The sequence below is a fragment of the Panthera uncia genome, chromosome A2 (assembly GCF_023721935.1).
Source record: "Panthera uncia isolate 11264 chromosome A2, Puncia_PCG_1.0, whole genome shotgun sequence".
In the NCBI taxonomy this organism is placed as follows: domain Eukaryota; kingdom Metazoa; phylum Chordata; class Mammalia; order Carnivora; family Felidae; genus Panthera; species Panthera uncia.
Genome location: NC_064816.1, coordinates 13,661,087 through 13,729,692, shown reverse-complemented (window position 1 = coordinate 13,729,692; position 68,606 = coordinate 13,661,087). Strand labels below are relative to the sequence as shown.

At 50.8% G+C, this 68,606-nt stretch overlaps 3 protein-coding genes, 1 long non-coding RNA gene, 1 other non-coding gene and 1 pseudogene across 10 annotated transcripts in view; 4 read left to right on the top strand and 2 right to left on the bottom strand.

The window, feature by feature from the left end:
- The window catches only part of ZNF502 (zinc finger protein 502), a 17,654-nt gene extending 14,278 nt beyond the window's left edge, over window positions 1-3,376 (bottom strand). The window contains exon 1 of one of the 2 annotated variants that reach the window (XM_049642523.1): window positions 3,286-3,376. The gene's annotated coding sequence lies outside the window, so the exon portion shown is untranslated. The other variant, XM_049642525.1, reaches the window with a different exon arrangement.
- Window positions 3,377-12,311: 8,935 nt separating this feature from the next.
- Window positions 12,312-13,097, bottom strand: LOC125928754 (malignant T-cell-amplified sequence 1-like; annotated as a pseudogene).
- An 8,811-nt stretch (window positions 13,098-21,908) lies between these two features.
- On the top strand, window positions 21,909-31,678 carry LOC125930648 (uncharacterized). Of its 2 annotated transcripts, XR_007460193.1 has the most exons (5): window positions 21,909-22,234; window positions 22,477-22,710; window positions 23,429-23,593; window positions 25,795-27,039; window positions 28,108-31,678. It is a non-coding gene; the product is annotated as an uncharacterized LOC125930648 (long non-coding RNA). The 2 variants fall into 2 exon arrangements; XR_007460192.1 differs by lacking the exon at window positions 21,909-22,234 and having other exon boundaries at window positions 22,330-22,710.
- LOC125931143 (small nucleolar RNA SNORA70) lies at window positions 27,484-27,617 on the top strand. Its single transcript, XR_007460395.1, has one exon. It is a non-coding gene; the product is annotated as a small nucleolar RNA SNORA70 (small nucleolar RNA).
- Window positions 31,679-40,399: 8,721 nt separating the features above from the next.
- ATP13A1 (ATPase 13A1) lies at window positions 40,400-57,055 on the top strand. Its single transcript, XM_049642501.1, has 26 exons — window positions 40,400-40,848; window positions 43,124-43,213; window positions 43,340-43,530; window positions 45,873-45,945; window positions 46,166-46,321; window positions 46,493-46,562; window positions 46,640-46,746; window positions 47,235-47,364; window positions 47,491-47,546; window positions 48,126-48,252; window positions 48,329-48,466; window positions 48,547-48,667; window positions 49,029-49,186; window positions 49,574-49,749; window positions 49,821-49,931; window positions 50,935-51,060; window positions 51,902-52,010; window positions 53,431-53,630; window positions 53,713-53,809; window positions 54,548-54,708; window positions 54,778-54,892; window positions 54,985-55,181; window positions 55,979-56,121; window positions 56,320-56,431; window positions 56,517-56,660; window positions 56,746-57,055. The coding sequence occupies exons 1-26, from the start codon at window positions 40,453-40,455 to the stop codon at window positions 56,854-56,856; spliced, it is 3,615 nt and encodes a 1,204-aa protein (XP_049498458.1). The 5' UTR covers window positions 40,400-40,452; the 3' UTR covers window positions 56,857-57,055.
- A 1,581-nt stretch (window positions 57,056-58,636) lies between these two features.
- Window positions 58,637-68,270, top strand: GMIP (GEM interacting protein). Of its 4 annotated transcripts, XM_049642502.1 has the most exons (21): window positions 58,637-58,766; window positions 59,685-59,769; window positions 60,230-60,305; window positions 60,418-60,475; window positions 60,785-60,910; window positions 60,995-61,059; window positions 61,135-61,242; window positions 61,652-61,732; window positions 61,835-62,005; window positions 62,097-62,234; window positions 62,519-62,715; window positions 63,284-63,390; window positions 63,464-63,553; window positions 63,913-63,990; window positions 64,059-64,213; window positions 64,430-64,618; window positions 64,714-64,851; window positions 64,953-65,149; window positions 65,489-65,876; window positions 67,280-67,343; window positions 67,473-68,270. In XM_049642502.1, the coding sequence occupies exons 1-21, from the start codon at window positions 58,748-58,750 to the stop codon at window positions 67,844-67,846; spliced, it is 2,904 nt and encodes a 967-aa protein (XP_049498459.1). In that variant the 5' UTR covers window positions 58,637-58,747; the 3' UTR covers window positions 67,847-68,270. The 4 variants fall into 4 exon arrangements, with proteins under 4 accessions (XP_049498459.1, XP_049498460.1, XP_049498461.1 ...); XM_049642503.1 differs by lacking the exon at window positions 60,230-60,305 and having other exon boundaries at window positions 59,685-59,767; XM_049642504.1 differs by lacking the exon at window positions 61,652-61,732.
- The last annotated feature ends 336 nt before the right edge of the window (window positions 68,271-68,606 follow it).

Genomic DNA, 68,606 nt, shown 5'->3' with positions numbered 1-68,606 from the left:
TCTGCCACTCCCCCACTTGTGCTCTGTCTCTCAAAACATTTAAAAAATTTTTTAACTTTTAAAAAAGGAACAAGAGAAAACTACATAAATTTGATTTTAGAAAAGTTATCTAGGGGTGCCTGGGTGGCTCAGTCAGTTAAGCGTCCGACTTCAGCTCAGGTCACGATCTCGAGGTCTGTGAGTTCGAGCCCTGCGTCGGGCTCTGGGCAGATGGCTCAGAGCCTGGAGCCTGCTTCCCATTCTGTGTCTCCCTCTCTCTGCCCCTCCCCTGTTCATGCTCTGTCTCTCTCTGTCTCAAAAATAAATAAAACGTTAAAAAAAAAATTTTTAAAAATTATCTAAATGCCTGCTTGATTTTGTTGTATTCGCTCTGCTGGTCTCTTAGGTGTCATGAAGTCAAGGGGCTGTTTGTCTTGTTCACTACAAAATTCGTAAATGCTTATTACAGTATCTGGTTCTCAATGGTTACAGAGGAAGATTGATTCTCAGTGGTTATTGTTCTGAAATGGGGTGAGGGCAGAGAAGCAGAATGTGGCAACTTCATAAACTTTTGTGTATGGGAACTGGAGAACCTTTTAGTGAATGAATCTGCAGAGAAATACAGCATATAATTCTCAGGACTCCTGCCTTCGCTCATGAATGAAACTGATAACCTCAATCTAAAACTTCAAAGGTACACCTTTTAACTCTGCTACAGTAATGGCTCAAGGACATATTAACAGCTCTCAAAAACCTGGACCTCACTGACTAATTGGAACCATCAGTCTTGATATATAGATGTAATGGTTGTTAAAATAAGAGCTACACTCTGGAAGAAAAGACCTTAAAAAGATCATTTTGGGGGGCACCTGGGTGGCTCAGTCGGTTAAGCGTCTGACTTCAGCTCAGGTCATAATCTCACAGTTTGTGGGTTCGGGCCCTGAGTTGGGTTCTGTGCTGATAGCTCAGAGCCTGGAGCCTACTTCAGATTCTCTGTCTCCCTCTCTCTCTGCCCCTCCCCCACTCGTGCTCTGTTTCTCTCTCAAAATTAAATAAACATTTTTTAAAAATTTAAAAAACCCAGAATGCAAAACATTAAAATAAAAAATATGCATGCATATACCAGCACTAAGTAAACATCCAATAAACAGAAACTATTATTAACACACAGATATATACAAAATACAAAGAACAGAAGAAAATCCACCAAAATGTTAACACACTGATCCCTGGGTCATTTAAGGTGTTACTTTCCTTTGTCCTTTATACTCTTCTATATATTTCACTTTCCCTACAACAAGCATGAATTATTTTGACGGTTAGAGAAACAATCACATAAAACAAAAATGACAGTTCTTGCTCACAGGTTTCACAACCAAAAAAAACCAGAAACAAAAACAACAACATCAAAATGCCAGACCAAATGGGTACGGTATTGGCCTCTTGTCCAGAGAAAGATTAAAGTGAACTGAATTGGGAATCAGAAACTGCTGTCACAGCCCATGTGAATGGGCCTAAAGGACTAGTTATTTATCTGACAAAACTAACAAAACAGATAATATCCATGAATCCATTCAGCTTTAACATTCTGTGAATCCTTAACTAAATGAGTTAGTTCATATAAAACATTTATAAAGATGTCTTCCACATGGCAGGCATTCCACAGGGGTCAGGCATTACCATGTTTGATACTAAAATCTACGGAGAAGAAAAGACATCTCGGTGTCAACCCTCTGCTCCAAGCGTGGGTCATCTGAACTGTCAGCAGTTCATGTCAAGCTGCAAATATTTTCTGTAAAGGGCTAGAAAACTAAATATTTTAGGCTTCATGGGCTATATGGTCGGTCTCTGTCTTAGCTATTCAACTTTGCCTTTGTAGCTTAAAAACAGAACTAGACAATATATAAACAAATGAACTCGGCTGTGTTTCAGAAGACTTTTTTTTTTTTTTTTTTTTTTTACAGAAACAGGTGACAGACCAAATTTGGCCTGTGGGCCATAGTCTACTGACCCCTTGCCTACAAATTCCCCAGAAAGGAATGTACAGGTGTCTCCACCAATGCCCAGTGTAGAATAATCTGACTGTCAATGATTTTAAGACGATAAAAGGATGTGTCTGAATCCAGGTTTTGGGGAAGAGACAGGTATTGTGGTGAAGGGTAAAAAGGAAAGAAACTTTTAATAGCTTAATCCTGTTAAAAGTAATACAGAGCTAGCTCTCTCCTCAAACCCTATAAGCTTTCTCCTCGCTGCCACCTCCTTACCTCTCACTAATTAGCCAGAAAGGATTATGGGCAAGCCAGGTAAGGTTTTTGATGAATTTGAAGCGACAGTTCCCTCAATAAGGCCACACTTAACGGTACTCCTCTCTGAAGCCCTTGGATTTGTCGGTTGGCCAAAAGTAACCTACTCATGCAGGCTGCAGCAGCACAGTCGATCTCTCTTCTGCACCTTGGGTCACTTAGCAGCAATGTGTCCTTAGACAGTCATCTAGTCTTTCCCTATCTCAACATGCTTATTGAGAATACAGATAATACACTGCGGTTTAGGTCAAATAAATTAGCACAACTGCTTCGAACAGTGCCTGATACATGTTAAGTGTTAATAAGTGTAGTTTAAAATATTATCACAAAAATCCGCTCACATCTCTATCTTCCAGCGCTAGACTGGCTGCATCTTCGCAGTCGGCAGGCTCCAACGTCACTCATTCTGTAGCCCCGCCCCTGAGTTCTGGATCATATTCGGCAAGTAACGGAGAGTAAAATTTTGTAGCCAGACACCGATGTTTCCATATGTGCTATCACATACATGCTGTCAACTGACTACTGGAAAGTCCAACTTTATAGATCAAGAAACAGCCTCTGTAGCCTCAAAAATTATGACTCAGAGACTCGAGACTAGCCACCTGGTGCGCTTTACACTACCGCCGTTTCCTATTACGACGGTCCCTAAAAATGTTTCTGAGCTGCAAGATTCATGGCGGGGGGGTGGGTGTAGCTGGTACTCAGCCGGAGAACTCTGAGCCCCGGGACTTCGTTTCCGAACACGGGTCCTAGCTCTTGATCACCTATCTACCCATCACTCAGTCATCACTCATTCGTTCATTCCCTCCACCATGTTCTTAGACTTCTGCTCCGTGCAGGGCCCGGTGCCGAGGCCGCTGGGAGTTCCGGGCCGCACGCGCAGGCAGCAATCTGGGGGGAGATGGGGGTCGGGACAGGCTTTCTACAGAAGCGTCGGCCCGCCGCCCCAGCCGAGGGCGCCCGGAGCCGCTCCTTTCCCCTCCCGAAGGCCCCGCCCGCTCACCGTGAGGTCCGGGGGCTCCCCGCGGGGCGGCAACTACTGTCCCACAGGTGCGCGCCAGCCCAGGGAGCAGGTTTACCCGCCAGGCCGGAAAAGCAGTGGCGCGGCCGGTAGTGCGTCACCAGCGGCCCCGCGCCCCTTGTCGGGCGCATCCTTCCGCTGCCTCTCTAGGAAGCGGGAGGAGCATCTCGATGGCGTGCTCGAAGGCCGCGATTCGGGGCCTGGTTTCCCTCCAAAACACAGCCGAGTCCCTGATGTCCCGTTAAAGACTACCTCTGCCCGGAACACAGTGACCACTTCATCCCTCAGGCCGACTGTAGATGGGGTCGTGAGGGTTGGAAAGAGTGCTGGGTAGGAGTCGGAAGGGGCCGTCTCAGCAAGGCGCTAGTCTATTCATCTGCGAAAAACAGCCCCTGATTAAGAACCTCGAATGATCCGTTAGTTAGAATGATAGATTCCCAATCTAGGCCCCCACACACTGATCTCACCCAGCAATATCTCTTATTCTGTTATCATTCACATTCTCTTTTCTATCATAAATGACTTCCCATTGGCACCCTGAAATCTCCGGTCTGTTCCTGACACTGGATCTCTTTTCCAGGATTTGCCCCTCTGGGATAGTCTCCCTCCCTTCTGCTTACTCTCTGCTACCTCCCCCATTCAATTTGTACTGGTTCTTCAAGACCCAGTTCAAATCTTTACTTGACCTTCACTAGTGTTTACACTCCATTATCACCCCATGAGTAATTCCAGCTCTAGCTAGCTTCCTAAATACACACACTGGTCCACTTTCACATGTTATTAGGGAGATAAACACAGGTAACATTCCCCTCACAGGCAACTATGAAGAACCCAATTCATCTTCTGTACAACTCTACCCAGTTAATGTGGAGCTATTACTTACCATCATATCACAGTGTTTAGCAGTATCTGGCAGAGAAGGTATTCAATAAATATGCATCGAATCCATTAATCAAATACAAAAGTAAAGTTCAGATTAATTGCATTTTTCAGAAATTGAGAAAAATGTGAATATCATAGCTTAAATCCAGAAAACAAGTTTTTGAACATCCAAAAGGATCATCTAGCTGGCATATTCCCATCTACTCACCTCGGTCTATCCAACCGTGGTCCCCTTCAGTAGGATGTAAGCTTTGTGAACACGGGAACCTTTTTTCTCTTACTCTGTCTAACCACATCTAGAACAGTGGCTGGCACATACTTGGCACTCAGTAGATATTTGGTGAATGACTGACTAAGCCACCAGAATCAGATTTCTTTCTTAAGCTGAGGAACTCCACCTTCATTACTGATACTGATCCACCTGGAGTCTCATCTCTAAACATAAATAGATCACTCAACATCATGTCATGTTTGAGGAGCACCAACACAAGAGTTTCAAGTTCAGCATCACCAGAGTTACAGGAGATAGGATAGATGGTTCTAGTTTATGTTCCAATAAGTTTCATGAAGTAGTTACTCCACATAGATGTATATTTCTTATATCTGAGAGATAAAACTCATGGAAAATCAACTTTCTTCCTCCAGATTACCTACGGCACATATTCTAAATAGGTTAAGGTTACTTCCCCTGGGGAAATTAGAAACTCCTGGTAAATCATATTTAACCACCCTTCAATAGAGACTACATGAAGAATATGCCATAAAGATGTCTTGTTTTTCTATGCAAGATGCAACCATTGTTACCATTCACAGTTGCTTACGCAACGTCTCTATCTCCCTTTCTCTCTAACACTCTGTGCCCAATTTACCATCAAGAAAAACAGGCTAAGAGAGTCTGAGGCAACCAATATCACACAGACTGTAAGCAAAAGAATTGCCTTAGAAGGCTAGAACTTCAGGCTCCAAACCCAGTGCCCTTTGAAGGTCACCGCAGACAATCCCCTCCCCTTTCCATGATTTAAGTTGCCCCCGTCTAGATCGTCTCCTTTTTCTTTACATTGCTTTAAAGGGGCCAGAACTATATACACAAACTTTAGATCCAATGATCACCGTTTTAGCAAAGATATCATGACAAACACTACATGGTGCCCATAAAGTATCCATTGTCATCATTTTCCTTACTAACTAAACCAAATTTTTATTCAGGGTAGCACCGTGTCCAGAATTCTCAACTTGCTTCTCAGCTAGAGCTGGCCATATGACACAGTTCTGGTATAAGAGATAAATTATAGAGGGCTTCTGCGTGGAGCTTCCAGAACACTGCTGTTTTCCTAATTGAAAAGAACAGACTTGGTTGGAAAATGTTTTGTGTCCTTGGCACTTCTCCCTTCTTGGGACACAATTATGAGGCTGATGATGCAGCAGCCATCTTGTAACCATGAGGTTCGAGCATGAAGATGGTAACCACATTATAAGAATGGCACGACTAAAGGAAAGAAGGGGCTTGGTTTTTGAGTCTCCTGGACACCTTGTTAAGTGATAAAAATTAACCTCTTTTGGACCATCCACCCTAGTTGGGTTTTTTAATATGTAGCCAAATGCTTTCCCAAATGATTCACTTCTGCAAGGAGAATATATTAAAAAGTATGGTCTACACACCTAAAAGTTTTGTCTCTAGGAAAGACAAAATTACAACTAATTCAGCTTTTTCAGTCCAACCAGGTTGCAGGAAACATATAGTCCACAGAGGTGAATTTCCTTTCTCTGTGAGATACAGTTACTGAAAACTCGGGGCTTTTGTTTGTTTTTCACCAAAGCAAGTTAAATGAACACACTATTTAGAAATATATATTGGGGCACCTGGGTGGCTCAGTCAGTTGAGTGTCCGACTTAGGCTCAGGCCATGATCTCATGGTTCGTGAGTTCAAGCCCCACAAGGGGCTCTGTGCTGACAGCTCAGAGCCTGGATTTTGCTTCAGATTCTGTGTCTCCTTCTCTTTCTGCCCCTCCCCCGCTCACACTCTGTCTCTGTCTCTCAAAAATAAATAAACATTGAAAAACATTTTTAAGAAATGTATATTAATAGAAATATATGTTAATATATATACATACACATATACATACATACATATACACATATGTAAATTTCATCTAAGTGAGATACCCTTGCTAGTAACTCAGGTCTCCTTCTCAAGAGGACAACACAGTCAGTGCTAGATTTTTGAGACACTAAGTATTAAAAGATATGGTGAGACACCCCCAGCTTCAATACACAATTAAAAAGTAATAACCAGGGGCGCCTGGGTGGCTCAGTCGGTTAAGCGTCCGACTCTGGCTCAGGTCATGATCTCGCGGTCTGTGAGTTCGAGCCCCGCGTGGGGCTCTGTGCTGACAGCTCAGAGCCTAGAGCCTGGAGCCTGTTTCGGATTCTGTGTCTCCCTCCCTCTCTGCCCCTCCCCCGTTCATGCTCTCTCTCTGTGTCAAAAATAAATAAACGTAAAAAAATAAAAATAAAAAAAGAAAAGTAATAACCATGGTGGGGGGAGGTGGAATTAGAGCAAGACGGTCAAAGAAAGAATTACACATCCACAAAGATCTATGTTACATGAGAAAGTAATGCACCTAACTTCATTCCCCTCAGCAGGTTATATAAAGAAAACAGAGCACAACGTGGTAAGTTTATCTCTGAAAAATAAATAGCTGTTAACACACCTTTCTTCCCACATCAGGGGGCATGTAGCACCCAATGCACAATACAATTATTGCTTCTCTCCATGAAGTATAACTGCTGATCACTCAGCTTCCCCCCCCCCCAAACAACGTTATGTGAAATGTACAACACAGATGTGCATGTTGGGCGGTAGCTGATTACATGAAACACACAGCACAGCATTTCACATTGCTTCTCTCATCGAAAGGTTGGGAATCTATGACTCACAGGCCAGATCTAGCCCCCTGTTCATTTTTAAAGTGGTTTTATTCGAACAGGTCAGGCCCGTTCATTTACTTTTTGTCTGTGGATGCTTTTACACTACAAGGGCAGAGTCGAGAAATTGTGACAGAGACCATATGGCTCATGAAACCTAAAACATTCACTATCTGATCCTTACAGAAAAAGTTTGTTGACCCCCACCCCACCCCGTTCTAGTGAAATCCATGCTTTGGTTACTCATCTGCTTTCTCAGGAGACTCCATGACATTTTCACTGCTTAGAAATATATGTTGCCTCCTAAGAGACATCCATTTAATGGTAGCTTCGTTTTCCTTCTTATACAGAGAGGCAACATAAAGCTCGATGTAGAGGGGCACCTGGGTGGCTCAGTCCCTTAAGTGACAGACTTCAGCTCAGGTCATGATCTCACAGTTTGTGGGTTCAAGGCCTGCATCGGGCTCTGTGCTGACAGCTCGGAGCCCGGAGCCTGAAGTCTGCCTTGGATTCTCTGTCTCCCTTGCTTTCTCTGCCCCTCCCCTGCTTGCGCTGTCTCTCTCTCTCAGAAATAAACATTTAAAAACAAATAAACAAACAACAACAAAAAACACCGTGCCTAGTATACTACCATTTGTACTGTTTTTGAGAGAGAGAGAGAGCAAGGGAGGTGGAGAGAGGCAGAGGGAGGGAGAGAGAGAGAGAGGGAGGGAGGGAGAATCTCAAACAGGCTCTATGCTCAGCACGGAGCCCAACACGCGGCTCAATTCCATGATCCTGGAATCATGATCTAATCGGAAATCAAGACTCCAATGCTCAATCAACTGAGCCACCCAGGTGCCACTACCATATATAGTTTCATTTTTGTATATTTTTAATGTTTATTTATCTCTTTTGAGAGAGAAAGAGAGAGAAGGAGAGAGGGGCAGAGAAAGAGAGAGAGGGAGAGAGAGAATCTCAAGCAGCCTCCCCACTGCCGTGCAGAGCCCAACTCAGGGCTCAGTCTCACAAATCGTGAAATCATGACCTGAGCCGAAATCAAGAGTCAGATGCTTAACCCATTAAGCCACCCAGGAGCTCTGCCACCTGTACTTTTAAATGGGAGAGGGGTGAAGGAGAAATATATATATCCTATATGCATGCGTGTATGTGTGTGCGCGTGTATTTACTTGCATATACGTAAACACCCACAGGGGCTAACTATGAAGGTTAGGGGTCCTGGGCAAAAAGGGAGGTGGTAGGAGGCCCATCACCATGTCTTTTTATATTTTTAGGTTCTTGAAACATGCATATATGTTATAACCTCTTCAGAAATTTCAAGAAATTAAATGTATTATTTTTAAAGCTTCAAAGATTAAAATGCATAGTACTATTTGTGCTGACTGAATGAATTTGCCTTCCTTGGACGGGCCCTCCCTGAATTTCAGGGCTCCTGAGAGGTTTGTCCCCAGGCCTGAAGGCAGTTCCTGCCTCCCCATCTCTGGTAGCATTGGAGTCTGATTTGCAGCCCTGAAGGCTAAGCCTTTGTGGCCCTGGGAAGTTTCTACTAAACAGAAAAGGATTTCAATGAAGGGAGATTTTTTTGTTGTTTTTCTTGTTTTTAAACAAAATGTATTTCTCTGCAGGCTACATTCTGGCGTTATAGTACTCCTACATCAGAATGGCCAGTTTGAGTCCTCTGCAAAGAGAAGATGGTCTACACTCCAGAGTGTGCTGGTTAATTCCCACCCCTCCCAGAAATAGACATCAATTTCAAGTGAAGTTACTCCAGGCAAAAAATAAATAAATAAATAATCTCTTTAGGGGTCAATACATTCCAAAAAAAAAAAAAAATTCTCCAGCCTGTTAAAATCCAAGTTTTGAGTTGCAAAATCTATTCTAGAAGCAGATTTCTTTTCTTTTATACAAACATGTAACACGGGAGCAGGGGAGCCCTGCTACGTGAAGCAATGAATTCCTTCCACCATTTCTCTGTAGAATCATTTTACTATGACACTGGTTTGAGCATTTCTTTCGTGTTCATCCCTCCCTCCCCCCATGGCTTCTGGGTGTTGTCAGTCCTGGAACAAAATCTGCTTTGCCCCCTGTTCATATGAAGCAGATGAAAGTGAAGCTACTCCAGGGCCCCTGAGGAAACATATTTTGAAAACATCTGCCCTACACCATGGAGACGATTCAGTGGCAACGGTCCTAAGAGGCGTCAGTAACTGAACACAGAAAGCATGTTTCCATCATGCGTCGTTGTCCCCAAATCCTCAAAAGGTGGCGGACCTGAAGCAGCCTTATGTAGGTTGTCTCCACTTATTTCCAGAACCTTTCTAAACAGATGTCTGACTGTATCGTTTGCACCCACTGTGGTGTTCCCTTTTTTTTTCATTTTTTTTTAATGTTTATTTTTGAGAGAGAGAGAAAGAGAGAGCACGCACGAACAGGGGAGGGACAGAGAGAGAGAGGGAGACACAGATTCCGAAGCAGGTTCCAAGCTCTGAGCTGTCAGCACAGAGCCCGATGCGGGGCTCGAACTCACAGGCCGTGAGATCATGACCTGAGCCGAAGTCATGACTCAATCGAGCCACCCAGGGGCTCCCCCACCCCCACACTGTGATGTTTCTAACGATGCCTCAGGCTCGGGCTCCCTCATTTAGAACGTCTTAGGGCAATGTATTCACTTGAATTGTCCCCCAAACCTTGAGACTTGAGGGGACACTGTGCTGAGGTCAGCAGCACTGACTGTGCAGTCTTTGAGAGCAGTAGCTGGAACTAGACTTTATAGCTGCTAAACATGAAACCTACAACCCTGCCTCTTCCCTGCTTTTAACACACACACACACACACACACACACACACACACACACACCCTCCACGCCTCCCCAATAGGCACCCCTCCAAAACAACATATGACCCATTGTGTCAGTATTTGGGATGAGGGAGACTTTTTTTTTTTTATATAATTTATTGTCAAATTGGCTAACATACAGTGTGTACAATGTGCTCTTGGTTTTGGGGGTAGATTCCCGTGATTCATCGCTTACATACAGCACCCAGTGCTCATCCCAACAAGTGCCCTCCTCAATGCCCATCTCCCATTCTCCCCTCTCCCCCACCCCCTCCATCAACCCTCAGTTTGTTCCCTGTATTTGAGAGTCTCTTATGGTTTGCCTCCCTCCCGCTCTGTTAGAAACTATTTTTTCCCCTTCGCTTTCCCTCTGGTCTTCTGTTAAGTTTCTCAAGTTCCACGTTATGAGTGAAAACATATGCCATCTGTCTTTCTCTGACTGACTTATTTCACTCGGCATAATACCCTCCAGTTGCATCCACATTGTTGCAAACGGCGGGATTTCATTCTTTCTCATGGCGGGATGAGGGAGACTCTTTAAATGCTGTTATGATGTTCAGAGAAAAGCTGACCAGGTTGCTCTAGCTTTCAAATTGCTGAATTGCAGACAGCATCCAGACTATTTTCAGTACTGAGCGTATACTATGGAATCAGAAGACTGTGCCCATCTTTATAGAGCACACTTTCCAAGCTGGGACTTCACCCCCTCCGCAGACCATCCCAACACCCCCTCCACCAGGCAGCCTCTGGAAGTACCATGTGTGACTTAGCCAGAGGACACCCCCCCCCCCAGTCATGAACACATTCCTGCACTTCCTTCAATATACGGTGGGGGGGAGGGTTGTCTTCTGGTCTGGTGCTGTGCTCTGTGGCACCCCATGCCAATGGGCCAGAGGCTCCAGGAGCCCCAGAGAGTGGTGCTGCCCGAGGGCCTGCAGGGAGGAAAGCAAACTCAGACCCAGGATGCCCATTCCTATGAAAACTCTCAACTTCCTGTCAAGTGGCCGACTGGCCGGAGTTCTCGGGGATGATGCCTTGCAGGTGGCCCAGTACTGGCGTCTGACAGGCAGGGCGGGCACTCAGTGATGACAGCAGCTAAATCAGCCTTCCCAAGTCGTCAGTCCATGCTGACAAGCTCCATCTCTATGACGGTGGCCACTTTTATGTATTTATTTATTTTTTGGCCACACTTATTCATGTGTCAGTTGTGCCGGTCCCGGGGTGGCCAACAACCGAGGCTGGCCAACGTCAGCTGTCTTCGTCGGTTAGCCCTTCCATGATGGATGCTGTCTGGCGGGCATTAACATGATACAGCCATCCGCATAGTCTCCCAGTCACCCATCCACTTCGCATCTCCTCATCCCCAACCTTCCAGGCCCCTCACCGGCCAGCCAGGCCATTCCCCGGTGCCGTAGGTCAGTGTGAATTCTAACCCTCGTCCACTCTGCCTTCTCCGCCAGGTGGATGACCGGGCATATCCCCCACCTGAGAATGTTTTCCTCCCCCACTGTCATCTTGGGCCCCTGCTGGATGAGGCTCCAGGGAAGTTGCCGTCTGCATTTTTGGCTCCAGAACCCCAGAGGCCTTCATTATGGCCCTTGCTCTGGCAAGTGCCACGAGCTCCATATGGCACCTTGTCCCACTGCCTCCACTGTCGGCCATTCTGGCGTGTCAATTCACTTAGCCTGGGTCGTAACCTTCTCCATGCTTCTAGGAGCCATCCAGGTATTGAGGTCACACCATCTCTTAGGGCACTTGCCAGGGCGTTAAATCTTGGATTTCAGGAGAGCTCCCCATCTTTGTGGTCTGGCCATGGGTCAAGCATCCCGAGAACTCACTCCCACATGTCTTCTCCCAGTTGGTCATGCAGGTCTTCTGGGGGAGTTATAGCCCGGGGGCTAGTAGAGGAGACAGGTACGGGTTGTTGTTTTTTTTTAATTTTTTAATGTTTATTTATTTTTGAGAGAGAGAGAGACAGCGTGAGCAGGAGAGGGCAGAGACAGAGGGAGACAGAATCCGAAGCGGGTTCCAGGCTCTGAGGTGTCGGCGTAGAGCCCCGACATGGGGCTCAAACTCACAAGCCGTGAGCTCATGACCCCAGCCGAAGTGAGATGCTTAACCGACTGAGCCACTCAGGCGCCCCCAAGGTACAGGTCTTAAGGAAAGTGACCTTGTCTTGTAGACAGAGCTGTTTGCATTGTCTCCAAGCAAGGTGATAACAAACGCTGCTTTTCTTTTTCTTTTTCTTTTTTCTTCTTTTCTTTTTTTTTTTAGTATCCACTGAATTTACTGAGCATAACCACAGAAGTATTGGCTTCATGCAGTGACACACCAACAAAAACACAAGATATAGCACTATTATCCACATTTTGTCCAAGTGTATTTCTTTTGAGGCTCATTTATATATTTTCATATGCCACAGACTGTCACTTAAATAATGGATGTTTTTAATGCTAATTGCTTTCTTGACTTACTCAATATCTTCTGCAGATATCTTCATGATTCCCACACACAGAAAATGCTGATTTCCTTCCGCCATGATTGCAACGATCGTACGTACTGCAACAGGGTAAAGCTTGGCTCCAGGAGACGTTAAGCCTGGACACATAATGTTTGCTCGACTGAGTACAAATGTGATGGCTCCTTTATCAACTTGCTGGGGCACCAGGATAAAAGGATATTTGTGGAGTAACCTTAGGGTTGGATAAAAAGGTCCTTCCCTTTGTCTAAAAAATAGTAAGTTTTACTGCAAGGATTTCTCTAAATCCATTTACTGCAAGGATTTCTCTAGGTTCATGGCACCGCGCTATTCTGACAGGATCTTTCTTAGGCATTATATGATTAAGCCATGGTTCTCTACCTGGAAATTGTTCTATCGACTGGTTCTTAATACCCTTAATAATTGAGGTTTTCAACTGGATGCAGTTGGACACATTTTCTTTTTCATCACATTTCTTGAACACGTTCCTAGGTGAAGAGAGCGGCGATGGGGAAGAGCCCAGAACGGGAAAAATTGAGTTAGGTAGGGTCGGGCAGATCCCCTTACTCCGGGGAAAGCCGTCAGTGACAATAGGTGCTGTTGTCGTTATCGGGAAAGGGAGACAGCCAGCCGCACTTTACGGCTCTAACAAATACTGACTACTTCCGCATCTCTGACTTGGGTGGCCGTTTTGCTGGGTCGTTTGGGGCTACCAATTTCTTCCCAGAGCCGGTGGCTCAGAGGGCGAGGCTTGAGGAAAAAGAAGGGCTAGATCAATGGTTCTAGTTGTAGGAAGAGAATGGAAAGATAGCACTTGTTCTTAAGAAAGATAGGACGGATGGGCCGTTTCTGCAGGCTCAGAGGAGTCTGGTTGAAAGTTACGGGCATCCGGGGCGCCTGGGTGGCTCAGTCGGTTGAGCGTCCGGCTTCGGCTCAGGTCATGATCTCACGGTCTGTGTGAGTTCAAGCCCCGCATCGGGCTCTGTGCTGACAGCTCAGAGCCTGGAGCCTGTTTTGGATTCTGTTTCTCCCCCCCCCCCCCCACTCAAGAATAAATTTTAAAAACATTAAAATAAAATTTAATTTAAAAAATAAAATATTTTCTCACCAATAGATATCTCAGGGACTGAGAAGGTTTTTTGTTTAATTATTTATTTCTTTTGTTTAATTTTTTAATGTTTATTTTTTTAATTTAATTTTTATTTATTTTTGAGAGAGAGAGCATGAGTGGGGGGAGGGCACAGAAAGAAGGAGGCACAAAATCCAAAGCAGGTTCCAGGCTCTGAGCGGTCAACACAGAGCCGATGCAGGGCTTGAACTCATGAACTGTGAGATCATGACCTGAGCCAAAGTCCGGCGCTTAACCAACTGAGCCACCCAGGCACCCTTAATTTTTTTAATGTTTATTTTGAGAGAGAGAAAGAGAGGGAGAGCACGAGCAGGGGAGGGGCAGAGAGAGAGAAGGAGAGAGAGAATCCCAAGCAGGCTGTGCGCTATCAGCCCAGAGCCCAACATGGGGCTCGATCTCACAAACCACGAGATCATGACCTGAGCCAAAATCAAGAGTCAGTCGCTCAACTGACTGAGTCACCCAGGTGCCCCTCTATAAAATCTTTTGATAGACTGATTTAGTTTGTGGCATCCCTGGCAAGAAGCCTAGGAAAACTAAAGGAATCAGAAAAGCCCAGAATTTTGGAGATCCTTGAGGGTAACCCATGCTTATGATGTAAGTGGAGAGAATTGCATGGAGGGCATCAACTAGGTCTGCTCCCACCACTCCTCTAGGTCCCCTGCTACTTGGTAAAGAGTGAATGAGGGTTTCCCAGGTGTCCAAGCAAAGCAGGAGCCCAGAAAGCCAGGGGCCAGCCCTCGAGGCCAACTACCTCTCTTCTTTGGCACATCACAGAGGCCCCAACCCACCGAAACATTATTTCTTTGCTTACATTAGTAGGAACAAATGTCATAACTTCTCCAAAGGAAAGAAAGTATGTGTGCTGGAAGAGAATTGTCATCTACCAAATAGGGACACACATCCCAAAGCGACATAGAGAGACATAGAAATACACAGATAGGCCCCAGTTTTAGACTATAATGAATGTAAAATTAAGGAACATACCATTTTTAGAGAGCATGAATGAGCAAGGGGCAGAGAGAGAAAGAGAGAGAGAGAATCCAATGAGGTTCAGAGAGAGAGGGAGAGAGAGCTCAGAGCTGAGAGCGGGGCTCGAGCTCACCCAATGTGGGGCTCAAACTCATGAACCATGAGATCATGACCTGAGCTGAGGTTGGATGCTTAACCGACTGAGCCACCCAGGCGCCCCATGGGAAAATATAAATTAATGTCAAGACTCTTTAGTCCTTATCTTTTAGGCTTTTTTAAAAAAATATTTCATTTATTCTTGAGAGAAAGCATGAGCAGGGAAGGGGCAGAGAGAGAGGGGGACAGAGGATCCAAAGCGGGCTTTACACTGACAGCAGTGAGTAGGATGTGGGGCTCAAACTCCGGAACCATGAGATCATGACCTGAGCCAAAGTTGGAGGCTCAACTGACTGAACCGCCCAGCCTCCCCCCATCCTTAGCTTTTATTCTTACAAGTGTCTGCAATAAACAGTTTACCAGTCAATCTTAGTCTATTTGGAACTAAAACCATAACATTGGCTTTTAATTTAAATACTGCAGTTTCCTACCTTACCAAAACAGTAACTTTTAAACCTATGTTTAAATCACCCAATGGCTTTTTAAAAGTTTATGTATTTATTTGGAGAGAGACAGGGAGGGAGAAAGAAAGAGCAGGGGAGTGGCAGAGAGAGAGGGAGAGAAAGAGAATCCCAGGCAGGCTCCATACTGTCGGCATGGAGCCCAACTCGGGGCTAGAACTCACAAACCGTGAGATGACCTGAGCCGAAACCAAGAGTCAGGTACTTAACCGACTGAGCCATCCAGACAGCCCTCATCCAATGGCTTTTTACCCAAAGCAGACATTTGTCTGCATCTTCAGAGACACTCTCAGAATATTCCCTAGAAGGTAAAGGGGCTGAAGAAGACAAGCACACAGAGCTATGGAGTGTGGAGGGCACTTTACTCCTGGCTGCAAGGTCATGTGCAGGCTGTGTGACGGTGGGCAAGTCACCTGGCCTCTCTGGGCTGAGTCTCCTCGTGTCTAAAGTTGAATGGGTGCATTCACCGTCAGAGATATGCTCCACTGCCAAGTTCTGGGCTTTTACCCTAAGGCCTGAAGGCCTCAGGTGATTGTTGTTCCCTGCTCCAAGTCGCTCCCTCCAAAGCAGGGTTCAGCTGGCTTGTCCTCGAGGCCATTTGAAAACTCTCTGCTCTTTTCTGGAGGTACAAACCTGGGGTTAATGTGGCAGAAGGGTCTCAGAAGCCCAAGTGGACTTTAGAACAAGAAGGGCATGGACTGGAGAAAATTGCCTATGGGAAGAGAGGTCAGTAAGGATATCAGAGACGCCACTAGATGGGCTCAATCAATGAGTGGGATTTGGGAGAAAAGATAAGACTGAGCTTTCTGAGGGGGGTGACAGACTGAGTTGATAGAGCCCTTGTCCCTGGGATGTCTCTCTCTTCAACTCATCTGTAGTTCTATTCATGAAACATCTTGTGATATGCATGTCAATAGGGCCTTTCTCTTTCTCCCAAATTAAAAACTTGTTTCCAGTAGATAGAAAGGTGTCTCCACTTGGACTGAGACTTCTAAATGCATCTGAAAGTTGCCCGAGGCTCTGAGCTCCGGTCATCACCCCATGTCTCGGTGATCATTGCACTGGGTCGGGGACCGATAGGAAAATCAGTTCCTTTCCAACATTTGTACTTACGTGTCCCAATCTCCAAGAAGGCTATGCCTGCAAAGAGGGAACATGAGAGGTTACAATTCTCTAACTAGACCATGGCCTTGATATAGAAGTGACTGACTCCTGGGGCGCCTGTGTGGCTCTGTCAGTTGAGCGTCCGACTCTCGATTTCGGCTCCGATCATGATCTCACGGTTAGTGAGATCAACCCCCGGCTCAGGCTCTGTGCCGATAGGGAGGAACCTGCTTGGGATTCCCTCTCTCCCACGCTCTCTCCTTCTCTCTCAAAATAAATAAGTAAACTTAAAAAAAAAAAAAAGTGACTGGCTCCTTAACTACATCTGTGACTGCAGTGAGCCAGGCCACGTTTTGGACACAGGTGGGAAAGACGAGCAAAAGCAGATGCTCAAGGTCTAGTTGGGGAGGCAGGTGTGTCAGCAGGTGAGTTCAATCAGTCCAGGGTCGCAGCACTGACATGACGTCTGTGCAGAATTGAGGGAGCAGGAGAAAGAGAGGCACATCTGTAGGATTGGGCTTGAAGGGACAGCAAAGAGTCGGTTGTGCCTTTTTTTTTCCTTCTAATTTTAATTCTGTTTTCTAAGAATACAATTGAACATTTGGTAAAACTCTAAAAAACAGAAACAAAATACTTCCTTTTATCCTTGTTCCAAACCACCCATTGTTGCCCCTTGTAAATAACCTTTGTTCTGGAACTGGAAGTGATCTATAGAATGTATCGTTTCCTCAACTTCGGAAGTGCATTGAAGAGGAATATAGTAAGCAGAGCAAAATTTGGAAAACTGTGGCCAGTGTTGAAGGAATGGCGAGACCGGAATTCACTGCAAGGCTTCGGCTACTCCACGAGCAGAGAATTGGGATGAAGTTATAGGAAGTTTTATATGAAGTTATAATAACAACAAAAGCTGGGAGGTCCCAGGGAAAATTGGAGGGAAAGAGAGCTCATCCTACAGGAAGGGCCAGGCTCGGACTGTCCTTCCGTACAGCAGTCCCGGGAGCCTCTGGCGTGTGAAGTTACACCTGTCTGTCCGCATATCTGTAATGGTTGCCTGATCTGTGCTGAGATAATACAGGCCACACCCGCTGGCCCCGAGTTCCACATAAAGCCGGTTTGGTCATTCAGAATGCTGGACATTGCATCAAGATTCTCTGACATTTTAAAGAATAATGTCCCTGTCGCTTCGATTTGTTGGTTTCTTACTTTGTTAAGAAGGCACTTCGACTAATAGCTTATTTAATCACTTACCACTCCCAAAAGGTTATTAAACCATTTCACACTCGAGAATTGTGAGGTTCCTAATGAAAGCAAAGAACAGCACTGGTAAGGATGATATGAGGATTTCTTTATTTTTTATTTATTAAAAAAAAATTTTTTTTACATTTATTTATTTTTTTTTGAGAGACATAGAGAGACAGAGCACAAGTGGGGGAGGGGCAGAGAGAGAAGGAGACACAGAATCCGAAGCAGGCTCCAGGATCTGAGCTGTCAGCACAGAGCCTGACACGGGGCTCGAACTCACAAACTGTGAGATCATGACCTGAGCCAAAGTCGGACGCTCAACTGACTGAGCCACCAAGGTGCCCCGAGGATTTCTTTTTATAATTATCTGAAAAGGTTGTCATCATGTGCCTTAGTAACAGTACAATCCTACCTACCCAGTGATCCCATTATCCCTGGTCCTTGGCCATCCCGGCCCGTGTTACCAGGTGGTAACCCACAACCTGTGCTCATAAGAACAGAAAGAAATCAACTATGAGCTGTCACCAGATGGCAGGCCCTGCTGCAGTCACAGGATGGGCCCAAACCCAGAGCAGATCCTAGCAGATGCTGATCAAAGAAATACTATCATACAAGCCTGAAGGAACACCTTGCCCTTTGAGCATTAAGAAATCTGAAAGCAAGCATGAACATAAACGAATACAATTTTAAATTTTGTATTTTTTACGGTGAATAGTCATCATCTTCCCCAACGGCCTCTGAAGCCAATAGTCCTGATTAATTTTTTTAATGTTTGCTTATTTATTTTGAGAGAGAGAGAGAGAGAAAACAAGTGGGGAAGGGGCAGAGAAAGGGGGAACAGAGGATCCAAAGCAGGTTCTGTGCTAACAGCACAGGGGGCTCCAACTCATGAATCGCGAGATCATGATCTGAGCCCAAGTCAGATGCTCAACCAACTGAGCCATCCAGGCACCCCAGTCCTGATTATTATTAAAAAATCACAAAGTTCTGGGGGCGCCCGAGTGGCTCTGTTGGTTAAGCGTCAGACTCCTTCTTTCTTTGTTTAATAACTATTTATTTTTGAGAGAGAGAGAGAGACAGAGTGCAAACAGAGGAGGGGCAGAGAGAGAGGGAGACACAGCATCTGAAGCAGGCTCCACGCAGGGCTCAAACCCATGAACTGTGAGATCATGACCTGAGCTGAAGTCAGACGCTTAACCGACTGAGCCACCCAGCTGCCCCTAGCGTCAGACTCTTGATTTTGGCTCAGGTCAAGATGTCATGGTTGGTGAGATCCCTGCTTGGGATTCTCTCTTTCTCCCTCCCCTAACAAACAAACAAACAAATAAACAGACAAACAAACAAATAAACAAATCATTTTTTTTTTAATTTTTTTTTCAACGTTTTTTATTTATTTTTGGGACAGAGAGAGACAGAGCATGAACGGGGGAGGGGCAGAGAGAGAGGGAGACACAGAATCGGAAACAGGCTCCAGGCTCCAGAGCCATCAGCCCAGAGCCTGACGCGGGGCTCGAACTCACGGACCGTGAGATCGTGACCTGGCTGAAGTCGGACGCTCAACCGACTGCGCCACCCAGGCGCCCCAACAAATCATTTTTTTAATCACAAAGTTGGATCAATGTTCTCCTTTTCAAAAACCATGTTCATATTCTCTCTGTGAAACAGAGCTATCTGCAAAGTCTTGAACCACAACATAACTTTGGCTAAGCAAATCAGCATCTGAAAAGATATTTTTATTTATCTTTTTTAATTTTTAAGTAATCTCTACACACAACCCCAAGATCAACAGTCGTGTGCTCCATGGACTGAGCCAGCCAGGCACCCCCAGAAAGATAATTCTTAAACGGGAAGAGTTGGGAATGTTTACATTTATTTTTTATTTACCCATGATAAGCAGTATTTCTGCCGTTCTAATGAAGCTTAAACCTTAGATTTAATCTATAAAAATTAGGAGATTCAGATTAAATGCCTGATGCCCTATTGTAAATTCAATAAAGGTTAACATAAAACGATGCACAAAACAAACTTCAGTTGTTCCTGCCCTTATTTTTGGAAGATCATTTGAGATTAAAAGAACAAAACAAAACCCCACAGTGCATAAGAACAGTGTCCCCCTTCTTTAATAACGCTATTTTCAAAGTCTCTGTTAACTGAAACACTACAGAATAACTCACCAGATCTTTAAAAATCCGAAATCTGTTTTTATTTTATTTTTTTAAGTAATCTCTACCTCCAACATGGGGCTCAAACCCACAACCCTGAGATCAAGGGTTGCACTCTCCGCTGTCTGAGCCAGCCAGGCATCCCCTCCAAGCTTCTTATTGAAGGGAGTCAAAGTTCTAAACTAGTATATGTGAAAAATTAAGTTGTTTTTAAAAAAGGAAAACCCTCAAGACTTAAACCTTAGACATAGTGAAGGTTAAGAATGCGTGCTTGTGGCGGCGCCTGGGTGGCTCAGTCAGTTGAGTGTCCAACTCTTGATCTCCGCACAGGTAGTGATCCCAGGGTTGTGGGATTGAGCCCTGCCTTGGGCTCCGTGTTGAGTGTGGAGCCCGCTTAAGACTCTCTCTCTCTCTCCCTCCCTCTGCCCCTCTCCCCTCCTCCCATACTCTCTCTAAAATTAAGGGGCGCCTGGGTGGCTCAGTTAAGCGTCCGACTTTGGCTCAGGTCATGATCTCGCGGTCCGAGGGTTCCAGCCCCGTGTCAAGCTCTGTGCTGACAGCTCAGAGCCTGGAGCCTGTTTCAGATTCTTTGTCTCCCTCTTTCTCTGACCCTCCCCCGTTCATGCTCTCTCTCTGTCTCAAAAACAAATAAACGTAAAAAAAAAATAAAAATAAAAAATAAAATTAAAAAGAAGGGGGAGGAAGAGGAGGAGGGGGAGGAAGGAGAGGAGGATAAGGAGGTAAATAGGTAAATAGGATTCTGTTCAATATATATTCTTTTCAATATGGGATTTGAGTTTCCTGATATTTAAAAATTTTTTTTAAACGTTTATTTATTTTTGAGACAGAGAGAGACAGAGCATGAACGGGGGAGGGTCAGAGAGAGAGAGGGAGACACAGAATCCGGAAACAGGCTCCAGGCTCTGAGCTATCAGCACAGAGCCCGGCGCGGGGCTTGAACTCACCAACCGCTAGATCATGACCTAAGCCGAAGTCGGACGCTTAACCGACCGAGCCACCCAGGCACCCCGAGTTTCCTGATATTTAAACATAATGTGCATATTTCATTTATATAGTACTTCCCCGAAAGAAAAAAAAAAAGTACCACTTTATACAATACGTGGCCTATTGCTAATGCCCAGTGATTCACAGACTGTTGAAGCTGAACAAATCTTAGGATTTGAATTCAAAGATGGTCACCTTTTTTTTTTCCACACCCCATTTCAAAATGAAATATTCTGCGGAACTCCAATATTTAAAATAGATCATATTTGTTCCATAGAATATCGCTCTTTTCTTAAGTGATATAACTGCGCAAAATATCTGGGGGAACAGGACAAGAAAACAAGCAGTTTGTTTTCAACAAATATATTTAAGCTCTCCTTTTTCTTTTCATAAGGACAAGTACTTGGCAATAGAATTTTTCAGCAACAAAGTTACTTTTTTTAGTTTATTTATTTATTTTGGGGAGGGGAGGGACAGAGAGAGAGGGAGAGAGAAAATACCAGGCAGGCTCTGCACTGTCAGCACAGAGCCCAACGTGGGGCTGGAACCCACCACCTGTGAGATCATGACCTGACCTGAAATCAAGAGTCTGGTACTTAACCGACTGAGCCACCCAGGTACCCCAATAAATTAAAAAAAAAAAAAATGCCTGTCAGTGTCCACTGTATTAGCAAAGTATATTTCAAGATAAATGAGGGGCGCCCCGGGGGCTCAGTAGGTTAGGTGTCTGACTTCAGCTCAGGTCATGATCTCGGGGTTCGTGGGTTCGAGCCCCGCGTCAGACTCTGTGCTGACAGCTCAGAGCCTGGAGCCTGCTTCTGATTCTGTGTCTCCTTCTCTCTCTGCTCCTCCCCAACTAGTACTCTGTCTCTGTCTCTCAAAAAATAAAATAAAAACGATTAAAAAAACTAAAATCACAAAATAGATGAAAAGGATAAGGTCAATGAGACCAAAGATGGAATGCCCAGTTTGTAAGCAGCCCCAGGTGTATGAGAATGAAAGAAGCTACAAGTAACTAGGATTCTTCACAGCTCCATTGGAGAAGACAGACGTGACAACTACAAGTAGGTAGCTATTGTATTTTTTATTGTACATAGTGACTTATGTAGTGAGGGTGGGATCCCTAAAAACACTGCAAGATACAGAAACAACCAAATGGCTCCTACGAAACAATTACTGCAGCACATTGGAACAGGAATGGAGTAAGCAAAATGTCAGACCCACAAAATCTAAGCAGAAGACCCTGAACCTCAAGGAGCACCCAACGTCCAGCACGTCCTGGGAGTTGTAGACCTTCAGCCCAGCAAGCAGCCTCAGTCTCCTCTTGGGGAAGAGAGGCCCCGCCTTCCGCCCCGCCCCCCGGAGTACTAACGGCCGACCCGCCTCGCTCAAGGGAGCGTTGGTCTCCCGAGAGCCCCGCCCCCCAGAGACCCAGCGCAGCCCAGCGGGCCCGGGACAGCCTGACTCGAGATGTGATCGTGATAGAGCATCTTCACGAATTTCCGATGGCGCGATTTGTTGTGGCCAAAGCTGGATTTCTCGCAGGCCAGCAAGTGCCACAGCTCCGGAAGCCTGAGGTGAGCTAGCCAGGGGTACAACCTGGCCTCCAGGAACCCAGCGCGTCCCGCCCTTCCCGCTGCCTCGCTCCGCCCCCACTCGCCACGCCCCCACTTGCCACGCCCCCTCGGGCATGCGCAGTGCCGCCGGTAGGGGTGGGGCTTAGCGGCTCGCTCAGGCCTGGCGGTTGGGGAGGCGGTTTAGAACACATGCGGAAGCTCCTAAGCCGGTATTTGAAACGGAAACTCATCGGTTAAAATAGAAATACCGGTACCTGGAAACCTGGAACTTGTCTTTTCGAAGCCACGGTTCCCGTCATCACCTCTGCCTCTCCGGGTTCCCATAATCGTCCTTATGGACCGCTGGTCGTGTGGTTGCCTGCACAACGCCTCCTGGACCCCCGGCTGGTTGAACTCCCAATACCTTGTCAGGCCTCTTAGAGGGACTGTCCAGTGCAGTCCCTTGCTGCACACACATAGGCACCTCCGGCGCGCAGGTCAGTGACCTCCTAACCCCCTTGGGGGACCACGCCCAAGCCACTTCCCTGACTCCCAGGTGGGAGTCCCAAGTGGCTGATTATTTTATTTCGGACCTCTTGGCCTAATTCACACTGGCCAGCTGGACCAGAAGCTCCCGTTCATCCTTCCCAAAACGTCAGGGAGGTTTGTGGAGGGGCTCCTTTGGAACCCCTTATAAATATCTTCTTTTTTTTTTTTTTTTTAATTTATATACGTATTTTGAAAGAGAGCGAGCATGAGCAAGGCAGGGGCGGAGAGAGAGAGAATCCCAAGCAGGCTCCGGGCACTCAGCGCAGAACTAGACGCAAACCTGAGATCGTGACCTGAGCTGAAATCCAGAGCCCCACACCTGAGGGACTGAGCCACCCAGGCACCCCTCTTTTTTTTTTTTTTTTTTTTTTTTTTTTTTTTTTTTTTGGAGAGCCCCCCTGGAGGGGGGGGGGGGGGGGGGGATGGGGGGAGAGAATCCTAAGCAGGCTCCATGCTGTCAGTGCAAAGCTGCAGATTCCTGCTCAATCTCAGGGATCGTGAGATCAGGACCTGAGCCCAAATCAAGAGTCAGTGGCTTAACGGACTGAGCCACCCAGGGGCCCCTAAATATCCCTTTTTAAATATCCTTTCAGAAGACAGAATAATTAAAACAATCTGTCGCTGTTGGGAGTTGTGATAATTTTCTTATGTCATTTTTCTATTTAGTTTTTCTGATTAACTCCAATTATGAGGTCACGACACACATCTCCAGCTAATTTATGCACAGCTCCAATTCTGTGCAGGGAAGATGCAAAACGGCAAACTATCCATGGTAGGACTTTCTGGAGCATCAATTCTACAAGATTTGGAAGAAATGAAGTCATTTCCAAGGTAAGTAATTGAAAACTTAAAACTAAGACAAGGCTGGAAAGTCCTATGCCATTAGCGATGGTTCATAATCTATGCCTGAAATGTCAGACTTTCTCTAAGAAGAGACCCTAAGGATAACTTATTTCCCATTATTTTAAACAGAAAAAATTATAAGGCATAGCAAGTCCCATCAAAAAACCCGACCAATTTTGTGGCATCTGGCTGGCTCAGTCGCTAGAGCCCCTCGATCTCGGGCTCAGGAGTTAGAGCCCCACGTTGGGAGTAGAGTTTACTTAAAAATTAAATTAAAAAAATAGTCATTGGCATACAGGTGCTTTGTGTGCACTAGCAGTGGCTACTTGTAGACCAATAACATCAGATGTTGTACATCTTGCCAACACTCCAAAGTGTGATGGGCCTGCAGGTTGTATTTGGAAGCAACGTGGAACTTTTTCTGAAGCCGTTTAAAATGTATTTTTGGGGGGGGCGCCTGGGTGGCTCAGTCGGTTGAACGTCCGACTTCGGCTCAGGTCATGATCTCACTGTTTGTGAGTTCAAGCCCCGCGTCGGGCTCTGTGCTGACAGCTCAGGGCCTGGAGGCTGCTTCGGATTCTGCGTCTCCTTCTCTCTCTGCCCCTCCCCTGCTCACACTCTGTCTCTCTCTCAAAAAAAAAGATTTTAAAAAATGTAATAAAATGTATTTTTTTAAAGACTCAATATAAACTTTATATACATATCAGCTAAAAATGTTGAGAGGGAAATAACTTCTATGCTATGTATTGAAAATGAAAACATTCTTCCAGGAAAACATTAATTGGGGGATATATTCTGTGGGTATGCCTGTATTATGAACTAAATGGCAAAAATCCCATTTATTTTATTTTTTAAATATATTTTTTAAAGTTTATTTATTTTGAGAGAGAGAGAGAGTGCGCGCAAGTGGGGGAGGGGGATAGAGGATCTGAAGAGTGCTCTGTGCTGACAGCAGAGAGCCCGATGTGGGGCTCAAACCCGTGAACCGTGAAATCGTGACCTGAGCTGAAGTCAGATGCTTAACCGACTAAGCCACCCAGGTGCCCCCAAAGCCCACTGATTTTAAAGACTTTAAAGATTAAAGCTATAACTTCAAGTAAACTTGGCGCTGAGAAGTCCTTTCAGCTTATGACCCCAGAGTTCTGCAGTCCTGTGTCAGTAATGATCCCTTGCCAACATCAGCATACAAAGGTGCCCTAATGTTGTGCATTAACACAGACCTCCTTTGACCCCAGAGTCCTCTCCATTTCCCATTTTCCTCTGCTCCATTCAAGCTACCCCTCCTCTTCTGTCCTGAACCCATTCCATTCCGGCTTTCCTCCACACCACGTTGCTTTCATGATGTCACCAATGTTTTCCATTTTGCTAAATTCAAGCTTCAGTTTTTGTTCTCTCAGTCTTATAGCTGCATTTGAAACACGATTGAGCACTTCTTTCCTCTAGATTCTCAAGCCCCCCCCCCCCCCCCCCCCCCCCCCCCCCCCCTTCCCTTTTTTCTCTCCCCCCCCCCCCCCTCTCTGCTCCTCCACCACTCATGCACATGTTCTCAAATAAATACACATTAAAAAAAAAATTAAAATGCTCAATTCTTTGAAAATGTTAAGATATTCTTTTAAATAAATTAATGCCTGGGTCAGGGTGCAAATCCCAAGCACAACTGCAGTGCCTATAAATATATGTGCTTGTAAATACACCATACCCAGATATATGCAGGGTGATAAGAGAGCTCTCTGACTCAGAAGCTTCTGTTGTAACCAGGTTATGTTAAGCTCTGCCACAGAGTCCTTTAACATCATCTTAGTACAAAAGGGAGCAACAGTGAAGGCAGTACTAGGAACTATAACTATTACAGATGCCTAATAAGTAGGACTGTGTTCTACTGGGCCTGACCTTGACCTCAGGATCCTTTCCAGCCAGGGCTCCAGGCCACACCACTAACGGATCTGTGTTACATACAAGCTCAAAACTGCCCTCCCAACAGCAGGCAGCCTGGAAACCGGCACGTGCAGCACATGCAGTAGAAAAAAATGATGGCCCTCACGTGAGGACTCAGGATCCCAAAAGTTCTGGTCAGGCCTCGGCTTCAAATCTGCCTCACCCACAAAACACTCCCGACCCTCACCTTGGCTATACATAGTAGTCTCTTCTGAAATTTCCCTGCAATTCCTTTTTTCGTAACTCCCTTGCAGGCAAAAGAGGAGAAACACTACTTGGGGAGCACTGTTATGTGCCAGGACTATGATCATCAAGAAGGCGGAGGCCACAGGATTGCACCTCAACCCCGGGGACCTGCCAAAGAAGAACTGCCACCAAATTTTAAATCGAGGACCCTTCCAGAACTCTTCAGTGACCTCACCGAGCGGTGTGCCTCTGGAAAAAGCTCAACACTCGCCCTAAATGAGATGTCTCTTCCCCATGCCTGGGAGGATAGGGGATAGATCCTCTAGGGGCGGATGCCTGGGCACAGATGTGACCCAGCAGCTCTGGAGCGAGTGGGTGTACTCAGGCGAGTTCTAGTTAATTTGTACATGAATAAAAAGCACTGGGATAGGGAAAAGGGCTCTTGAGTCCAGTAAGTGAATTTTATTTATTTTTTTATTTTATTTTATTTTAAATTTATTTATTTTTTTATTTTTTTAACGTTTATTTCTTTTTGAGACAGAGAGAGACAGAGCATGAACAGGGGAGGGTCAGAGAGAGAGAGGGAGACACAGAATCTGAAACAGGCTCCAGGTTCTGAGCTGTCAGCACAGAGCCCGACGCGGGGCTGGAACTCACGAACCGCGAGATCATGACCTGACCCGAAGTCGGACGCTGAACCGACTGAGCCACCCAGGCGCCCCAGTAAGTGAATGTTAATATATAGGAGTTCATCCGCAAGACATCAGTCTACATTTGTTCTCTAGCTAGTAAGATTTTGACAGGAGGCAGGAGAAGAGCGGGAAGGCCACCCTGCTGGGCACCACCGTAGACGCGTTTAGATCTGGATCAGGCTCCCACAGCAGGGGGCCCACCTGTGTGCTAACCGGCCTACAAGGCACTGTCCCTCGGGCTGAACAGGGCTCCATACCACCTCAGTGTTGCCAGCACTCTGGACAACTTCATTTTTCTTTCATATTTTTGAGGTAGAATTTGTACTCAGGACCGTGTCCTGCGTACGCAGAGGACTTAGGGGCCCGCAAACAAGCGAATTCACAAGAAGCTCTGAAGATTACCGCACAAGTGTTTGGTGTTGTCTTGTGTATTACTGAATTGTCCATTAATCAAGAGACTCGGTGTAACAACCTCAGCAGGATGTCAAAAGCGGGACTGCAGAAGCCCCAGGCCTGAGCCAAGGGAGGCCGTAGACCCAAGATTCAAAGCACGTGCTCCGGACACCAGCTCTGCGATTGTACAAACTGCTTAACGCCATTCAACATTCATTTCCTAGTCTGGTAAATGGGCACTTTTACCTAAAAGGGATTGAAATGGTGTAGAAGGTCTGGGGCCACTAGTAAATGCTACTGGTATTTGTTGGTGTTAATATTACTATTATCAAACCTGCTGAAGGAAGTGACAGCCCAGTGTTCTCTGAGACAAACATGAATGAGAACCAGTCGTGTCAATAATCACCTCCCACAATCCAGCATTAAGAGCAACTCAGGGGCGCCTGGGTGGCTCAGTCGGTTAAGGATCTGACTTCCGCTCAAGTCATGATCTCATGGTTCATGGGTTCGAACCCTGCATCGGGCCCTGTGCTGACAGCTCAGAGCCTGGAGCCTGCTTTGGATTCTGTGTCTCCCTCGCTCTCTGCCCCTCCCTCGCTCGCTTGCTCTCTCGTTCATGCTCAAAAATAAACATTAAACAAAATTTAAAAGCAACTCAGAAAATAGATGTCAATGCAGCCAATTAAGCCGACTGTGCTCTTTCCCCATGGGAGCCCAGTGTGCAATGGCTGCAAACAGTAGCCTCCTTGGTAGTGTATGCAGCCTGTTGATTGTACAGGTTGCCCTAAGGGACCTTGGAGACAGCCCTTTCCAGTGGACATTGAGGTGTGGCCTCATGCCACAGTCTAGGCTCCAGTCTAGGCTCCAGACAGGTATGTGGGGTGTATTTGGAAAGCCCCAGGGCACAGTGGCCAGGGTCCACATTGGCCAAGTGATCATGTCCATTCGCACCAAACTGCAGAATAAGGAGCATGTGATTGAGGCCCTACGTAGGGCCAAGTTCAAGTTCCCTGGCCGCCCGAAAATCCACATTTCCAAGAAGTGGGACTTTAACGTGGATAAATTTGAAGACATAGTGGCTGAAAAGCTGCTCACCCCAGATGGCTATGGGGTCAAATGTATCCCTTATCATGGTCCCTTGGACAAATGGAGGGCTCTGTGCTCATGAGAACCTCGGCACTGCCCCTTCTCTGTTCATGCCCACCAATAAGTCCTACTTCCCGTCTTAAAAAAAGAAAATACATGTTAAATCCCTTCCCATTAAATGTGGTTTTTTTATTGTGTTTGTTTCTACAGAAGCATCCCCCGTCCCTGATAAGCACAGAAGACGAGAGAAAAGAGTAGGAGGGAAGAAGTACCCCAGGACGACAGTCCAGTCTCTGAAGATTCACCCAGGTTGGGACAGAGGACCTGCCCGAAGCCAGGACCAGCCTCTCTTCTTATCTCCCCGGTGGCACCCAGCCATCCTTTAAGCCCACCATTATTTTTTGATTCAGTGCTTTTGAATGCTGTGGAAGCACAGGTACTCCCTTGATTTGAATCCCGTGCAGACCACCTTGGCAGTCTGCACCTGCCATCCTTCCCTGCCCGTGGTCCTCGGTGTCCCCACATACAAGCCGTAAGCTCCTTGCACCACTCCCGTCCCCACGGCCGTCTGTGTCAGCCCTGGCCCACCTCCCACACCTGCTGCTGGGCTCGGTGGAGCTCAGGATCTTCTTGCTGCCCATATAAAAACAGTCTTTGGTTTTGTCCCTTCTTTGGCTATCCACCACGTGAGCTTTCATTGGCTTCATTGTGGTTTAAGGGCCACATCGGTTCTTTCCAGGTGGCCTGAAACACGGTATCTGCCTGAGTAAGAAGTTGAAGAAGCTCCCAGCAGCCCATTCAGCCTTGGGGGTTGCCAGAGGGAGAGGCTGGGGTCCTATCACCGGGCCGCCCAGCATGGAGGGAGTTGCCAGTTGTAGGACAAACCCTGGGGGCAGCTGGTTCCGTGTGGGGCATCACCACTGCTGCTGATGCTGTGGGTGGAGGGGAGGCCCTAGGGTCACACTAGGGACTGTGCTGGGGAAAGGGATGGTCCTTGTGTCTTGGTGGGGGACTGGCAGGCCCTTTGGATGGGCTGCTGGCCTTCCACTGACTCCCAGTGCGCCCCAGGCCGCTGACTTTTTGAGTTACAGAACACAGCAGAGGTGGGCAGGCCCACCGAAACCAGGCTCCTCCGGGTCGGCAGAGACCCTGGGCTGAAGCCTGTGGGAGCGGGAAGGACAGCAACTATTGGCAGGACCAGCTGAAGGCAGAGGCTTCGCAGCAATGGTCCACCCTCCACCTTGGGGCTCTTGCAGCCTAGGATCAGGTAGTTGGCCATCACTTCCTCTTAATTCCGGCCCCTCAGCAGGTCCTGGATCTGGTCCCACTCATAGCCCACAGCTAATGTCACCTCAGTTCCGCCAGGGATCCTTGTAGTCGGGGAGTGGCTCACTGTGAGGCTTTAGTAGTTCTGCTTCACGGGCCATGGTCATCCATGGGCCCTTCATGGTTTCCTCTAAAGCGCTTCTCTCACTGGGACTGAGGGGCAGGAATCTCTCTAGCAGGTCTCCCACGCTGCACAGACGTGGAAAGGGGAACGTGGTATATCCTGCTCAGCACCCGCTCCCACAGCTCCCTGAAGTCCTGCCAAGGCAGGGACCTGCTGGTCACTGGACAGTCATTGTATAGAGGATGGCTCCAGGCTCCACCCAAGGGGGACTACCACAGCAGGGGGTCAGCTTATGGGCGGCGGTGAACTCATTGCTGAATCCAGAGTATGCGACCTCGATGTTCGGGTCGGATTCCAAAAGCAGGCTCTCTGGCTTTAGGTCCCTGTGGATGACACCTTCCTGGTGGTGGTACCACACAGTGGGCGCTATCTGGCAGAATCTGCCTCGGGGCTCCCCCTTTCTCATGCAGGCATGGCGCAGTTCAAACACCTGTCCTTCGCTAGTGGACTCCGTGACCGGGTCGCCTGCTTCCATGGTGCCAGCGACCTCAAGTAGTTTCACGACTCGGGGGTTGTGATTCAGGGCCTTCATGCTCTGGACTTCAAGGAATAGTCTCTGGAGGCTGGAGGAGCCCCGCTGACTCTTGTTAATGACCTTCATGGACGCCTCTGTCCCACTCGGGCTGTGCCAGACCAACCCCACCTGGGCAAAGCTGCCCTGGCCGACGGTCCTGAGGAGCCGGTGGTGGTCACTGTGGCTCTCCCGGTCACGGGGATGGCCGCAAGGCCCCCGCAGCTCAGTGGCTCACTGCTAGGAATGCTAACTAAAAGTGCCCCCTAACAGTACTAACAAACTAAATAAAGATGGGAAAGAAAAGAAAAAATAAGAGAGGGAAAAAGCAAAACTGTGGCCAAAAGTCCCTCAGGTCCCCAGACACCAGCTTCCTGGCCTAAAAAAACCAAAACATGTAGGCCTGGCCAAGGGCTGATACAGAGAGGTGCTTAGGATTTTCTCTCGATGGCTCTTCTTGAGATCAGTGCAAGAAATGCACCTGTAAGGCTGGGGATAATTCACAGTGGCTTTCCCACTTGGTTCTCAGGAACCCTTTACTCTTAAAAGCGTGGGGGAGGGATGCCCCCAGAGGCCTTTTTGTTTACGTGTCTTATAGTGATTGATACATACCTTACTAGAAATTAAAACCTGAAGGATGCTTCAGTAGCCTTTTCATGTCTAGTTTGGGAATCTGTAATAATTTTTGATGTTTAAAGAAAGCCATGATATCTATACTTAGAATAATTCAATTCCTTTTTCTTTAAACTCTGGATGATCGGTCTCAAAATGATACCACAATTTAACTGGCTTCACGATAGCCAATGACAAAGACTCTCCCTGACTAAACTTGAGTCGTTCTCCTCTAGGTCTGGACCTTGCAGCCTGCCCTTGTCTGGCCTGCATCACCCAGTTGTAGCAAGAACCTTGCCAAGTCAGTTTAAAGAGAACTCCCCACCCTCAATATCTCATAATATTCTTCACACACACACCCCACCTTTGGTGTCTGTGAAATAATAGAAAATATATATTGGTCTCTGTCCCTGGTTCTTGGCACAGGCTCCTGAAAGCCTTCTAATTTCCTAAGTGCTAAGACGCTAGGAGCATCTCGTTTTCTAATATTTGGTCTTTAACCGCAGTTCCTGATTCAGGGCTCCTAAATTCCTTGGAATATCCTGAGTGGTAGGAATGTCTTGTTCTAATGAGGCAACTCTGGATGGGCTCCTGGATGACTCCTGGAGGGGAGTCTTTCTGACTGTTAGCAAGAGGCCAAGCCATGATTAGAAGCTTGGAATTTTCAGCTCCATACCCCCTCCCCAATCCTCCAGAAAGGGGAAAGGGGCTGGAAGTGGAGTTAATGATGTGTCACGCCTACGTGAGGAAGCCTCCATAAAAATCCCAGTAGTGTGGGGTTCAGAGAGTTTCCGTATGGGTGAACACACCCACACTGGGAGCATGATGTACCCCAACTCCATGGGGACAGAAGTTCCTGTGCTCGGGACCCTCCCAGACCTCACTCCATGTATCTCTTCATCTAACTGATCATGTATCCTTTATCACATCCTTTAATAAAGGTAAGCGGAAGTGACCGGGTTTTCCTTTGTATGGCATCTGACCACCCTGGCCTGCCCACAGCAAGAATCCTGTTAGATCTGTTTAACTAGAATCCTTCCATCCCTGAGGTTTCCTTAGTAGTGTTCCATCTACTGACCCCAACCCTGCTCCTCGGCTATAAACCCCCACTTTGTGCTGTACTGGGGATGGGTTCCAGTTCTATACTGAGGCCTCTTTTTCCCCCTATTGCAGTAATTCCTGAATAAAACTTGCTTTTACTGCTTTAACTACTACTGTCCCGCTCTGGGTTTGTTTGTTTTTTTCTTAACACAGTAGGGAAATATTCTGTTGCATAAGACACAACAAGGTACATTATTGACTTCTTTTCTAAGAGAGAAAGAGTACACACACAAGCAGAAGAGGGGCAGAGAGAGAGTCCCAAACAGTCTCTATGCCATCAGTATAGAACTGATGCGGGAAGCTTGATCTCATGAACCCTGAGATCATGACCTGAGCCGAGTTCAAGCTGCTTAACTGACTGAGCCACCCAGGCTCCCCTGTTACTAACTTCTATAAAGCTGAAGGGAAGTTAGCTTTCATCATATTTTTATTTCTTAGTTACAAATTTTGCCCAGAGTCTTTGGAGTAGATTTCTCCCTTCCATAAGCCAGAGAACTTGCTATGTCCATTGCAGTATCCTTAAATGTAAAAGTTGAGGGGAGCCTGGGTGGCTCAGTCAGTTAAGCATCTGACTTTGGCTCAGGCCATGATCTCTCAGTTCATGGGATCAAGCCCTGCTTTGGGCCCTGCGCTGACCCCCAGGAGCTTGCTTGGGATTTTCCCTCTCCCTCTCTCTCTCTGCCCCCCCCCCTCTGCTCTCTCTCAAATTAACTTTTTAAAAATGTAAAATAAAATATTATTTGAAAGAGCGCAGAGGAATCATTGAAAATATTGACGTGTGGGGCGCCTGGGTGGCTCAGTCGGTTGGGCGTCTGACTTCGGCTCAGGTCACGATCTCGCGGTCCGCGAGTTCGAGCCCCACGTCGGGCTCTGGGCTGATGGCTCAGAGCCTGGAGCTTGCTTCCGATTCTGTGTCTCCCTCTCTCTCTGCCCCTCCCCCGTTGATGCTGTGTCTCTCTCTGTCTCAAAAATAAATAAACGTTAAAAAAAATTAAAAAAAAAAGAAAATATTGACGCGAACAAGTTATTAATATGTTCGTTGAAAACTATTTAAAAATCTATGACTCAAGGAACTTCAGTTAGGTAGAATGAATCAATATTGTTAACCTTTATGGGTGTTTTTCAGTAAATATTAACTGATCCTCCCAATGGGCCAGGCATTGTGCTAAGTACCAGAACACAGAAGCATGGAATCTATCAAATGTGACACGGTACTGTGTATTAACTTAAGAAATAAAAGTGTAAACTAAACTAAGAAATGCCTGGAGTATCGTTTTGCCGCCATCCAGTATATATGTGCACACAGGCCAATATCCCTGATGAATATAGATGCAACATTTCTCCGTATATTAGCAAACCAAATTCAACAGGACATTAAAGGATCATATGCCATAACCAAATGGGATTTTTCCCTGGGATGCAAAGATGATTCAACACACACAAATCAATAAATATGATATAGCATATTAAAAGGATGAAAGACAAAAATTGTGTGATTATCTCAACAGATGCAGAAAAAGCATTTGATAAAACTCAACATTTTTTCATGATAGAAAACATTCAAATTGGGTATAGAAGGAATACACCTCAACATAATAGAGGCTGTATATGAGAAACATACTGCCAACATCATACCCATTAGTGAAAGGTTAAAAGCAGGAACAAGGGGCACCTGGGCTCAGTTGGCTCAGGTCATGATCTCACAGTTCGTGAGTTCAAGCCCTGCATTGGGCTCTGTGCTGTCAGCACGGAGCCCACTTTGGATCCTCTGTCTCCCTCTCTCTCTGCCTCTCTCTCAAAAATAAGCATAAATTTAAAAAATAAAATCAGGAACAAGACAAGAGTGCCCACTCCCACCACTCCTTTTCAACATAATTCTGGAAGTCCCGCCCAGCTAAGCCAGAAAAAGAAACAAAAGACAGCCAAATCAGAAAGGAAGAAGTAAAACCATCTGTTGATAACATGATCTTGTATATAGAAAATCCTAAAGACTATCAAAAAACTGTTAGAACTAAAACATTCAGAAAAGTTTTTTTTTTTTTTTAATATTTATTTTTGAGAGAGAGCATGAGCAGCCAAGTGGCAGACAGAGGGAGAGAGAGATGTAAAAAAAAATTTTTTAATTGCTATTCTTAAAATAACCGGGAAGAAAGATTTCCTGTATCAGGCTGGAAAGAGAGACAATGCCATCCCAACTTACCTTTGCTTAAGACTTTAAAAAAATGTTTATTTTGAAAGACAGTGCATGCGGGGCGCCTGGGTGGCTCAGTCGGTTAAGCGGTCGACTTCCGCTCAGATCTCGCGGTCCGTGGGTTCGAGCCCTGCGTCAGGCTCTGTGCTGACAGCTCAGAGCCTGGAGCCTGTTTCAGATTCTGTGTCCCCCTCTCTCTGACCCTCCCCCCCTTCATGCTCTGTCTCTCTCTGTCTCAAAAATAAATAAACGTTAAAAAAAATTAAAAAAAAAAAAAAAGAAAGTGCATGCAAGCAGGGAGGGACAGACAGAGAGAGAGAATCCCAAGCAGGCTCTGCGCTGCCAGCACAGACCCCAGTGTGGGGCTCCAACTCACCAATCGTGAGATCATGACCTGAGCCAAAACCAAGAGTCGGACGCTTAACCGACTAAGCCACCCAAAAAAGTTTTAAAATACAAAATGAGCATGCTAAATTCAGTTGCATTTCTACCCACCAACAGTGAACTACCTGAAAAAGACAATAATCCCATTTACAACAGCATCAAAGAGACCAAAGTGCCGAGATATGAATGGAACTAAAGAAGTAAAAGCTCTGCCTAGAGCTTTGGATATTGGTTAATATCCAACATCAAAATTACATTTTGATGAAAGAATTTAAAGTCACAAATAAATGGAAATAGAGCTCATGTTCATGGATCAGAAAAGCTGATGTTAAAATGTCTACACTACACAAAGCCATGTGGGGATTTGATGCAATATCTATCAAAATTCCAATGCCATTTTTCACAGAAATAGAAATAAAAATCTTAAAATTTGTGTGGAGCTACAAACGTCCCTAGATAGCCAAAGCAATCCTAAAAAAGGACTAAGCAGAGGCATCATTTTTCCTGATCTAAAACTATACTACAGGGGCGCCTGGGTGACTCAGTAGGTTAAGCGGCCGACTTCGGCTCAGGTCACAATCTCGCGGTCTTGAGTTCGAGCCCCGCGTCAGGCTCTGTGCTGACAGCTCAGAGCCTGGAGCCTGTTTCAGATTCTGTGTCTCCCTCTCTCTCTGCCCCTCCCCTGTTCATGCTCTGTCTCTCTCTGTCTCAAAAATAAATAAACGTTAAAAAAAAAAAAAACCACGTAAAACTATACTACAAAGTGACAGTAATCAAAATGGTATGATAACTACCATAAAAACAGGCACATAGACCAATGGATCAGAAACAAGAGCCCGGAAATAAATCCCCGCATATACAGTAAGCTAATGTTCGTCAAGGCAGCCAAGAATAATCAAGAGGGAAAGGATAGTTTCTTCAGTAAATGGTGCTGGGACAACTGGCTATCCACAGGGAAAAGAATGAATTTGGACCTCTATCTTACACCACTCACAAAAATTAACTCAAAATGGATTACGGACTTAACAAGACCCAAAACCATAAAGATTCCACAAGAACACCTAGGGAATAATTCCCTCCACTTTGGTCTCAGCCATAAGTTTTTGGATACGCCACCGAAAGCACAATCAACAAAAGCAAAAATGAACAAGGAATGAACAAGCATGGAACCAGGGGGACTGTATCAAACCAAAATGCTCTGCACAGCAAAAGAGATGACAACATGAAGAGGCAACCCATGGAACGGGAGAAAATATTTGCAAATCATCTGTATGACAAGGGGTTAATAGCCAACATATATAAATTTAAAAATGGGCAGAGGACTTGAATGGACATTTTCCCAAAGAAGACATAGAGATGGCCAGTTGATGCTCAACATCACTAATCGTCAGGGAAATGCAAATTGAAACCGATCTGATATATCACCTCACACCTGTTAATGTTACTATTATAATAAAGACATGTGGGGGCGCCTGGGTGGCTCAGTCAGTTAAGCATCTGACTCCGGCTCAGGTCACGATCTCGCGGTCCGTGAGTTCGAGCCCCGCGTCGGGCTCTGTGCTGACAGCTCAGAGCCTGGAGCCTGTTTCAGATTCTGTGTCTCCCTCTCTCTCTGACCCTCCCCCATTCATGCTCTGTCTCTCCCTGTCTCAAAATAAATAAACGTTAAAAAAAAAAAAAGACATGTGATAACAAATGTTGACAAGGACGTGGATAAAGTAGAACGCTTGTGCGCTGTAGGTGGGAATGTCAACTGATACAGCCACTATGGAAAATTGTATGAAGGCTCCTCAAAAACACTGAAAATGGAACTACCAGCAATCCCATTTCTGGGCATATATCTGAAGGAAATGAAATCGCTAACTCAAAGAGATAGTTACACACCCATGTTCATGACAGCATTATTCATAATAGCCAAGACATGGAAACAACCTAAGTGTCCACCAACATATGAATGGATAAAGAAAATATTATATATAAAGCTAAATGTGAGATTATATATATATGTATGTATATATACACACATATATATAATATTCTAATATATGTATTAGAATACTAGTCACAAAGAAGGAAATCCTGCCTTTTGTAGAAACATGGTTGGACCTGTGGACCTTGAGGGCATTATGCTAAGTGAAATAAGTCAGACAGATAAAGACAAATACTGTATGATCTCACTTACGTGTGGAACCTAAAGACATGGAACTCGAGAGAACGGTGGTTGCCAGGGGCCGAGTCGTGGGAGAAATGGAGAGATGTCGGTTCGAATATAAACTTTCAGTTATAAGATGTAAATTCTGAGTATCTAGTATACATTATGGTGACTATAATTAACAATATTGTATACTTGAAAGTGGCTGTGAAAGTAGAGCTCTAATGTTCTCACTGTAACAACAACAAAAAATGGTGAAGGGCGCCTGGGTGGCTAGTCAGTTAGGTGTCCGACTTTGACTTGGGTCATGATCTCACGGTTTGTGAGTTGAGCCTCACATTGGGCTCTGTGCTGGCAGTACGGAGCCCGCTTGGGATTCTCTCTCTCTCTCAAAATAAATAAACTTAAAAAATGGCGAGGTAAAGGGTTAAAAGGGTGTCAGCTGTATTGTGGTAAGCATGTTGCAATATATACATACACCAAATCATCACATTGTACACCTTAAATTTACCCAATGATATGTGTCAATTAAATCTCAATAACGTCGAGAATTAATTAGAAGTCACCATGTAGCCATCAATGAGCAAACAGTCTGCACAGAGAGGTTTATAGCAGCTTTACTCATAATTCAAAACTTGGAAGACCCAAGATGTATGTGAATGGATAAACAAACTGATAATGGAATATTCTGCAGCATTGAAAAGAAGTGAGATATAAAGCCATAAAAAGATATGGAGGAACCATAAATTCATATTACTAAGCGGAAAAAGCCAATCAGGAAAGGGGACACACTGTATGATTCCAGTGATATATTACGGAAAAGGTAAAACTATGGAAGACACTAAAGATCAGTGGTTCCCAGGAGGTGAGAGAAGGAGAGATGAGGAGACAGAGCACAGTGGACTTGTAGGGCAGTAAAACTACTCTGTTTGATACTGTAATGATGGATACATTCATTCTGTATGTGTCCAAGCCCATAAAATGTACAGGACCAAGAGTGAACCCAAAGATGAACTACAGGCACTGGGATTATTTGTAACAATGTACCACTCTGGTGAGGGATGTTGCTAATCAGGGTGCTATATATCTGAGGTGGCAGAGGATATACAGGAAATCATGTACCCTTCTCCCAATTTTGCTTGAACCTAAAACCGCTCTAATAAAGGCGTGGGTGGCTCAGTCAGTTAAGCATCTGACTCTTGACTTTGGCTCAGATCATGGTCTCATAGTTCATGGGTTCGAGCCCCACTTTGGGCTCTGCGCTGGCAGTGTGGATCTTGCTTGGGATTCTTCTCTCTCTCACACACACACACTCTCTCTCTCAAAATAAAAGAAATAGGGGCGCCTGGGTGGCTCAGTTGGTTGAGCGTCTGACTTCGGCCCAGGTCATGGTCTCACAGTTTGTGGGTTCGAGCCCCGCATCAGGCTCTGTGCTGACAGCTCAGGGCCTGGAGCCTGCTTCAGATTCTGTGACGTCCTGTCTCTCTGCCCCTTCCCCACTCATGCTCTGTCTCTCTCTGTCTCTCAAAAATGAATAAACGTTAAAAAAAAATAAAAAAATAAAAGAAACAAACTTTGAAAAAAAGGTGTTTTTTTTTAGTTGACCGTCATAATATCAGTTCCAAAATAGACAAAAGAAAAATGTCCTCTAATTTGGAAATGCATTGAAGATTAGAGTGGAGAAAACAATTCTAGTAAAGCAGAAACTTAGGTACTGTTTCTCTAAAACTCTCCGATGATCTTTGAAGAAGCCATAGGACCCCAGACAGGTATGAAGTGACTGCTCCTAAAACCTCATACGGCAAAAAGAGACCACTCATTTTTTTAAACATTTATTCATTTTTGAGAGAAAGAGTGTGAGCGGGGGAGGGGTAGAGAGAAAGAGGGAGACACAAATTCTGAAGCAGGGTTCAGGCTCTGAGTTGTCAGCACAGAGCCTGATGTGGGGCTGGAACCCATGAGCTGTGAGATCGTGACCTGAGCTGAAGTTGGACGCTTAACCAACTGAGCCACCCAGGTGCCCCTAAAAAAGACTCACTTTTTTGCAATAAGGACTGATTCAGATTTCAAAATGTATTCAGAAATGGGCAGTCAAGGGGCACCTGGGTGGCTTAGTCAGTTGAGCTTCCAACTCTTGACTTCAGCTTAGGTCATGATCTCAGGCTCGTGGGGTAGAGCCCCACGTTGGGCTGGCTCTGTGTTGAGCGTGGAGCCTGCTTAAGATTTTCTCTTTCTCTCTCTTTCTCTCTCTCTCTCTCTCTCCCTCTGCCCCTCCCCCACTCACGGTCTCTCTCTCTCTCTCTCTCTCTCTCTCTCTCTCTCAAATTTTTTTCTAAAATTTAAACATTTTTTTAAATTAAAAAAATTAAATCAACAAATTTAACAGGATATTCTCAGTTTCTTTCTGAATAAAGTAGCTATTTGGAGTCTAGCTTTGATATCACAATTTCAAATTACCTATGTGCTTAAAAACCATTGTCCCTGAGAAAGGGAGGTTTAACTTACGATGACATCCAATGTGCTCTAGAGTGTTCAAAAATAATGAACATTTTGGACACAGATAGCAATGTATTATGAATGTATAGATGCAAAGACCTGATTGACGAATAGGGTCTCCAGAACAAACAAACGCACCCTATTTTCAAGATCTAGAAACTATCCAAGTCAAAAACCTAACAAGTAAAATCCATTCTGCAAGGCTTTAGTCGAGACAATATTCAGCTTCATGTTATCACATTAGAATGACACCAAGAATCTGAGTAATCCGTGGGCTTGATAAAAGCAGGGAAGCAAATCAGTGATACCACCTTTGACTGCATTCGTTTTATCACTATATAAAACAAAAAGCTGTCCTAAGGGTTGCAGTCCACTCAGATAAGTATTATTGGAAAAGAAAACTGAAAGAGTAAAGATATTCTACTGTGTAATGGGACAGAAAGAAACGTCATCATTATTTTCATTAAATATACAATGTTAACTAAAGGGGCGCCCGGGTAGCTCAGTGAATTTATCATCAAATTTCGGCTCAGGTCATATTTCACAATTAGTGAGTTGAAGCCCTGCATCCGGCTCTGAGCTAACAGAGCAGCGCCTGCTTGGGATCCTCTCTCCCTCTCTCTCTGCCCCTCCCCTGCTCACTCACGCTCTCTCAAAAATTAAAAAAAATAAAAAAAAAGAATATTAACGAAGTCCTACTGCATTTATTATGTTCTCCTTTTACGAAGTCTTACTGTTACTACCCTAAGAATATGCAACAATATAACCTACAAATATAAATATCCTATAAAGAGTTTAAAAAGCAGTTCATATAAATTTTTATGTGAGAGGAAAGAAACATAAAAGCGTTGTTATACATTTTTCTCAAACATATTGTTTGAGAAACAATGTTTTCTATTTGTAGTACTACCAAATACTACTAAGTGCCGCTGTTAATTAGCCCTATTGTGGTTTTGCTCAAGCAATAGTAGGAGAGTAAACATTACACAACATACGTAATCTCAAATAAACAATTTTTCGTATATTTATGTTAAAGTAGTAACATGTGTGTGTAATCATTATTTCACGATCGCTCTGGTGAGCTGTGGCTGTGTTCTGTATGCCTGTCAGCACCTGCCCTCCCCCAGGACCCCCAGGGAGGGACCTCCCCGGCGCCGAGACCAACCAAGGACCCGGGTCCTTAACAAGCCCCACCCCCGTGACAAACCCCGCCCCTTCGGCGGATCCTGACCTCGCCCACAGAATGCCTGCGTTTCAGTAATTGGCCCCGCCTCCGCAGTGCCCAGGCTCCGCCCCTGATACGCAAACAGGCCATTGCTCGGTAGCCTAGGACAAGGGCTCCCCAGTTCCGGTTTAGTTGTCATGGTGGGGCCCAGCCCGCCTAGCCTCGTCTTTTCCGGTCTCAGTCCGGCGTGGCAGGGCGGCGGGGGCAGCCTTAGCCCTTTCAAGACTTTCTCTGTCATGGCCGCGCCCTACCTCTCCTTCCGGCCGCAGCCTGTCATGGCGGCGCCCTGAGTAACCACTTCCGGACGCAGCTTCTGCAATTGTCCGGCTCTCCCTAGCCCCAGCTGCCATGGCGGCACCCAAGGTTCACCGGAAGTAAGCCGTCGGAAGTGAGGCGGTGCCTCTGCCCGGAAGCGAGTGCGGCGCTGGGAAAGATGGCGGCGGCGGCTGCGGTGGGCAACGCGGTGCCTTGCGGGGCCAGGCCTTGCGGGGCCCGGCCCGGCGGGCAGCCCAAGCCCGGGCCGCAGCCGCGCACCCTCCTCGCCGCCGGGCCGGCGCTCATAGCGAGCGGTGACGAGCTGGTTGCTGCCGTGTGGCCGTACCGGCGGCTGGCACTGCTGCGGCGCCTCACGGTGCTGCCGTTCGCGGGTCTGCTCTACCCGGCCTGGCTGGGCGCCGCGGCCGCCGGCTGCTGGGGCTGGGGCAGCAGCTGGGTGCAGATACCCGAAGCCGCACTGCTTGTGCTCGCCAGCATCTGCCTCGCGCACGCGCTCACCGTCCTCTCGGGGCATTGGTCCGTGCACGCGCACTGCGCGCTCACCTGCACCCCGGTAAGTGCTCGGGCACGAGCCTGACCCTCGACTCGGTCGAACCTTGCGGCGGGTCGCAGTCACGACGTTTGTGTAGGTCCCCACTCCATCCCGGACTTCCCATTTGCTGGGCCTGAGTCCCCAGCGTTGCCCTCTGGGTGTCCAAACCCTGGCCCTACTACTGACTTGCTGTGCGACCCTGACGCAGGTTATTTCCTTTTTCTGGAATCCCTCCTTGGTGTGGTCATTTAGGCTCGGGAAGCTAATATCTATAAAAAGCTCAGCGTAGGATCCGACATATGTTCTTCTTTGTTATGGCTTGTTAATGCTAGCGACCATAATAGCAAGTACTAGGTTGCTTCTAGAAACGGTACTACTTTCTTCCCTTGTGTCTCTGTCTACTACTTTGGTTTTCAGAGTGTGAGGCTAGACCCGCCGGGTGAGTTTACTTGTCTGTGGAGGTTGGTTTGAGAGCTCTGTTGTCTGGTGTTTACAGGCCCTCACATACTAGGACCAAAATTAGGTTGAAATGCACTTTGATCATAGCAAGCATTTAAGAGGAGCAGGAGCAGTTTGTGAGCAAGTGACTTCAAGTGCTTTTTGCTTTTTGTCTCTTTATGCCTGCCTGCAAGCTGAGTGTGGTGACAGTGAGGACTTCTTTCAGAACACACTTTTAGAAGCACAGTAGCACTTCTGACCCTTAACTGCCAGGATCTGGATAGGGAGAGCTGCCCTGGGTCAGCAGTTACTATCAGTGACTGCACCACCGCTCTCTGGGCCTGCCTTGGATGACACTGGCATGTTTGGAGCCATGGGCACTGAGGTCCAGCCAGTCTCCCCTTTGATCCCAGGCGTGTGTCTGCTGGAAAGAGAGGGAAAGGGAGCAGCATTAAGGGCGGCAGAAAGAGAAGTCCACTCTCTTTGACTGCAAACATGGGCTGGGTCCTCTTTCTCTTCTGAGAGAATAAAGTCCCTTGTTTCCCCAACAAGCCTTATCCCAGAGGAGGGGCTCAAACTTATGGGCTTGGTGGCTTCAGGTCAGTACAACGAAAGATTCCAATGAGGGACCAAAAAATGGAGGGAAATTGGAGAGAGTGTGACATCTCTCCCCAAACGTCCAGCTGCCTTTTGGCCTGCAGGTAAAAAACGTGACTGTTCACTTCCTCTCCAGGGATGAAGGACAAGGAGCTAAGTGACTGTGGGGTTAGGACAGGCAGATCCGGGATCAGAGATCTCAGACGGGTGCTTCTCTCTGGGTTTCAGTTCACCCTTGTGTAAAGCGAGAACTGTAACACCCACCTCCTGTTCCACAGTGAGAAGAGCCTGAAATGACCGCAGCCTTCCTGGCGTGGGGCCGGCCCCACGTAGCACTTTGCACTTTTTTTCCGTGGCATTCCCATCCCCAAGTTCATCGCTTAATGTTTTGTCTTTGTCGTTCTTTTCTGACTGCTTCCATGCCGGTGAATGCCCCGAGGGTCAGGGCCTTTCTACTGAGGGCCACCCTTTGGCGCCTCCCCACACAAACACACACGTCCCAGGGACTGAGCGGGCTGGCCCGGCAGCCGCAAGCTGGCTGCAGCGTGGGCTTGAGGGAGCGCTAACTGACCTCCAGCCAGCGCCTCCATGTCATAGGTGCTGAGGGGCCTGCAGCGAACAAAGCAGACGAAAGCCGTTGCCTTCATGGCGTTAGCGAGAGAGGTAGAGCTCGTACTCAGCCATCAGTGCTCAAAAGGAAAAAACAGGACGAGGAAAGGAGTGTTGTGAGGGCCCTTTACATGGAGCCTCCTCCAGGGGAGGGCTCCTAAGAAGGTGACATTTGAGCAAGGGCCTGAAGCTGAGTGTGTGACCGCATGTTCCAGGCAGAGAAAACGGCTCGTGCAGAGACCCTTAGCTGAGGCAAGGACGAGTCTTGCCTCGTCGTCCCTGGTCACTTCAGGACACGTGATGAACGGTTAAAGGAGGGGAGGCAGAGCAGCAGTAGGCCAGCGGGCTGGGACAGGGCCCGGCCCATGTGCATTGAGGGCGCATCTCATGCGGGGGGGCCTTCTTCCTGTTTGAGTTCAGCAGTGCCCCAGGTGTCAGGCGCTGTCCATCACTCCTGATTTTATGACACGAGACCAGCAGTGTGGTCAGGTAGTGTCTATGTCTCAGTGACAGATGGGGAAGCGGCCGGGCCAGCCCCCGGAGCCCAGTGGCGTGTTCTGCGACCAGACCTGCGGTGCGTGCAGCCTCCCTGGTGGGGGCTGTGCAGCTGGGGGGTGGGAAGGGCTCAGCAGCAGCACTTTGTCTCTCACAGGAGTACGACGCCAGCAAAGCAACCTTCGTGAAGGTGGTGCCGACCCCCAACAATGGCTCCACTGAGCTTGTGGCCCTCCACCGGGATGAGGTAGGGACCTGCTGCTGGGCCGCCCAGCCCAGGGTTTGGGGCGGGGGGCGGGGGGTGGACTCCCAGGCACTGTCAGGCACGCCCAGGTTAGGGCCTTCTGCCACAGAGATGCCTCTGCTCCCACAGGGTGAAGATGGGCAAGAGGTGCTGTCCTTCGAATTCCAGAAGATCAAGTATTCCTACGATGCCCTGGAGAAGAAGCGCTTCCTCCCTGTGGCCTTCCCTGTGGGAAATGCCTTCTCATATTACCAGAGCAACAGAGGCTTCCAGGAGGACTCTGAGATCCGCGCGGCCGAGAAGAAGTTTGGGAGCAATAAGTGAGTCCCAGGGTGCCCCCGTGTTCTGACAGGGCTGGAGCTCTGCCCACGGTCACAGCAGGGACGCTTGGCCGCGCCAGTGGCCCCTTTCCCATTTCTTCCCCGCCACACTCCCGAGTCAGGGTGCCTAGGAAGTGGGGTGGAGGAGGTTACCCTTTAAACAATACATCCCAGGGGCGCCTGGGTGGCTCAGTCAGTTGAGCGTCCGACTTCGGCTCGGGTCATGATCTCACAGTTCGTGGGTTCGAGCCCCGTGTCGGGCCCTGTGCTGACAGCTCGGAGCCTGGAGCCTGCTTCCGATTCTGTGTCCCCCTCACTCTCCGCCCCACCCCTGCTTGTGCTCTGTCTCTCTCTGTCTTTCAAAAATGGATAAACATTAACAAAAATAAATACATAAACAATACATCCCAGGTGAAGATGGCGGGCACCTTTTGAGAAATGTGCTGTAGTCTTGTCTCCCCTGAGCTGGCCTGCTGACAGGGACCCTGGAGGGCCCTCCAGCGGGGAGTGCGTGCAGCTCTTCATGGGAGCCTGGCCTGAGGCCCCGGAGTTGGTTGTTGATCCTCGTTTTGTAATTACTATAGTTTTTCTCTGGCTTATTTATTTATTTTTTTTAGTCTTGTCGTTTTATTTTTTTTTAAGGTTTACTCATTTTTGACAGAGAGAGAGAGATAGAGCATGAGTGGGGGGGGGGGGGGGTGCAGAGAGAGGGAGACACAGAATCTGAAGCAGGCTCCAGGCTCCGAGCTGTCAGCACAGAGCCCGATGAAGGGCTCGAACTCACGGACCGTGAGAGCACCACCTGAGCCGAAGTCGGATGCTCAACTGACTGAGCCACCCAGGCGCCCCTGTTGTTTTGGAGTTTATTTGTTTTGAGAGAGAACACGCACGTGCACTCACAAGTAGGGGAAGGGCAGAGAGAGAGAGAGCGAGAGAATCGATGCAGGGTTCGAACTCAGAAACCTCAAGTTCGTGACCTGAGCCAAAGTCAGATGCTTAACCCACTGAGCCACCCAGGTGTCCTATTTCTCTTTGTTTTTAAGGTTTTTTCCTGAGTGTAAGTTGTCACCTTTGTCCTCATATTTTTCCCAGCACTTCAGGAAGAGTGGTAAAAGGAATTGTTAGTGATCACCTTGGCTCTCTTTTGTGCCAGGCAGGATGCCAGATGCCTTGTACGTATGTGCTTTCTCTTGAGTCACCAAAACCACCAGTGCCGAGACACTACTGGGAGGGGGCAGAGCTGGACTTCAGAGCCCCTGTCCCTGCCACCATGATAATCATCCTCGACCTGAAAATCCTTAGACCCTTTAGGGAATTCTTCCCTGACTTCATTGCTTTTTAAAAATTACAGATGGTGGCAGCAGAGGCGGGGTGGGTTGGGGGGGTTGGCACCTGGGTGGCTCAATTGGTTAAGCGTCTGACTCTTGATTTTGGCTCAGGTCATGATCTCGGGGTTTGTGAGATCGATCCCCCCAAACCGATCCCGCGCTGTCAGCACAGAGCCTGCTTAGGATTCTCTCTCTCCCTGTCTCTGCCCCTCCCTGTGCTCACACACATGCAGGTGCACACACAGTCTCACTTTCTGAATAAGCAAACGTTAAAAATACAGATGTGTTATTTCAAATAGCAACGTAGTGGGGAGGTTTATAAGAAATTTTTTACTTATTTCCCTGCTTAAGGTCAGCCTTGATGGTGGCATGGGATGTCCCCTTGCACACCTTCCTGCCTCATGCAAAGTCACCTGACAATGCGGAATGGGCCCCAGTTGTTGTTGTTGTTTGTTTTTATCACAGTGGATTCTTTTTCTCGCATCTCGCCTCTAGTACTCATCTCTAAGGGCAGGGCGAGGAGGACCCAGGCTGCCTGGCTCGTCCCCTGGCCCTGCTGGGCTATCACACAATGCCGCAGAACACACCCTTAGGCCCCACTCCTCAAATTCTGGGGCTTTCGTTGAGGGAGTTTGGGAGAAATTTCAGCTCCAGACCTCCGCTCTCGAAATCAGGGTGGGGCTCAGCCCCCAGGGGACCCCACAATACCCCACAGCCAGGCCTCTCCTGCACAGCTTCAGGGCCCCCATCCCACAGTCAGGTACTCCTTCTCCGCCTGCTTGTCACCCAATCTGATGACCAGTTCTGTCTTGCACTAACCCTGCTTGAGTGCGTGGCTACCTGAACAACCTGTCGCTGATTCAGAAGCTTCACCTGGGTTCTGTGGAGCAGAGGGCTGGCAGCAGTTAGCATGCTAGTCACAGTCGAGTGGACTGTCCCTCCTGGCTCCTTGTTTCCCGAGGGGCTCCCGAGGCCTCACGCTGTGAACAAGATGTGGGGTCTGGTCTCTTGCAGGGCCGAGATGGTGGTGCCTGACTTCTCAGAGCTGTTCAAGGAGAGAGCCACGGCACCCTTCTTTGTGTTCCAGGTAAACAGCAGCTTGGGCTCTCCCCCCACCCTGTTCCTTGGGCCTTCCACAGCCAGAGCAGTCTCCCTTCTCCACACCTGAAAATCTGTCTGTCTGCACGGGCCTGGGCCGTGGGTAGAACAGCCCGTGGTGTGCCTTCCCGGCCTCCTCAGCTGTCCATCTTCGTGTGCTCCCGTGGATGGACGGGCGGGGGTGTGGACACACAGGCTGTGTCCTGCAGGTTTTTTGCGTGGGGCTCTGGTGTCTGGATGAGTACTGGTACTACAGCGTCTTCACACTTTCCATGTTGGTGGCCTTCGAGGCCTCCCTGGTGCAGCAGCAGATGAGGAACATGTCAGAGATCCGGAAGATGGGCAACAAGCCTCACATGATCCAGGTGTGGCCAACAGGGAGACTTGCTGCGGGGGGGGGTGGGGGGGGTGCGGAGGGCACCTGCCAGTCTCAGGGTGGGCGTGGAGCGAGGGCAGGGTGAGGTCGGCTCTCGGCGTGCACCTGCATCATGCCCCCTCTCAAGAGGCAGAGCTGAGTGCACCTCCCCTCCACCCAGGTCTACCGCAGCCGGAAGTGGAGGCCCATCGCCAGCGATGAGATCGTTCCGGGAGACATTGTGTCAATCGGTGAGGCACAGTTCTGTTCCGTCCTGGCGGGAGCCCTTCTCTCGGCTTCCGTCCAACCCTCCCGCCCCTTCCCGCAGGCCGCTCCCCACAGGAGAACTTAGTGCCCTGTGACGTGCTGCTGCTGCGCGGCCGCTGCATCGTGGACGAGGCCATGCTCACAGGGGAGTCGGTGCCACAGATGAAGGTGCTGGGTGGGGAGTAGGGGTCGTGCTCGGTGTACTCCCGTGCCTCACTGTCTCATTCGTGGAGCAGGGAGAGGGCTGGTCGCTAGGCCGGGATCCTGCCTAGGCACGGCTGGAGGAAGCCAGAGGAGGTGCGGTGCCTAGACGGAGCTGCCGGCTCTCCTGGGGGGCTCTGCACCCTGAACGAAGGGGAGCTGGGTGGTGAAGAGAGAGGCCAAGGTCGTTGGGGGTTGTCCAGGCCAGGGACCGGGGATGTCGGACTAGGGTGGGCCAAGAGAAACCAGGAGAGCGTGAACCCCGAGTGAGGCCATTTGGGGGATCCCGAGGAGTGGATGCGCACACGTAGGTGGGGAGAAGACGAGGTCAGGCTGGGAACCCTGTGAGGGTCAGAGGGGCCCAACCCAGCCCCAGGGGCCCCCTCTTGAGAGACTGGGGATGGAGAAGGAGGCCGAGGTGAGAGCGCCCTCACCATCCTCTCTTTTCTCCTCAGGAGCCCATTGAAGACCTCAGCCCCGACCGGGTGCTGGACCTCCAGGCCGACTCCCGGCTCCACGTCATCTTTGGGGGCACCAAGGTGGTACAGCACATCCCCCCACAGAAGGCCACCACGGGCCTGAAGCGTAGGTGCCTTGGGGAGATCCGGGGGTGTTCTGGCCCCACCGTCCCCACCCCCTCAACACCTGCTTGGCTGTGCGGGAGTCGGGACGAACAGATACAAGTGATGCTCGGTCTGTTTGTCTCTGCAGCAGTTGACAATGGGTGCGTGGCCTACGTCCTCAGGACCGGATTCAACACGTCCCAGGTATGGCCCCTTGTCTGGCTCTGGGGAGGGTGGGCCCCAGGGCAGGAGGCAGACAGTTGAGACAGTGGCTCTTATGGACCCCAGAACATCCCCGCCACAGGCTTACTCTGACAGAGGGTACTGGTTCGGGGCAGGGTGCAGAGGCAAGCCCTAGACTGAGCCCGCTGTCCTCAGCTGAGCTTCTGGTGGGGAGCACAGACAGAGAACGGGCTGTTGCCACACACATTGGGATGGTGTACAGAGTCATGCTCATAAACTCTTCACTAAAATGGCATGAGGGCTGCCTGGTAGAGGTGATGGCCGGACCTCCCTCTGGAAAACCCAGTCCCCCATCTAAACCACTTCTTTCCCTAACCCCCAGTTTTTGGTCACTGGTCTCTATAACCCTTAGCTGAGTTGCAGCCTCCCACATACCTGTGTGGTCCCTGTGTCACGGCTGCAGGACTCACTGGTGGGCCCAGGGCAGGCCCTCCCCATCAGCAGAGGGATACTCTGACCCTCTGTGCTGTCAGATGCTGGAGGCCACCCCTACCACACACCCCCATGCCAGGAAAGGCCTCTAACCCCCTGTCCTTCTAGGGCAAGCTGCTTCGAACCATCCTCTTTGGAGTCAAGAGGGTGACTGCAAACAACCTGGAGACCTTTATCTTCATCCTCTTCCTCCTGGTCTTTGCCATCGCAGCAGCTGCCTACGTGTGGATTGAAGGTATGCACTGTGGCCCCTCACCTGTCTGCTGGGACCTGTCCCCATGGCCCCCAGGCTGGCAGCCCTGTCTCCGCAGGCACCAAGGACCCCAGCCGGAACCGCTACAAGCTGTTTCTGGAATGCACACTGATCCTCACCTCGGTCGTGCCCCCTGAGCTGCCCATCGAGTTGTCTCTGGCTGTCAACACCTCCCTCATTGCCCTGGCCAAGCTCTGTGAGTGCTTGGGACAGGGTTGGGTGCCTGGCGGGCCGGGGCCTGGCAGAGCCCCTGACCCTGGCTCCTCCCCTTCCCAGACATGTATTGCACGGAGCCCTTCCGGATCCCGTTTGCCGGCAAGGTAGAGGTGTGCTGCTTCGACAAGACAGGGACCTTGACTAGCGACAGCCTAGTCGTTCGTGGGGTGGCCGGGCTCAGGTGAGCATGGGGGGGCCTAGGCCTCTCCCCCAGCAGGTGGCTTTCTGGGAGCTCAAGGGACAGACGGCACCCACCCAGACCCACCCATCACAGTGGACCACTGAAGTTTGATCAGGCGGCAGAGGGGGGTGTTCCCCGTGTACTCTTCAATGTGACAGCAGTGTGGAGGCTCAGCTCCCACCCCAAGCAGCCATACGATCCCTAGAGCCGTCTCTGAGATGGGCACAGTTGGCATGAAGACCAAAACCATGCGTCTCAGCCCCTGTAGTGACTGGCACAGAGTGGAGGCCCATCCCTCATCCTGGCTAGCAAGTCCCAAGAGTCCCTCCACTCCATAACAAGCGGTTTCCTCTCTTTGCAGAGACGGGAAGGAGGTCACTCCTGTGTCTAACATCCCTGTAGAGACACACCGTGCCCTGGCCTCATGCCACTCCCTCATGCAGCTGGATGATGGCACCCTTGTGGGTGATCCACTTGAGAAGGCTATGCTGACAGCTGTGGACTGGACGCTGACCAAAGGTGAGGGGCTGGAGCTTTGGGCCCAGTTCTCACACTCCTGGGTGGGCGGGCTGCACCCCTCGGAGACACCTGTGTGTCCACCTCGGGCAGGCAGGCCTATAACCGTGATGTTCCCCTAGGTGGGTGGGCACAGGCTCACCTCTGACCTGAGACAGTCCATGCCCGTGGGAGTAGAGCCTGCCCCACCCTGTCAGAAGTCACAGGCAGGGTCCTCTGAGCACAGGTCTCTCAGCCTTGACCCTACCTGGAGTGAGGAGCCTCCCCCAACCCCCACCTGCAGGCCCTGGGTCTGGGGGTGGGGGGAAGAGAGGGGTGGAAGGGGGAGGCGGGGGCTTGGCTGCCTCTTTGGAGCGAAGGCCCTCAGGATTCGTACTTATTTGTTTCCAGATGAGAAAGTATTCCCCCGAAGTATTAAAACTCAGGGGCTGAAAATTCACCAGCGCTTTCATTTTGCCAGTGCCCTAAAGCGAATGTCCGTGCTCGCCTCCTATGAGAAGCTAGGCTCCACTGATCTCTGCTACATTGCGGCTGTGAAGGGGGCCCCCGAAACCCTGCACTCCATGGTGAGCCAGCCCCGGCCCAGGGGGAAGGGGGGCGCGGGGCGGTCGGTGACATCCCCCCGCGTTCCCTGCAGTTCGCCCAGTGCCCACCTGACTACCACCACATCCACACGGAGATTTCCCGGGAAGGAGCCCGAGTCTTGGCGCTGGGGTACAAGGAGCTGGGGCATCTCACCCACCAGCAGGTAAGGGCCCAGGCTCTCCACCTGCTGGCCCCTTGTCCTCACCGCCTTCTGTTCCCGTCAGCGCCACTATGAGCAGGCATGGTTCTTTCTTCCTCTTCGCATGTCTCCACCTTTGGAGGCCCTGGGTGGCACTCGGTCCTTGGTCCCTTCTTCCCCACTGTGTGCCCTGTCCCTTAGGGGACCCCATCCCATCTTGGCTCCTGAGGCCACTTCTGCCGAGCACAACCAAGGCCCGCCTCCATCCAGCTTCCTACCCCTACACCCTTGGGTCCTCACACCTCCCCAAGGATCACCAGGAAGCACCTCAGATTCCTGTCTCCATCCCAGTTCTGCCCCTACCCTGTCCAACCACCCTGTCACCGTGTGGTCTTGGGGCGCCTCCAGCTCTCGTTCGTGCCCTACATCGTCACATCGGTCATCAGCTTTCTTCTCCCCTTCCACCGTCAGTCCTCCTCCTTTATCCGCTTCCACCTGGGCCCTCATCCAGTCCACTTAACACCTGGCAGCTGAGAGATTCTTCCAGAGTGCGCACCAGATTGTGGGCTTATGTTCATAGCCGCCCTGCTTGATGCCACTCCCTGAGTCTGTCTGTCTCGTTCCCCTGCTGTCCTTTCTCATGGCAGTTAGTGCTCTGATTTCTGTAATTTTATTTCACATCGCTTCTGGTAGTAGGCAAGCTCTGTGAGGGCAGGAGGTTTGGGTTTCTGATAGGAGGAACAGGGTGAGTGTGTGCTCAGTGATTAACAAAGGAGTGTCTGACTTTGTTGTCTGGGAGGCTGAGTCACAGGGGCTCCGTGCCCTGCTGTTGCCCACATAGGGAGGAAAGGCCCCACGGTAGGGAAACCACACGGCCCTGCTGAGCCCCTGTGGGTTGCCCTCCCCACTTCTCAGCTTCTGACCCTCACATGTTCCTCCTGTAAAGATGGGGCCTTCCCTGACCTCCCTTACCAGCTCAGAAGTGATGGGGGGATGGGTTGTAAGGCACCCCTGTGTCCCCACACAGGCCCGGGAAGTCAAACGGGAGGCCTTGGAGTGCAACCTCAAGTTCGTTGGCTTCATTGTGGTCTCCTGCCCGCTGAAGGCCGATTCCAAGGCTGTGATCCGTGAGATCCAGAATGCGTCCCACCGGGTATGGCTGCCACACCCCTCCCCATTGGGCCCCAAGGGTGGCCTGATGGGTGGGTGGGTCTTTGTTCCTTCCGGAGAGGGGGATGTGACAGTAGAGGACAGTTCTCCCCTCAGTGGGGCAGGTTTGAGTGGGTATCCAGGTCTTAATAGCAAGGACGTCTTTCTTGGATTTCAGCTGAGCTCCGTCACAGCTCTGGTGCTAACGCTTTTCCAGGCTTGAGGATGCCTTGGGACCCGGCCTGTGCCCACCCATCTCAAGTTGCTTCCTTGGCCCTCAGCATCCTTGGGATGCAAGGGCAGTTCCCCCACTCCACCCCATCCTAGACAGGAAGAGCTGGAGCTGGGACAGGATACAGAGGCACTTCCCAGACAGACCGCATCCATCTGTCCTGTGGTTTCTGTTTTCTAGTTTGGGACTCAGGATGCAGTTTAGAATGTGGGAGGTGAGTGAGCAGTCACAGAGGTGGTGACATGAGCGGCACCCACCTGGCTCTCAGCAATCACAGCCCATCTTCCCATCACTGGGCCCTAAGTGCAAAGGCTGGAGCATCTGTTCCCCTCTGCCTGGGGCAGCTACCAAGCCAAGGGGGTCCACACCAGTAGCTGGTTCTTAGTTTGTATTACAGAAAAGGCTTGAGTGTTTTCAGAAAGACATGCATACGTGAATTATTTGCATAAAACGCCACCAAGTTGGGGTGGATTGTGGCCCCTGGAACCCATTCTGCATTAGGAGACCAAGACCTCATTCTGTGACCTTCTCTAGAGGGGACTCGATCACCAGGTCTCCAGGCTGGAGTTTGACCTGTTGAGCCCTGCCCCACTGAGCCCTCTTCTCTTGCCAGGTGGTCATGATCACAGGCGACAACCCGCTCACTGCCTGCCACGTGGCTCAGGAGCTGCACTTCATTGAAAAGGCACAAACGCTGATCCTGCAGCCTCCCACAGAGAAAGGTGAGGCGCCGTGGAGCCCTGGACTCTGGGGGACCCTGAGTCCAAGAACAGCTCCTGTCTGGTGGCCCACCTGGATTTCAGGCCTGAGGAACATAGCCTTGCCTCGTCGGCATGCTCAGGCCCCCTGGCCAGGGAGTTCCACACCCGTGTGTCCAGCAGCGTGCGAGCAGCTACTGGTTCCAGGATCAGCAATGACTTACAATCAGGGTGGTTGGTTGTCGTCAGCCAGTCTGTGTTTTCTGTCCTCACACCTGCCTTGGGGCCGGCAGGCTGTCGTACCTGGTGAGGGTTCTCGTGAGCACGGGGATGCTGGCACGACCAGACCCCAGGCAGAGGGCGCGGTGCACGTTACCACCCTTGTCATCTCCGCACCCCCTAGGAGGAAACTGACAAGGTCAGCTGTTAGGGCCCCCACTTTGTAGACAAGGAAGGAGAAGTAAACTCATCGACCTCAGTCGCTCAGTGGTACTTGGAAGATTTGCTCCCAGGTGTCCTGACTCCAGAGCTCATGGCCTCTGGTCATTCCTGAGTAACCACATTGGCTGCCAGTGGTGCCCAAGGGTAGAGTCCACTGAGGGGCACATCCAGCCCCAGCACCTCCGGCTGGTGGGGTGTGGGGTCTGTTAGATTGTTAGATGCCAAGGGATGGCGCCTGGCTGGGGAATGACCTGCGTCGGAATGTCACCAGGCTGCAGATCAGAGGAGGTTGCAGCTTTGGGAACTGTGCTGGATTCTAGAATCTCCCAGCCCTTCTAGTCAATGTGTTAGTGCCAGATCTCTGTCGTCTCTGTCCCAGCCCCAGGCACTATGGTCTTCCAGAGCCCAGGGATTGTAGGCAGGTGGCCCAGAGGTGGCTGTCGGGACTGTTGATTGGCAGATGAAGCTGCTCTAACAAAACGGCCACAACAAAAGGCACGTGGAGGCTGGTTTCCCTCCTAGCCAGGACAGCCCAGGATGAGCCATGCAGTGCCAGAAGGCCTCCCTCAGCCGTCCTTGTCACTCAGCATCCACGTCTAGGCCAGCCATCTAGAAAGAGGAAGTGGTTGGTAAGCAGTGTCTGGCCCGAGGAAGTGACTCAGGGTGTCCAGGCCCTAGGAGAGGAAGGTTTCAGGCAGGCCCCAGGGGTAGGGGTGCCTTGCTCCTGAGGTCAGGCTGTCTGGATTTGAATCTGACTGTCATGTGGTCTCAGGCCAGTGGCCTAGGCTCTGGGTTCTTGAATCCTTTGTATGGGAGGGTTCTGTGAACAATCTGTGGGGTTCCTGGGCTGCAGGTGTGGACCCGGTTGGTAGGGATAAAGAGGGGTGAGGGCAAGAACATGCTTCAGGGAGATGAGACTAGGACCGTATATGTGAGGTCCACGTGAGGGGGATTTGCTGAGCGGCTGAACCCCTCTCCCTGACCCTGGGCTCTGGCCCTGCAGGTCGACCCTGCGTGTGGCGCTCTATCGATGGCAGTGTCATACTGCCCCTGGCTAGGGGCTCCCCAAAGGCGCTGGCCCTGGAGCATGCCCTGTGCCTCACGGGTGACGGCCTGGCCCACTTGCAGTCCGAGGACCCCCAGCAGCTGCTTCGCCTCATTCCCCATGTGCAGGTGTTCGCCCGCGTGGCCCCCAAACAGAAGGTGTGTACAGAGGAGGCAGAGGGGCAGGTGGGGCCCTGGGGGCGGCACAGAGCCCTCACTCCGCCCATCTCTGCCCACGTAGGAGTTTGTCATCACCAGCCTGAAGGAGCTGGGCTACGTGACCCTCATGTGTGGCGACGGCACCAATGACGTTGGTGCCCTGAAGCATGCTGACGTGGGTGAGTCCCTCAAGCTGATGGACTGTCGCTTCCATCGATGTTCTGCCAGCACGGGCTTAGGCTTAGCTTCAGAGACACGTCACTGAGCGAGTTCTGTGAGGAGGCACTGGGGAGGGGGGCAGGGGCCAGTGGGATTGGGGATCTGGGACCTGCAGGCCTGGAAGGGACACAGGTGTCTGAGGAAGAGGGAGGTGAGGGCATCAGGGCCTCTGGGAGGCTCCATGTGGCAGATACAGCTTGGTTTGCTGAGGCCCCCCGACCCCACGCAGGGACCACGTGGGCACTGAGGGCCAAAGGCCAGTGAGAGATGGGACAAGTGGCGATGCACAAATGGAAGCTGAGGCATTTGCCAAGCGTTCATAGGCTTGGATTCCTGTCAACAGAATGTAGTCATCGGGCTGACGTTTAAAAACTGATCTGGCGTACTTGTAGCTCTTTCGAGATTCTTAACTGATTTATTAGTCAACTGTGGTGTTTGTCACCTATTACGTCTTAGAATTACGATCCTTGGCAATAGACTTAGGGAGTCTGTTCATTTTGTCTCCTTTGTGTTTTGTGTATTTGGGTTTTGCTTCCTAAGTGTGGAAAGTAAGATAGATGCTCTCTGAGACACTCCCTGGGGAGATGGGCTAAGATGAGGAAGTTGGGGCTCCTGTGAGCAGACTCTGCACTCCGCACGGGGCCTGAGTGGCAGGCTCCTTCTGCCTCCAGACATACAATCACATGCCTCTCCCCCAGGTGTGGCACTCCTGGCCAACGCCCCCGAGCGAGTCGTTGAACGGCGACGACGACCCCGAGACAGCCCCGTCCTGAGCAACAGTGGAGTCCGGGCCACTTCCAGGGCGGCCAAGCAGAGGTCGGGGCTCCCGCCTCCCGAGGAGCAGCTGGCCTCCCAGCGGGTGAGTCTCAGGAGGGGGGCACCGGCATCCCCTGGTGGCCATGTCTCACCCGTGTCGCCCGCCACACAGGACCGCCTGAGCCAGGTGCTGCGGGAACTGGAGGACGAGAGCACACCCATCGTGAAGCTGGGGGACGCCAGCATCGCTGCGCCCTTCACCTCCAAGCTGTCTTCTATCCAGTGCAGTGAGTCCCATCCCCAGCCCCTCCCTCGTGCCCACCCCAGGCCTATCCTGATTGGCACCCATGCCCACACCTTCCTCCCCCACCCCCCGCAGTCTGCCATGTGATCAAGCAAGGCCGCTGCACGCTGGTGACCACGCTGCAGATGTTCAAGATCTTGGCCCTCAATGCCCTCATCTTGGCCTATAGCCAGAGTGTTCTCTACCTGGAGGGCGTCAAGTTCAGTGACTTCCAGGCCACGCTGCAGGGGCTGCTGCTGGCCGGCTGCTTCCTCTTCATCTCCCGCTCCAAGGTGGGCTGAGACACAGGCAAAGCAGGGGTTCCCTCCCCAGCCCACGAGTCCCTTTGCCTCTTTGGGCTAGCTAGGATGGGCTGTTAAAGACACCACCACGTGTCATCCGTTTGTCCTCACAGCAGCTCTCAGGGTGGGAACTGTCATCCCCACATCACAGATGAGAATCAGGGGACAGGGCAGGTACATGCTGAGACTCCCCAGAGTGGCACAACTCGGTTCCCAGCACTGTCTGCCAGCTGGGGTCTCAGGTGGGCCACATAGAGCCCACACACAAGGAGAGGACAGATGGGGAAAATAATTATTAAGACCACTCAAAGCGTGCGGTGTCGTGAAAAATACAAAGTGACTCACAGGGCACAGCCTCATGGTCATTCAGGGGAGCTCGTAGGGTTCCTACAGAATGAGGGAACCGGCCAGGAAGTAGGCAGAAAGGTCATAGATTGGCATGGGCTGATGCAAAAGAGGCCCTGGAAGCTGGAGAGGGTGGGAGGTGGGTGTTGTCAACCATGCACACCCAGTGGGCCCCAAAGAGGGCTTTGGTTTATTGTAGAACAAGGGGAAAGAGGATGGACTTTAAGTGCCCATTGACTGCTGTGTGGAGTGTAGGCATTGACTGAGGGTGTGATGGCATCTAGACTGAGGTGCTGGGGGACAAGCAGGACTCCAGGGACTAGTACTGACTTACAACCTCCAGGATTTGGTGACTGCTCTCTGCATGAGCCCTGCTAGGAGGCAGGGTGGGAGAGTAGGCCCAGGGTGAGCCTGGACCTTGACCCCCCACCCTGCTGCTGCAGCCCCTCAAGACTCTCTCCCGAGAGCGGCCCCTGCCCAACATCTTCAACCTATACACTGTCCTCACGGTCGTGCTCCAGTTCTGTGTGCACTTCCTGAGTCTCGTCTACCTGTACAGCGAAGCCCAGGCCCGGAGCCCTGAGAAGTGAGTGCTGTCCCAGCATGGGGGTTGGGGAGGGGCGGAAGGCAGCGTCCCTGCGGTGGAGGGTGCGCGAGGATGCACACGCAGACATTGCCCTGTGGTGACCGCAGCCCGGCAGTGGAGTCAGCCAGGGACAGCCCTGGCTCTGTGCAGGGATGGTGAGAGTCATAGGGTGGCCCTGTCCCCCATGTGTTGCTGCAGGCAGGAGCAGTTTGTGGACCTGTACAAGGAATTTGAGCCGAGCCTGGTCAACAGCACCGTGTACATCATGGCTATGGCCATGCAGATGGCCACCTTTGCCATCAACTACAAAGTGAGGTCCAGCCCATGCCTGAGTTCACCCTGCCCACTTTCTGGGCCCCCACAGCACTTGACTGTCCATCCATCTGTCCCCACAGGGCCCACCGTTCATGGAGAGCCTACCAGAGAACAGGCCCCTGGTGTGGAGCCTGGCTGTGTCACTCCTGGCCATCGTGGGCCTGCTCCTTGGCTCCTCACCTGACTTCAACAGTCAGTTTGGCCTCGTGGACATCCCCGTGGAGGTGAGTGGCCCCGTGGACGTGGCCCCACGACTCAGCCTGGGCCCGACCGTGGGCTTCCAGCTCACCAGTGCTCCCTGCCCTGCAGTTCAAGCTGGTCATCGCCCAGGTCCTGCTCCTGGACTTCTGCCTGGCGCTCCTGGCCGACCGTGTCCTGCAGTTTTTCCTGGGGACCCCGAAGCTGAAAGTGCCTTCCTGAGATGGCGGTGCCGGCACCTGCTGCCCGTGTTGGTGCCACCGGGCGGAAGCCCCAAGAGGGAACACTGCCCCAGTGGCCACCAGGACTGATCTGAGCTGGGACACCCCCTATCCCCCACAGCCATCTGAGGGCCTGGCTGGCAGAACCAGCCCTGGGCTGGCACCTTTGGTAAATAAAGCCGCATCCATGATTTTAAGAAGCCCTGCCTCCACCTCTGTCTGCCCCACAGAAGGGGTCGTTGTGGGGCTGGGCAGTCACTGAGCAGGGTCCCAGCACCCTCCTCAGGAGCCGTGAGATTATTAACGACAGCCTCTGTAATACATTCAGCACTTAGAAGGGCCAAGCTCCAAGTCCAGAGAGTTGTGCATATTTTCCTAATTTGACAAGCACCTCCATATTTCCATCGTCTCTCATCTTCATGTTTTGGTCCCTCAGGCACTTGGGGGGGGGGAGTTTGGGGATCAATGGCATTTTCTGTTTTTCAGTAGTACGTAAAAAACAGCATGCCTTTCTCTCATGATGTCTTAGATGGGAGGAAGTTCAATCCGAATCATTGCAGATAGTAGCTCGGGTCACACTCATTGGGGTCCTGTGCCATACAAGTGCCATCACCATCTCATGTAACAGCCCAGCTTTGCATCTGGCTCTGCCCTTGTACTGACACTATCCTTCCTTTCAAAGGGCACTCATTGCAACTCAGGAATTGTGGAGTAGGCAGCACGAGAGCAGAGTCATGGTCAGTGGGAAATTTCCTACCTTCGCAACAGCCAAAAACTTGAGAAAGCAAAAGTCATAAACATGATGCCTTTGTTTCCAACTAGAAAATCCACTGAGTGCAGGGTATGGGTGCATTTTTATAACTTTGACAAGCTGCACATGGGGACCTACAGCCAGGGGACCCAGTCCCAGCTCCTTGGATAACAACCTCTGCCTCCCTGCTGCTTGTCAGTGAGGGGCTCACAGCCCTTTACCATCTTCACCCCTTTGCTGCCCTCAGCGAAGGACGCACAGCCCAAGGAAAGCCCTGGGATCCAAAGCAGGGAAACAGTGGGGACCGGTTGTGAATGCCTGTGAGCATCACACGGGCCCTGAGCACAGATGAAGGTGTATGCAAGTGTAGGGGTGCCAGACCACACCAGGAAAGGGGGCTATTGTGATCATTTGGAGTCCCTGAGACAATTTGAGGCCACCCGATGGTGACTGGTCTTGGGATTTGTTCGTTGGGAATGATTCTTGGGGTGCTTAGGGTGGGGGTCTATGATCACCATGCCTGAGGGAGGTGCTAGGGGTGCTTCTGGCGCACTGTAATCGACTTCAAGAGTCTGATGCAGCTTTCAAGGTGACTCCAGGTGCCCCAGACCAGAGGTCTCCAGCCCCTCCAGCATTGGGAGACCGGATCCCGCTGGAATAGGCCCTCTCCACCAGGGGGCTCCAAGGCTCCGTGGAGCCTGGATGGGTTCAGGGGTCCAAGGCCCCTGGGCAGGGAAGTCACTGAGTAGTGGGGTGTGGAAGATGCAGGGGCAGGAGCCCGGGACCAGAGAGTGTGCTGGAGCTTTGGCGCCGTGCAAAGATCAGGCGAGGAGAACCCTGGCCGGGATGGAATCATGGGGTGCCCAGCCCTGGCCCCACACATCTCCCGCATCTCGGGCAGGGGGCGCAGGGGACGCGGTACACACTTCAGGGCCTCGGGGGCGTGGCCGACCGGCTGAGGTGTAGTCGCGGGCGGAGCCTCTGATGAGCAGGGGCGTGTTCGCTCGCGGGCGTAGCCTCCGCTGGGCGGGGCTACGCAGAACCCGGGCCGGCGGCCGCGGCAGGAAATCGGGGCTGAGCCCCGCCAGCGCGAGATCCCATCCCAGACCCGGTCCCCGCCGAGCGATCCTCTGGTCTTGTCATGGACGCAGCAGAGCCGGGTAGGCGGTCCGGGGTATGGGATCCGAGAGAGACCTCCCCCAACTGTACCCCACCTCCTAAACTGAGGCGCTTCGCCTGTCCTTTTCCGTCCAGAGACCCGGGAAAGGAGTCAGGAATGGGAAGGGCACGGGAATCCACTATTGTGGGGACCCCCAAGCCTAGAGGGGCCCAGAACACCATTCCCTGACCCCCTCCCCCTTTGGAGTCTTCACCCCGGATGCCTGGGGGAGGGAGTCCAGGAAGGGGAAGTGGCCGCTTCTGCTTCTGATATTTGTGATGGGGGGCAGGGGGAGGGCGACGCAGCAGGATCCCTACTGAGGAGGGGCCATTGCTGATCTGGGCCCCTTAGAAGGGGGACTGTGGCAGAAATGTGGCAAGGTCCGACTTGTATTTCCGGCTCCCTTTGTGTCTCTGCTGTGCACGTTGAGTGTGACACGGTCTTTATGTTCCTCTGGTTTCAGTCTGCCTGTATGTGTTTGTGCCACAGGCTCTGTGCCGGCCTCTCCCACGTGTATTTCCATCTGTCTGGCCTGAGGTCCATGTGGTTCCATTGTCAAGCTGGCTCTCTCCCCAGGGACAGTGCTGCTGCATCTGGGGCATCTGTTTTGCCGCTTTGCTTCTGGGCCCATGTGTGTGTGGGTGTCTGTTCCTCTGAGCAGCTGCCCCTGTGTTGGGTTGTGCCTGATCCATCTGCCTGCCCTGAGCTGGCTTCACCCCAGGCCACACTGCCTCCATCCTGACTCTGACACCCCCCCCCCCCCCCCCCCCCCCCCAAGGATCAGAACACTCTCTTTCTGTCTCCTCCCCTTCCTCCCCCCACCCCTTCAAAACAACTGGCTAAGGGCCTACCCTAGGTGTAAGTGCTGTGAGTGGAGGGAGGCCTCCATTGGCCCATGTGTGACACTCCCCTCCCCCAGGGCTACCCCCAGCTCCAGAGAGCAGGAAGAGGTACAGTGACATCTTCCGGAGCCTGGACAACCTCGAGATCTCACTGGGGAACGTGTGAGTCTGAGCCTGGGCCACCCCCAAATCCCTAATCGTTTAGGTGCCTCACTAGGAACCTACAACATCTGGATCCACTTACCTAATAACCTGAGAAGTCTTAAATGCGTCCCTCCAAAACACCTGAAAAATCCCCAAATCCAACCCCCCAGATCTGCTGGAAATCCACAAAATGGTCCTAGGACCCCTCCCCATGTATTCTTGTAACCCCTTAAAACGTTTGAGATCCTTAGAATCCCACCCTATGGACCCCAGATTTACCTGGGACCTTTCAAACTCTCTCAAGTCCCATGACAAAAAGTCACCTAATTTCCCCCAAAACCACTCAGACCTCCCACGTACAAGAGATGTCACAGAGGTAATGTCCAGGACCATCATTCAAACTGCCCTGGGGGCCCCCAGCACCCCTAGGCAGGACAGACTGGGTGGAGGGTGGCATCTTGACACCCTTACCTCCCAGGACCCTTGAGATGCTGCCTGGAGACCCCGTGCTTTCAGGAGACCCAGAGTCTGACAAGACCCCCACAGCCACTGAGGTGAAGGGCGGGACCAATGAGGCAGGGAGGAGGGGGCCTCCAGGAGGAGGGGCTCTAGGGGGTTGAGGCCCCTGCCCTGCTCGCTCCTGAATGCTGTCTCCCTACCTCTCAGACCAGTGAAACCAGCCTTTGGAGTGGCCTCTCCCTGGAGGGTCCGGCACCCCTTACAGGTAGGGGGCTTTGAGGCCAGGGGAGTGGGGGCAGAAAGGACTCCTTCCCTCAGCAAGTCGTCACCGACTGCCTGTTCCACGTGCCAGGGAAACAACAGTACGCGACAGAGCTGAGCCCCTGCCCTCAGGGATCCCTCAGTCTGGGTGGAGAGTCAGCATAAAATTGCAACCTGGACAAGATCATAAAAGGGTGTTTGGGGAAAGCCACAGGGTATAGAATAGTGGTCACTGGTCTGGCCTTGGGGCTCAGGGAAAGCTTCCACAGCAGCCTCGGGGGTCAGAGGTCAGAGGTCCACTCTCCTGCCCCAGGGGAAGAATTGGACCTGCGGCTCATTCGGACCAAGGGGGGTGTGGATGCAGCTCTGGAGTATGCCAAGACCTGGAGCCGCTATGCCAAGGAGCTGCTGGCCTGGACCGAGAAGAGAGCCAGCCTTGGTGAGGGTCCCTTCTACCCTGCCCCAGACCCCAGGCAGTGCCCACACCCTGCCCAACTCAGACCCCGGCTGTCTCCCCCTACAGAGCTAGAGTTTACCAAAAGCATCATGAAGATCGCCGAGGCTGGCAAGGTGGCGATCCACCAGCAGGTAGCTGTGACCAGATCCCCCCTCCCCGATCCCCTAGATCCTCGGCGTCCCCCAACACCTACTCTCCCACCCCAGAGCCATATGCCACTACAGTACATCTATACCCTGTTTCTGGAACATGACCTCAGCCTGGGAGCCCTGGCCATGGAAACAGTGGCCCAGCAGAAAAGAAATTTCTCCCAGGTGAGGGGGCCCTGCCGCACGCCTTATTCCATTCCCACCTCCCCAGGAGGAAGGCAAGGTTACCCATCCAGGCTGTTTTGCTGATGAGGAAGCTCAGGCCCAGGGATGCTGAGGAACTTGCCCAAGGTCACCCAGCAGAGATTCAAACCAGGCTTCCTGTACAATTGCAAAACTGTGCTTTTGCTCGTTCGCAGGGCTTGGGGGGAAAAGTGCCGAGTGTTCACAGGCAGAGAGCTTTGGCGTCTCTGGGGCCAGGCGTTAGCAAGGATGAGGTGGGGACACGGCAGGGAGAGGGGGTGGGGAGCGTGCAGACCCAGAAAAGGGTCCAGAGGATGAAAGGCATGCGGTAGCGGGAAGCAGAAAGACTGGGTGGCCCTGAGGCAGCACCCCCATCTGTCCCCCTTGCCAGCCCCTGGCAGCCAAACGAACTGAGATCGAGAAGTGGCGGAAGGAGTTTAAGGAGCAGTGGCTGAAAGAGCAGAAGCGGATGGTGAGGCCTGGCAGGGTGGGTACCAGCGTGCGGCTGGTGGATGAGAGGAAGCGGTGCTGATCTATCCCCTTCTGTCCCTGTCCCCGCCCCCCACGACCCCAGAATGAGGCGGTGCAGGCACTGCGGAGGGCCCAGCAACAGTACCTGCAGCGCAGCGAGGACCTGTGGGTTCGCTCCCAGGCGTCCCCTGAGGACCCGGCACCCCAGGCCTCGCCAGGACCCAGCAAACAGCAGGAGCGGCGGCGGCGATCACGAGAGGAGGCTCAGGCCAAGGTGGGGACCTGGCCCCGTGCCCCACCCCAGCACTTCGGCACGCCCCACCCCACACTCCATCCCACCGGTGCCCCGGCCTCGGTTTCCCCAGGCGCAGGAGGCCTTGGTGCTGTACCAGGCCTGTGTCCGTGAGGCCAACGCACGGCAGCAGGACCTGGAGGCCGCCAAGCAGCGGATCGTGTCGCATGTGCGCAAGCTGGTGCTGCAGGGGGATGAAGTGCTGAGGCGGGTGAGGCCTTTTCCCACTGCCGCCCCCCAGCTGAGGGCCCCCTGCCCCTAACCCTTCTCCAGGGCGCCAGAACTCCTCCCTAGACAGCCAGTTTCCACCCTCAGTCCCTGAGGGCATCTCGGCCTCTCGAGTCCTGCCCACCCCCCACCCCCGCCCTTACCCCACTCCATCCAGGCCAGCCTCTGATCACCCCCTCCTCCCTAAGCTGCCCCCAAACCCTGACCATGCTGGTGTCTCTAAAGTTCAGGCTCTGCTCCTCTCTCACTGTAGTCTGCTCCCCACAGGTGACCCTGGGACTGTTAGGGCTTCGAGGGGCGCAAGCAGAGCATGGTCCCCGTGCCTTCTCTGCCCTGGCTGAGTGCTGTGAGCCCTTTGAGCCTGGCCAGCGCTACCAGGAGTACGTGAGGGTGCTGCGGCCCGAGGCCCCACCACCCCCGCCGCCTGCCTTCTCCTTCCAAGAGTTCGTGCCCACTGCACACAGGTGGGCCCCTTGGGAGCAGGGTCAGGAATGAGATCCAGAGACACAGTTTCAGGCTGTTGGAGCCACCAGGCTGAGTACTCAGGGTCAGGAAACTCAATGAGGTTTTGAGTTCTTGGATTAATACCGAGGCTCTTTTTTTTTTTTTTTTTTTTTTTAAATTTTTTTTTTTCAACGTTTTTTATTTATTTTTGGGACAGAGACAGAGCATGAACAGGGGAGGGGCAGAGAGAGAGGGAGACACAGAATCGGAAGCAGGCTCCAGGCTCTGAGCTGTCAGCACAGAGCCCGACGCGGGGCTCGAACTCACGGACCGCGAGATCGTGACCTGGCTGAAGTCGGACGCCTAACCGACTGCGCCACCCAGGCGCCCCAATACCGAGGCTCTTATTTTGGGGGAGGGGTCCCAGTTCTGGGAGAGTCCGAACTTCAGGGTCACTGTACTGGGTGCTCACTGTTGTCAAGGCTTGCAGACCCAAGTGCTTGGATTTGGGTCCTAAATGCAATGCCTAGGTGATGTCATCCCAGGGCAGTTTCCTGGTTATCAGAGCCCTCACCCTTCTCCTTTCAGCTCCCCTCTGGACACAAGAAAGAAGCTCTCTGGCCCCCTACCCCCACGGCTGGATGAGAGTGCGGCTGAGGCAGGCCCTTGGGATGATGTAGGCACAGGCTGCCAGGGTGAGTGCAGTGAGGGGTGGGCAGGAGTGGTGCTGGGGCAGGGGTCCATCCTAATTGACCTGTTCCCTTCTAGGGACTCCAGGCCCCACTCCAAGCAGCGACGTGGACAGCGTGGGTGGTAGCAGTGAGTCTCGGTCCCTGGACTCTCCCACTTCCAGCCCAGGTGGGGCCAGGACCTGACCGTAACCCATTCCCTACGTCTAACCGCCCTCCAGACCCTGGCCAGGCTCTGACCCTCAGTCTCTAACCTATCACTTGACCTCTGACCTACCTGCACTCCTGACCTATTTCCTATATCCTCTGATTCATTCTCTTGAGCTAATTTCTGAACCGCCCCCCAGATCGCTGACCCATTTCTGCAACCCCTAACCTCTGCCTTGAACTCCCTCCTGATCTCTAACCGTTACCCCAAGGGCATCTGTGGGTGGTTCTGGAAAGACTAAAAACCAGGCATATCTCCTTAGCCCTGGCGCTTCCTAATGACCCCTGTGACCCCCGACCTCTGTGACCCTATGACTCCAGGCCCTGGCACAAGGCGGTTGGTGAAGGTGTCATCCACAGGCACCGAGTCCTCAGATGACTTTGAGGAGCGAGACCCTGGTGAGGCTGGAAGCAGGTGGGGCATGGCAGGGGGTGGACCAGGCACCCCTGACCCTGTATCCCCACAGACCTGGGAGATGGGCTGGAGAACGGCTCAGGAAGCCCCTTCAGGAAGTGGACACTATCTGGCGCAGCCCAGACCCACCGACTGCGGCGGCTACGGGGCCCAGCCAAGTGCCGCGAGTGTGAAGCCTTCATGGTCAGCGGGATTGAGTGTGAGGAGGTGCGGCCTGGGCCCATGAGCCAGTGACCTGTTATGACCCCAGTGACCTCCCTGACCCCAGGCACCTGACCTGAAATCCCTATGACCTTTCTGCCCTTGGGACCTGCCCTGATCTAAAGATGTCCTATGAGCCCCCTGCCCCCTGAGGATCCCTACGACCTTCTCTTCCCCTGCTGACCTCTGATGACCTCCTTGACCCTATAACCTTCCCTTCAGTGCTTTCTGACCTGCCACAAGCGGTGCCTGGAGACTCTACTGATCCTCTGTGGACATAAGCGACTCCCCGCCCGGACTGCCCTCTTTGGGGTCGACTTCCTGCAGCTGCCCAGGGACTTCCCGGAGGAGGTGCCCTTTGTGATCACCAGGTGCACGGCCGAGATAGAACAGCGTGCCCTGGGTGTGCAGGTGCCGCCTTGACTCTTGACCATCCCCAATAGTGACCTGGTCCTCTTGATGGCTGTATCGTAAGCCAGATGTCCATTTCCTGCCTCGCCCTGCAGGGCATTTATCGGATCAGCGGGTCCCGGGTCCGCGTGGAGCGGCTATGCCAGGCTCTCGAGAATGGCCGAGGGTTGGTGGACATGTCAGGAAACTCCCCTCACGATATCTCGAGTGTCCTCAAGCGATTCCTCCAGGAGGTGGGTACTCAGTGGCTCAGGGGTAAGGGCCGGGCGGGCTCAGGCTGAGGACCCTCTGCAGCCCACCCACACCCATGTCCCTCCCACCATTCCACCCTCAGCTCACTGACCCCGTGGTCCCCTTCCACCTCTACGACGCCTTCATCTCTCTGGCTAAGACCCTGCATGCAGACCCTGGGCACGACCCTGGGACCCCCAGCCCCAGCCCTGAGGTTATCTGCTCGCTGAAGACCCTCTTGGTGCAGCTGCCTGACTCTAACTACAGCACCCTGCGGCACCTGGTGGCCCATCTGTTCAGGTGTGCACTGTCCCTGACCTTGAAATGTGATTTCTGACCTAAGGCACGGATCTGTGACCCCATCCCTGGACATATGACTACTCATCTCTGGGACTGACCCCTGCCACTGACTTCTGACCTTTGCATGTGTTTTCTGAGCTCTGAATCTTAATAGATGACTCCAGACTTTGGGTGCTGACCCCTGATCTCCATTGCCAGGCATGTAGCTGCTGGTCTCAATGACCGGGACCACTTACCCAGGACTTGGGCAAGTGGCCGCTAGCCTGGCCTACAGCTCCTCCCTGATGACCAATGACCACGCATGCCATGCCCTGACCCTTTTCCTCATACTGTCCCCAGGGTGGCTGCACAGTTTGAGGAAAACAAGATGTCTGCCAACAACCTGGGCATTGTGTTTGGGCCAACGCTGCTGCGGCCACCAGACGGTCCAGGGGCAGCTGGTGCTGGCCCTGTCACCTGCCTACTAGACTCTGGGCACCAGGCTCAGCTCATTGAGTTCCTCATTGTTAACTACGAGCAAATCTTTGGGATGGACGACCTCCCCGTGGCCACTGAGCCTCCACCCCAAGACCCCAGTCCAGCTCCTGGGGCTCTCACAATCAACCCCCAGCCACCACCCTCATACCCTGCCTCAGATCCCCTGCCCTCAGTCCTAACCTTGGACCCCAACCCAGACCCTGATCCCCACAGTATCTTGGAGAAGCATCCTGAAGCTACGCCTCCTGAGGTAGGAACCCACTGGGCCCACAGACGGGTAGGCCTTCTCTGCATTTAAGCGTCTCACTCTCCTGTCTCCCTTCCTTCCTTTGCCTTTAAAATTTTCTCTTTCATCCCCTTTCTCCCTTCCTTATTTACCTTGTGCTCATTCTGGGAGGAAAAAAGAGGAATGGAACGGGGGGGGGGGTGTAATAAGGGAGGAACAATAAGGTATAGCTCTGCAGTTACTAACAAGGGTGATCATTTACTCCTTCAACGGAACATTTATTGAACACCTAGTGTGTACCGAGCATTGTTGTAGCAGGCATTACACATACATCAGTGAGTAAATTATTGAGAGACCCCATCCTTTTGGTGACTGCACTCTAGTGGGGAAGAGACCAACAATAAAAAAAAAAAAATAGGATAGATACAAGGTCAGTTTATAGGACGTTACGAGGTGACAAGTACTATGGAGAAAAGAAAGGGTAGCATAAGGTAAGGGACACTGGGAGCACCAAGGAGAGGTGGAGGGCAGCTTGTAGCAGTAAGTAGGATTCTGTGGGCTGGTCCCATGGAGAAGGTGGATTCGAGCAAGGACTGGAACAATGTGGGAACAATCTGGGGAACGGTGTTCCAAAGAGAGCAGCCGGTGCAAAGGCCCCAAGGTAAGAACATTCCTGGTGTGTTTAGGGCACAGCCCCAAGCTGTAATGAATTACTGAGGAGAAGGTGCTAGAAAGTGAAGCCAAAGAGGGGTCTTAATGCCTTTAATGCCCTTAATGCCACGCAGACCGTGCACCTACTATGCATGGGCACTGCATAAGCGTCCTATCATCCTCACCACGGCTGTGAGAGGTAGACACTGTTAGTGAAAACCATTTACAGATGAGACTCCTACAGGGGCCTTCCCTGTCCCTCAGGTCCTGATACACATATCATTCCTTAGAACATGGACCTCCCCCTGACAAGCAGCCCGGAACTGGCGAAGGAGCAGTCAGTGAGTTCTGGGTCTCTGAGAAATGGAATGGTTCAGAAAGTGCTTGGGACATGTGGAAAGAACTCCAGCAGCTATTAGCATTTAACTAAAGGATGAACTGAAGGATACACAGATCAACTAAAAAGCAGGTGCAAGGTTGCAGAGAAGGAGGGAGACAGGTAGTTCCCCTGGTCCTAATGTGGACATGGCTGAGTCACTCCCTGGGCTGGCCCTCTGCTGAGCAAGGGCATTCCTGCCTTCATGGAGCCCACAGTCGAAATTAATAACATTGCTCTGCACGAGGGGACAAGCAGTACACTGTTAAGGGCATCGTCTCCCCAGATACCCAAACTGCCAAAGATCTTTTGCATGTGGAACAAACCCTCAGGTTTCCCAAGAGTTTCAAAGAACTGGAATTTTATTGTTGGGGTTTTGGTCTTCGGTTTGTTCCTGTAGATTCCAGTTCCACAGAGTGACGACAGAGAAGTGGCTGATGACACCAAAGAGGAAGGAGAGGAAGGTGAGTAAGTAGGGGGGAGCCCAGGAGTTATAGGGATATCCTTGCTTGGGGTGGCTTAGCTGAGAGATGACTCCCGGGAGATACCCTGAGGACTTAGGGATGCTCAGCACTGACCACCCCAACCCACAGTGTCCAGCCAAGGTCCAGAGGACTCACTCCTGGGAACACAATCCCGTGGTCACTTCAGCCGCCAGCCAGTGAAATATCCCCGGGGCGGCGTTCGGCCAGTCACCCACCAGCTGTCCAGCTTGGCCCTGGTGGCTTCCAAATTGTGCGAGGAGACCCTTGTGACATCAGTGCCCCGAGGGAGCTTGCGGAGGAGGGGACCTGGCCCTACCGCCTCCTCCCCTGAGGGCAGCCCTCTGCGCCGCACCCCGCTGCCCAAGCATTTTGAGATCACCCAAGAGACAGCCCGGCTACTCTCCAAGCTACACGGTGAGGCTGTGCCCAAGGCCACCTGCTGCCCAGACCCCCAACCTGAGGAAGTCGAGGACCATCTCTGACCATCCCAGCATTCTGACCAAGGGGGAAAGGACTCAGAAGGTGTTCAGTGTTGGGGTGTCTGGAGAGTTCCTGTGAGGAAAGACTACATGGCCTCAGGTACTAAAACCCTTTTGGAGGCAATATATCAGGATCCCTCAACTGGACACCGGTCACTGCGAAGCATCAGGGCCACTCAGGTTCAGAGAGGTTAGTCAGGGTCAATGCTCAGGGTCAATATAGGTCATGGGATTCTTGACATCCACTCTAGTCTCTGACCCCTAGGACAGGGGTGCCTTTTGCTACTTTGGTTGTGGCCACTCCCCTACCTCTGCCTGTCTTCTTAGCTGACCTCAGGTGACCAGCACTTGGGAGTGGGCAGCCCAAACTCAATATCCAGGTGGTACCTGGGGTGTGATGGCCTCAGAATAAACTGTGTCCTTTATACCCTTGAATGTCTTTCTTTGCCAGGGGAGGGTGATGGGAGAGATGGGTGAGGGTAGCATCCTTTGGCCCCATTTACCCACCAGAGACACCAAGGCCCCCTTTCATCCCCAAACATGCTTGAGCACCTACAGGCAGTACGGGCTGAACCCGGGCACCAGGCTGAGTCACACCGGCCCGGCCCTCCCGGAGCTCCACGTCCCCGATCCGGTCCTGCATAATCAAACAAATATAACAAAGTGCAGATAACTGGGACAATGGGGCTGTGTGCTCTGGGCTGTGGGAGCCCAGGGCCGCCACAAGCCGGGGCCGGGCAACGGGCAGCGCTGCCGGGGGTGG

Bases quoted from the DNA above. Each gene is read 5' to 3' on its own strand.
- GMIP (XM_049642502.1), top strand. The intron at 60,911-60,994 runs GTGAGGGTCCCT...CTCCCCCTACAG, and splicing joins CGAGAAGAGAGCCAGCCTTG to AGCTAGAGTTTACCAAAAGC. The intron at 65,150-65,488 runs GTGTGCACTGTC...TACTGTCCCCAG, and splicing joins CTGGTGGCCCATCTGTTCAG to GGTGGCTGCACAGTTTGAGG.
- ATP13A1 (XM_049642501.1), top strand. From the start codon at position 40,453: ATGGCGGCGGCGGCTGCGGTGGGCAACGCGGTGCCTTGCGGGGCCAGG. The intron at 45,946-46,165 runs GTAAACAGCAGC...TGTGTCCTGCAG, and splicing joins CACCCTTCTTTGTGTTCCAG to GTTTTTTGCGTGGGGCTCTG. The intron at 46,322-46,492 runs GTGTGGCCAACA...CCCTCCACCCAG, and splicing joins ACAAGCCTCACATGATCCAG to GTCTACCGCAGCCGGAAGTG.